Source organism: Oncorhynchus kisutch, linkage group LG27, assembly GCF_002021735.2.
Source record: "Oncorhynchus kisutch isolate 150728-3 linkage group LG27, Okis_V2, whole genome shotgun sequence".
Classification (NCBI taxonomy): Eukaryota; Metazoa; Chordata; class Actinopteri; order Salmoniformes; family Salmonidae; genus Oncorhynchus; species Oncorhynchus kisutch.
In genome coordinates this window covers 36,246,892-36,318,980 of record NC_034200.2, presented here as the reverse complement: position 1 = coordinate 36,318,980, position 72,089 = coordinate 36,246,892, and the positions used below count along the sequence as shown (strand labels likewise).

At 42.3% G+C, this 72,089-nt stretch overlaps 3 protein-coding genes across 4 annotated transcripts in view; 2 read left to right on the top strand and 1 right to left on the bottom strand.

Annotated features, from left to right (window-relative positions):
* The first annotated feature begins 14,893 nt into the window (after positions 1–14,893).
* Positions 14,894–34,625, top strand: LOC109871848 (homeobox protein Mohawk-like). Its single transcript, XM_031806757.1, has 6 exons — positions 14,894–15,060; positions 15,794–15,953; positions 19,110–19,263; positions 22,447–22,761; positions 30,538–30,571; positions 30,870–34,625. The coding sequence occupies exons 1-6, from the start codon at positions 14,894–14,896 to the stop codon at positions 31,129–31,131; spliced, it is 1,092 nt and encodes a 363-aa protein (XP_031662617.1). The 3' UTR covers positions 31,132–34,625.
* Positions 34,626–35,788: 1,163 nt separating this feature from the next.
* On the bottom strand, positions 35,789–42,773 carry LOC109871906 (ras-related protein Rab-18-B). The gene is made up of 7 exons (XM_020462929.2): positions 42,607–42,773; positions 42,009–42,064; positions 41,751–41,812; positions 39,211–39,283; positions 38,745–38,866; positions 38,434–38,500; positions 35,789–37,531 (listed from the first exon to the last, which is right to left on the bottom strand). Exons 1-7 carry the CDS (start codon positions 42,672–42,674, stop codon positions 37,359–37,361), a joined length of 621 nt encoding a protein of 206 aa, XP_020318518.1. The 5' UTR covers positions 42,675–42,773; the 3' UTR covers positions 35,789–37,358.
* A 25,959-nt stretch (positions 42,774–68,732) lies between these two features.
* LOC109871922 (probable G-protein coupled receptor 158) overlaps positions 68,733–72,089 on the top strand; it is a 139,911-nt gene continuing 136,554 nt past the window's right edge. The window contains exon 1 of one of the 2 annotated variants that reach the window (XM_031806537.1): positions 68,733–70,012. In XM_031806537.1, the coding sequence (XP_031662397.1) occupies positions 69,093–70,012 (920 nt within the window). In that variant the 5' untranslated portion in view covers positions 68,733–69,092. The remainder of the gene's footprint in view (positions 70,013–72,089) is intronic. The other variant, XM_020462952.2, reaches the window with a different exon arrangement.

Genomic DNA, 72,089 nt, shown 5'->3' with positions numbered 1-72,089 from the left:
GGTCGTAACCGGATAGAGGACAGGCGGTCTTTTGTGTCACATACAGACAGAATCATTTACTTTTGAGCCCGTCTGGGGGCGCTAGATGGGCTGTGTTTGCACTTTTGGGACTATCCCGTTGGTTCCATTGTGCCAGACAAGCTCAATCAAAGTGCAGTTTCTGCAAGAAAACAATTACTATTTGAACCCAGTTCTTGGCTGGACTTGTGAATAAGATTACAGATAATGACAGGCGAGCTATTCATCCAGACATAAGGGATGAAAAAAAGAAAAAAAAGTTTGAATCCAGACTTCACCCTGTAATTGAGTTGGACTCCACTCTATCCAACCGTTTCTGTTTAATGCCATGTCATGTAGACTCCATCCATAGCCAGAAGTCATCAGTGGGGAGGGAGATGTATGAGCCATGTTTATCTGCTATGGTTTTCATTTAGATATTTATTAGCGGATACAGACACACACTCTTTTCTCTCTCTCTCTCTCTCTCTTCCAAAGTAAATTCTTGGTGCTATAAATTTCCAGAACAGACAAGCTAATTTTTACTATGAATCAGATAGGGGAGGGAAGTGTGTGTGTCTCTCTCTCGCTCTCTCTCTCTTTAGAAAACATACAAATATGTCAGTGCAATCTTAGAGTTAATCGTTTTAAAATGTGATTATACTATATTTAGAAAGCATATAAATAACTTCAAGCCTTATTCATACAGTTTTGTTTCAGCAATTTATAACTAACTACCAGAAAGGTGGGATTTTAACATTTCTTAGAGAATGCAGCCTTATTAGTTATTGTTTATTGCCCTCTCATGATAAATAATTACTTCCTGGGATTACATAGATTACATTTTCAATTACATTCAACTGGTTTAACCAACAGTGCATAATTGTATGCTAGGTGCAATGCTACCACGTGAAGGGAAAGATTATTTGTTCTATTTCACAAAATACTTGGATAAGACACATTTGGGCCTCCAGTTATTGAAAATTAAAACACGCAGGTGGTTCCCATTTAAAGTGCAACATGGGAGATTAGACAAAACGCTACCATTCCAATATTTTTGGAACAGTCAGGCCTCTGCTGTGTGTTAGTCAAAGAGGAGCAGTGATCCTGATATTCCAATGTTTTCATGGCATTACTCTCCCTAATCCTGAACCAGGACAGGAAATCAACAAAGGAGGGGGAATGTGGTGTTCCCTGGGACGGATTCCCATTTTCCCATCCTCTTTTAGTTACAACTGGCACTGTAGCACGCAAGTATAAGGGTTGATAGTTCATTCAAACCCAAAACGGGTAGCAAGCGTCAGGAAGATAGAGGTTTTCCTAATCAGGAATGACATATTATTAAACCTTAAAAGGTAAGTTAAGGGATGGGTAGCGTCAAGAAGTTAAAGGAATAGTTCAGCGATTTGACATATTTTTTTGTTGTCTATGGACAAGGAGTGACTTTTACAACATTATCATTTTTGTCAATCAGGTCAATCTCAGCCATTTAGCATGCAAGTATCCCTTCTAAGTTGATATGTGTTTGTCTCAATTTGAAATAGTGTCCCATATTTAATGTATGTAGTTCTGTCCTTGAGCCGTTCTTGTCTAATGATGTTCTGTATTATGTCATTCTGTATTACGTTTTGTGTTTTTGTGTGGACCCCATGAAGAGTAACTGCTGCTGCAGCTAATGGGGATTCTAATAAAATACCAAAATACCTGTATCTCAGGTTTCTAGAGTGTGGGGAGCACAGAGGGAACTACTACGAGACAATTCTGGAGTCGGTGCACAAGCCTGTGGTGGACAAGGTGTACTTCTGGACGTTGCAGCGTCATGTGAGTGAGAGGCCAGCAGGCCAATCACAATCCGAGACCAGTAAATTACAGGTTTAAGGAGCTAATTCATTTGATAGAGATGTATTGGTCTTATTTATTGGACATCGGGCCAAATGTGTGTGCTTCTGGTGCTTTACAGTTTTTCCAACTGCTTACACACAAAATCTTTTCATGTCACACGATTTTTGAAGCCTCTCACTCAAAGTGCAAAATTATACACCAAATATCCAAAACCATAAGCTATTTCTCAGCCTTTGACTCAGTTGTCAATTGCATAAACACTTTTTTCAAAACACTACACACAATTCTCTACCTAAAACACAAAAATCTAACAGGAAGTGACTTGCTTTCCTTTTCCAAACTCAACCAATCAAAATGCTACACTTATTCACCAGGTCACACACACACTCCTCACATGTGCAAACACTAATAGCTTAACTGATCACTAACCAATCACTGCTTTACTGTAGTATAGGCCTATAAATAGGTCAAAGGTCAGATTACCTGTTTTGAACAATGGATGCCAACAATGGACAGAGAGCAAGAGGAGTAGGAGGGAGAGGAAGAGGAAGAGGGCAAAGAAGAGAAGGAAGGAGAGGCATCTCTGATGAGATTAGGGCAACACTTGTTGATCATGTGATCAACCACGGTTTGACCATGAGAGAGGCTGGACTGAGAGTCCAGCCCAACTTGAGTCGATTTACAGTGGCGTCCATAATTCAAACCTTCAGAAATGAGAACAGGTATGCAACTATCTAATGACTATTTTAGCATTACAGTAATGTACTGTAAAATGCGTATGACTTCATAGTATTGCATAAACATTTGTAACTCTAAGCCATCCATTTACTGCACTGCATTGAATGAATGAGGTTGGTTATCATGCTGTACTACATGTTTTTGTACATTGTTTACAGTTCCTATGCTGAACACATACTGTGTTTGAATTATGTACAGAGTGGAAAGGCAAAGACATCATGGAGGACGAGGACGCTTGTTTACAGATGTACAAGAGACTGCAATTAAAAATATGGTTTTGGCCAACAATGCAATTAGGATTAGAGAGATAAGAGAGCATATCTTGAATAATGACACCATATTTAACAACATCAATGCTGTAATCCTGTCGACCATACAACGCATCCTCCAACGGCACCGAGTGACGATGAAACAACTTTACAAGGTGCCATTTGAGAGAAACTCTGACAGAGTCAAGAATATGCGACATGATTTTATAGAGGTATGTATGCAACACTACTTCCAGTACTTCAGACATACCATATTTACTCATCTGTATATCCTTTTGTCTGTTACAGAGAGTATTGGAGCTGGATGCCCATGTAATTCGCCATGAATTTATTTATGTGGATGAGGTTGGCTTCAACCTCACCAAAACCAGGCACCGCGGAAGAAATGTAATAGGACAGAGGGCAATTACCAATGTCCCTAGATAGCGTGGGGGTAATATAACTATGTGTGCTGCCATCACTCAAAACGGGGTCCTCCATCACAATGCCACACTGGGTCTGTACAACACCGGCCATATGCTCAACTTTTCTGGATGCAATTTACACAATGCTTGTCCCTGATCAAGATCAGGAGCCTGCTAGATTTGTGGTTTTATGGGACAATGTTAGTTTTCACCGGGCTGTTCTGGTCCAAAACTGGTTTGCCACCCATCCACAATTTATAGTTTTGTACCTACCCCGATATTCACCTTTTCTTAAATCCCATAGAGGAATTCTTCTCAGCCTGGCACTGGAAAGTGTATGATCGCCAACCCTATGCCCGCATGCCGCTTCTCCAGGCAATGGAGGACGCATGTGGGGACATAGAGGTTGCCTCTGTCCAAGGTTGGATACGCCATGCTAGGAGATACTTCCCTCAATGTTTGGCAAGAGAAAACGTATCTTGTGATGTGGACGAAGTATTGTGGCCAGACCCAGGCTGGAGAAGAGATGAATCGAAGCGTAGCTTCTTTACGTCTTTCGGGTGGGACGTTAAACAGGTGTCCTGACTCTCTGTGATCACCATAGAACCCATGGCACTTATCGTAAGAGTAGGGGTGTTAACCCCGGTGTCCCGACTAAATTCCCATCTGGCCTTCATACCATCATGGCCAACTAATAATCCCCAGCTTCCAATTGGCTCATTCATCCCCCCTCCTCTCCCCTGTAACTATTCCTCAGGTCGTTAATGTAAATGAGAATGTGTTCTCAGTCAACTTACCTGGTAAAATAAGGGTTAATAATTTGAAGATATGATAGGCTCGGCAGAAGAAGAAACCAGATGATTTTCTCGGCAGAAGCCATGGACAGCCAGTAAGGCCACCTATTGGAGAAGGTTGCAAACGGCGAGGACGCCATGGCAATTCCAAGATCTGAGGGAGGAGCTGGAAAAGCTTGCAACTGAGGAGCCTCAGTGGACTCCTGTGGAATGGACAGAACACAGAGACCTTGTGCTGAACCTGGACATTACATGTCTGATTCACAATCTAGGAAGGGACCTGAACCGTACTGCAGCTGGCTCTGATATTTTATTTTCACATTGTCCTTTCCAGCTCGGTTCCAGCAACTTTGAGGGATGCCTAGCCAGGCCAGGTTAGTACAGCTACTAGGCTTGGCTTGGCCCTATAGTGGGAATCAGCCAACAGAGACTGATTAAACGCAGGGAGAGTGCAATATGCATCCATTCTATCCTTCATAAGTCAAAAATAATTAATAAATACGACTGATAAATTGTAGATGGCCTCCAACTGTTGTCAACATTGAGAGTGGTTACATTTATCCAGCCCCATTCCTCAGCTGTTTACCCACAAAAAAGTGGCTGGGTGGCCCCTTTGTTGCTGTTTGAATCGTAGATTGCCCCTTTAAACTGGACTAAGACTCTCCTGACAAAACAGAGGATATGTCATGGAACACGGTCACACCCGTGGAAGGAGTACAGAACTTTAAAGGGAAACAGACAAAGCAGAACAAATAATGCAGTGCATTCTCTGATTCATTAGGCTAAATGTCAAATAATATGATGGTTATGTACTGTATGTGTGCAGCGTGAAATAACTAGTTCAGCTTCATGTTAGTCACAGAGCACGGCTCTTAACGAACTATAGGAATGCTGATCCCTATGCCTCCTGTCTGAACATAGTACTTACATAGACATAAACAGTGCTATCGCGTGGCTATCGCCTGTGTGCCTGATTTTATTTTCTTGAAGTTGGCATTTCTACATTGGCAACAAGGGTCGAAACATTACACATGTCCAAAAGCTTGTGGCCACACAGACCTTCTCCCTGCCAAGTTACAAACAGGAGCGTGTAATTACTTTGACAGCTGCACTACCTCAATTAAACTCGCAAAGTATCCCAGAGCAAATATTACACAGACCCTCACCACATATAAAACGAGAAAACAGCGCGCAGAAGTGTAGTGAACACTTAATTTAGGTGAAACTAAATGAATTGAAGACATTGTTTCAACAGGGAAACGTTAGCAAAGGAAACATGGATAGATATGCATGAAGCAAATTCATTGCATCTGTTGGGTCAGTGTCAAATCTTGTAATAGCAATTGAATTGTAAGGACGTTGTGGTAGGAGTGGTTGAATGTGAAAGGATTACGTTGTAAAATTACTGTAATTAGAAGGTGTCTGTTAATGTGTAAAGTTAAAGCAACCGTATGATTCAAACGTTGCAGAGGATGTGAAATAATGCCTTGAAAATGGTCATTAGTGACACATCATTGACAAACAACACCATATACAGTGATAATTACAGGATTTCACAGCTAATTTAGCAGATTGGCATAAAGCACACAACACGCCCAGTAAATCTTTCTGGTAATCGATTTAACGGATGCATTCCTTTACAGGGGAATTTCCATCCTCTTCTGGACCATACTGTCAATTGGGTGTGAAAGAGCGTAAATGTGTCCATCATGTCTTCAAGAGGAAACCGGCATGATGAAAAGTGAAAGTAGTTAAGTGTTTCCTGGGGATTCAGGATCTAGAGAGTTATTAGAGAGAACACACTAAAGAGACGAGATGGCATTAGACTGAGAAGACCTAATCACGAACGTTACTTTACAGCAGGCTATTGGTCATACTCACTTAGGAGTTAGTCATTTAGTAAGTTAGTATTTGATTGATGAAAATATGTCTGAATTGTCAAAACAAAACAGCAGGTCCAAGTTGTTTAACAGTATGGGTGGGTTCATTTTGGAGATGACAGACAGGTAGGGTCTGAGGGTGCATGAATTTGGAGTAGAATTTTCAAAGAGAAGGGGAAAATTACAAGAGGAAGGCTTTATTCAAAGGTCATATCAATCCTGGCGCTTTAGGAGGGAAACATGGTAACTATTTCCATGGGCAATGATGTGTTAACGTAAACTAGGGAAATTTGTTACAGGCTTACTGTTGGACATTTTCAACGGCTAACTGATTTGATTATGGTTTATTGTTCATATTCTTGCCGACCGTCCAATTGATGTAGACTTTAGGACACTGTCTGTGGCAGCCTTGCTGCAAGACACCAGCCATGGATGCATCCAGCGTGGCAATATCATTTTATAATCGCACTGAGCATCCGCAGGCACCCTATGACATCATAACAATCCTATTGAAAAGAGTGTAACGATTCAATGAAAATCCTTCTATTCTGTGTTTACAGTGGCTCGCAGTTCACGTATGGTCCATTTTAAAGAAGTACAATGAAGGAATGTCCAGGGTAACACTTTATTTAAAGCATCCAGGTATACTGCTTTATAACTTGTTATAAACATGTATGAGCCTTATAAAGTACACTGATTATAATAACCATCGATTTGCACAATAAAATCGATTCACAACTTAAAAGTTAAATATACAATTAAATATACACTAACAATATTTACCAAGCTAAAAGGATGCAATGTCATGTGGTTGTCCCACCTAACTATCTTAAAATGAATGTACTAACTGTAAGTCGCTCTGGATGAGAGTGCTAAATTACTCAAATGTCAAATGTAAAAAATGTATTTGAGGATACAAATCCTAAATCTAGCTTTGAGCAGCCATGAATGGGGTTCACAGGATGACAGAAAGGACACAAGATCAGTTGGATAACAAAGTAAGAACTCCATCATGTAGGAACTATCATCCTTTATGTTCAATCAGCGAAAACATGACCATGTTTATCTCTCAATACCACAAGGATGACGCAAGTGAGGTTTAGTCTAGTGCGGTAAGTTGGTTACGTTTGGATTCAGCAGGTCATCAATCTTAAAGTCATTACTTAATGTATTGACTTTATATACCAATTCTGGGGTCAATTTGACCAATGGTTCATGGTTAGACTTGTAAAAAAAAAATCTGCATTAGTGTATTAGACTTTATTTTGTCTTAATATGTTTGTTTCAATAAATCGCAGTTGGTACACTGCACATTCCAAAAGAGTTCCAGAACATGTGAGTACATTCAGACAGCTGTAATAACTGTGCAAGCAGCAGGACTTCCGTTTTTTAATTTTCCCAAATAAAATATACATTTTTCACTATGCTCAGGCCATATAATCTGGCAAAAATGTGTGTTTATACAGCTCTACTATACAAGATATTTAACATTTTTCGTTTGCATCATTTAAATCTGATATTCATTCGTATGAGACAAAGTCCACCTGATCAATAATTATCGCTCTAGCATCCTATGGTGCCACTGGTCCCAATGACATCTATAGTGCCACCAACTGGTCTGGTGCAGCCAACTAAAGTTGCAGTGAGTTTAAATTCACACAGCTTCATATACATAAGGTTTACATACACAAATTTCATGGCACCATGTCCATCGGTTCAGTTCTTATAGTCCTGGTGGGATATGGTGCCATCTAGTGGTGTAGCATAGCCGACATTGAATGCAGCAACTAATCATTCTCAAATTCATTAGAGGCTAATTTACTGAGCGCATTCGGAAAGTATTCAGACCCTTTGACTTTAACCAAATTTTTTACGTTACAGCCATATTCTAAAATTGATTACATTTCTTTTCCCCCTCATAGATCTACACACAATACCACATAGTAACAAAGCAAAAACAGTTTTTTTGAACTTTTTGTAAATGTATACAAAACAAATATATATATACACACACACACACTACATACATACTCTACACACATATACACCCTTTTTTTCTTTCCTTTATTTAACTAGGCAAGTCAGTTAAGAACAAATTCTTATTTGCAATGACAGCCTTTCAATGACGGCCTAGGAACAGTGGGTTAACTGCCTGTTCAGGGGCAGAACGACAGATTTGTACGTTTTCAGCTCGGGGATTTGAACTAGTCCAACAGGCTACCCTACCGGCCCCATATGGTGGCACACACACAAACACACATACACACATATACACACACAAACACACTAACACATGCCCTATACACACACACACATACTAACACATACACTCTACACACACACTAAATGCTGTGTGGTTTTGTGTTATTGTGGATTCTATATTGTTAATTTGTAATAAGATAGTAATAATGCAAACGTCTTGTTTGATGCATTGTGTTATTTATAATGTAGTCTTTATTGTGTTTTATTGTGATGTTATTGTTTTAACTTTTTATGCCTGCAGGGGCAGTATTGAGTAGCTTGGATTAAAAGGTGCCCATTGTAAACGGCCAGCTCCTCAGTCTCAGTTGCTAATATATGCATATATATATATATATATATATATATATATATATATATATATATATATATATATATATATATGCATATTATTATTAGTATTGGATAGAAAACACTCTGAAGTTTCTAAAACTGTTTGAATTATATCTGTGAGTATAACAGAACTCATATAGAAATCTGAGAAATTCCACTTCCTGTTTTTTTATGGCTCATATGGATGAGTTTTCACTTCCTACGCCTTCCACTAGATGTCAACAGTCAATAGAACTTCGTCTGATGACTCTAATGTGAAGGGGGGTCGAATGACACAGGAAATAATTACCACTGCCATGAGTTGACCATGCTTTCACTATGCGCGTTCACGGGAAGCACCTGCGTTCCACCGCTCATTTGAAGTCATTCTAATTCTCCGGTTGGAACGTTATTCAAGATATATGTAAACAACATTCTAAAGATTGATTCAGTACATCGTTTGACATGTTTCTACTGACTGTTACGGAACTTTTGGACATTTCGTCACGTTATAGTGGACGCGCTTTGTGACTTTGGAATTGTTTACCAAACGCGCTAACCAAAGTAGCTAATTGGACATAAATAACGGACATTTTCGAACAAAATCAAGCATTTATCGTGGACCTGGGATTCCTAGGACTGCATTCTGATGAAGTTCATCAAAGGTAAGGAAACATTTATCATGTATTTTCTGGTTTCTGTTGACTCCAACATGGCGGCTAATTTGGCTTCTTTTCTGAGCGCCTTTTTTATTGCATGTGTTGCTTTTCCGTAAACTTTTTTTGAAATCTGACCCAGATTTTTTTATATAAATATGAACTTTATCAAACAAAACATGCATGTATTGTGTAACATGAAGTCCTATGAGTGTCATCTGATGAAGATAATTCAAGGTTAGTGATTCATTTTCTTTTCTTCTGATTTTTGTGAATGCTATATTTCGCTGGAAAATGGCTGTGCTTATTGTGGTTTGGTGGAGACCTAACATAATCGCTTGTAGTGCTTTCGCTAAAAAGCCTATTTGAAATCAGACACTTTGGTGGGATTAACAATGAGAATAGCTTTAAAATGATATAAGACACATGTATGTTTTAGGAATTGTAATTATGAGATTTCTGTGGTTTGAATTTGGCGCCCTCTATTTTCACTGGTAGTTGTCATATCGATCCCGGTATTGGGATTGCAGCCATAACAAGTTAACCCTGTTTGGAATCTAATATACACCCCGGGAATCTAATATACACATACTGAAGCAATAGATTTCACAGCAAGAATAGAGGGCAATTGAACATGTTTCATCTCAATTCATTTTTAGAATTTCCATTCAATGCACTCTGACCCTGTTGACACAACAATGGAACAGGATAGGTCTGAAACGCACTTAGAACATACCGGCGGTTTGAGAAAGTAGAGAAACCAGCCTGATCCGTTTTTTTTTTATTGTAGAAGATAACATCCCCAAGCTACCTAAATGAGACAAAGTCAATAACCCACTGTTTTTTATTCTACAGGTCCCCAAGCTACTGAATGAAGAAAGAGCCGTGTAATGCATCACTGAGGGACATGACTTTATGAGCTGTGATACCATGTGCTGAAATATTCTCGCACCGCCGCTAAGGAATGCATTTGTGGAATTCATGGTACCTGTTGGGAGAAGCTGCATGTGTTTTTCAGCTTTGAGACGATTAAACCGAACTTCTGTTGCTGCTGAATGTTGTGTGTGGTTGAGCGTCACAGGAAGAGTACATTAGTGTACCTATATTATGACGTGTGTTACGAAGCAGCCATTTCACGTCAGCTGTAGTAGGACAAGTAGTATACAGACAGTGACGTTGTCTTGGTAATAAGATTTGACCGAGTTACAGTTCATATGAGGAAATCAGTGAATTGAAATAAATTCATTAGGCCCTAATCTATGGATTTCACATGACTGAGAATACAGATACAGTGGGGCAAAAAAGTATTTAGTCAGCCACCAATTGTGCAAGTTCTCCCACTTACAAAGATGAGAGAGGCCTGTAATTTTCATAATAGGTACACTTCAACTATGACAGACAAAATGAGGAAAAAAAATCCCGAAAATCACATTGTAGGAGTTTTTATGAATTAATTTGCAATTTATGGTGGAAAATAAGTATTAAGTATCACGGTATCGCTGTGCATTCAAATTGCCATAGATAAAATGCAATTGTGTTCGTTGTCCGTAGCTTATGCCTGCCCATACCACAACCCCATCGCTGTCACGATCGTCATCAGGGTGGAAATGACCGGACCAAGGTGCAGCATTCTTTTTTATTTATAAATTTCGCCAACAAAACTAAGAATAAGGAAACAACCGTGAAGCTTAATTCGGCTATACAGGCCACTGACAAAGACAACTATCCACAACTAAGGTGGCAAAACAGGCTGCCTAAATATGATTCCCAATCAGAGACAACGATAGAAAGCTGTCCCTGATTGAGAACCATACCCGGCCAAAACATAGAAACAGAAAACATAGAAATAAAGAAACTAGAATGCCCACCCTAGTCACACCCTGGCCTAACCAAAATAGAGAATAAACACCTCTCTATGGCCAGGGCGTGACAATCGCCACCATTGGGCACTTTTTTCACAACGTTGACATCAGCAAACCACTTTCCCACACAACGCCATACGTCTGCGGTTGTCAGGCCGGTTGAGTGTACTGCCAAATTCTCTAAAACAACATTGGAGGTGGCAGAGATGGTAGAGAAATTAACATTGAATTCTCTGGCAACAGCTCTTGTGGACACATTCCTGCAGTCAGCATGCACCCTCAAAACCTGAGAAATCTGTTGCATCGTGTTGTGACAAAACTGCACATTTCAGAGTGACCTTATATTGTCTCCAGGACAAGGTGCACCTGTGTAATGATCAAGCTGTTTAATCATCTTCTTGGTATACCACACCTGAAACATGGGACCAAACACTTTACATGTTGCGTTTATATATTTTTTCAGTGTATATTATCAAAGTAAAACTGCAGTAGAAGGTATGCACTGTCTGCGATATAGACTCGAAATTGAGAACAACACATTCTCTCCTTGTGTTGGGGAGTATTTGAAGGCACATATTTGACTGTTTTTCATTGGAGGGATTGTGCTGGGCACAGAGCCTGAAAAGTTTCATAAAGCAACCGTCAAAAGCCTTTTGTCAGAGTTAGTTTTTATCATTCCCACAGTTGACTATCGATTAAAGTGCTGTTTAATTTCTTTGCTCAACTTCCATTTATTTATTTATTTCTCTCTCTCTCTCTCTCTCTCTCTCTCTCTCTCTCTCTCTCTCTCTCTCTCTCTCTCTCTCTCTCTCTCTCTCTCTCTCTCTCTCTCTCTCTCTCTCTCTCTCTCTCTCTCTCTCTCTCTCTCTCTCTCTCTCTCTCTCTCTCTCTCTCTCTCTCTCTCTCTCTCTCTCTCTCTCTCTCTCTCTCTCTCTCTCTCTCGTTTAGGTTGGGGTGCACTGATATTGTTAAACAAAATATTATTTTTCAAATGAATGATGAATGAAGTTACTCTGTCCTGTGTAGTAACACCGAGGTTAAATAGTACTTTAGTTACAAGTTGGAATTAGGAACAATCGCCTATTAGTCTTACAACAACCGCTCATCTCTGTTGCTATGTAATTACTGTGGGACATGTTACTGTTGTTACTAGTGCAATTATGGTTTGTTTTCTACTGTCTTCCTTTTGAATCCCTAACCAAACTAACTCACTCTTAGAAAGATCTACGTTGACCGTCAGTTACAGACCCGGTAAGAGGTCATATAAAACACAGCGGTTTCAGTGTCATTACACCTATACATTTACAGGATCCCTTGGTAAAAAAAAAAAACTATATTATCTGCTGACATGGCAGTTGTGGAATACCACATGGTTTCATGATCCTCACGAAGTAAATATCGGGTGCATGTGTCAGACGACTGAAGGCATTCTTAACTTCATTAGAGGCTAATTTATTAGAGGCTAGGCTAATTTATTAGAGGCTAATTTATTGAGTCCGTATACCAAATCCGGAGTCAATCGGTCTTATGGTTTATGAGAATGTATTTTTAGCATTAGCTCTAACGTGCATCTATAGGTACAGTGCGGCCATATTTGAATGCAGCAATAATTCTATATAAATATTTATAAATATATATTATATATCAGACAGCTAAAGCATCAGAACATTGGGATCTCTTACAAATGTAAATAAAAAGCTCAAGAGTGAAGTGCATCAAATGTGCTGATCCTCGTCACGGTTCCCATCAAAATACTGCTCTTGTTACATGGTATTCATCTCTAGTCTTGGTACTACTGGAATACAGCTCTTGTTACATGGTATTCATCTCTAGTCTTGGTACTACTGGAATACAGCTCTTGTTACATGGTATTCATCTCTAGTCTTGGTACTACTGGAATACAGCTCTTGTTACATGGTATTCATCTCTAGTCTTGGTACTACTGGAATACAGCTCTTGTTACATGGTATTCATCACTAGTCTTGGTACAACTAGAATACTGCTCTTGTTACATGGTATTCATCGCTAGTCTTGGTACTACTGGAATACAGCTCTTGTTACATGGTATTCATCTCTAGTCTTGGTACTACTGGAATACAGCTCTTGTTACATGGTATTCATCTCTAGTCTTGGTACAACTAGAATACTGCTCTTGTTACATGGTATTCATCTCTAGTCTTGGTACAACTAGAATACTGCTCTTGTTACATGGTATTCATCTCTAGTCTTGGTACAACTAGAATACTGCTCTTGTTACATGGTATTCATCTCTAGTCTTGGTACTACTGGAATACAGCTCTTGTTACATGGTATTCATCTCTAGTCTTGGTACTACTGGAATACAGCTCTTGTTACATGGTATTCATCTCTAGTCTTGGTACAACTAGAATACTGCTCTTGTTACATGGTATTCATCTCTAGTCTTGGTACAACTAGAATACAGCTCTTGTTACATGGTATTCATCTCTAGTCTTGGTACTACTGGAATACAGCTCTTGTTACATGGTATTCATCTCTAGTCTTGGTACTACTGGAATACAGCTCTTGTTACATGGTATTCATCTCTAGTCTTGGTACAACTAGAATACTGCTCTTGTTACATGGTATTCATCTCTAGTCTTGGTACTACTGGAATACTGCTCTTGTTACATGGTATTCATCTCTAGTCTTGGTACTACTGGAATACAGCTCTTGTTACATGGTATTCATCTCTAGTCTTGGTACTACTGGAATACTGCTCTTGTTACATGGTATTCATCTCTAGTCTTGGTACAACTAGAATACTGCTCTTGTTACATGGTATTCATCTCTAGTCTTGGTACTACTGGAATACAGCTCTTGTTACATGGTATTCATCTCTAGTCTTGGTACTACTGGAATACAGCTCTTGTTACATGGTATTCATCTCTAGTCTTGGTACTACTGGAATACAGCTCTTGTTACATGGTATTCATCTCTAGTCTTGGTACTACTGGAATACAGCTCTTGTTACATGGTATTCATCTCTAGTCTTGGTACAACTAGAATACTGCTCTTGTTACATGGTATTCATCTCTAGTTTTGGTACTACTGGAATACAGCTCTTGTTACATGGTATTCATCTCTAGTCTTGGTACTACTGGAATACAGCTCTTGTTACATGGTATTCATCTCTAGTCTTGGTACTACTGGAATACAGCTCTTGTTACATGGTATTCATCTCTAGTCTTGGTACTACTGGAATACAGCTCTTGTTACATGGTATTCATCTCTAGTCTTGGTACAACTAGAATACTGCTCTTGTTACATGGTATTCATCGCTAGTTTTGGTACTACTGGAATACAGCTCTTGTTACATGGTATTCATCTCTAGTCTTGGTACTACTGGAATACAGCTCTTGTTACATGGTATTCATCACTAGTCTTGGTACAACTAGAATACTGCTCTTGTTACATGGTATTCATCACTAGCCTTGGTACTACTGGAATAAAATGAGCAGCTCCCTCCACCGAGCAGAGAGATCTCTTGACTTGTAATTGGATGCTGAAAAAAGCTAGAGACAGCCAGTTAGACGCAAGAAAGCAGGTTACTTGAAATCCCCAAAGAAGCCTAAGCAGCTTCCACATGTTCATCCATCCTCCACTCTACAGACAACACCCTCTCATTGGTAAAGTCAAGACTGGCATCAGTGACTGATTCCTAAAGGGCTAGTTGCAACGGGCTCCTCCAGATGGGCTGTCGTTTGGCTCGATTGGCTTAAGTTCTGAGCGCACCGAGACTTTGGGTTACTTCCTCTGCTCACATACATCACAGTGTGGATGGGAAGTTACTGCATCTATTCGCATTTGAACTTCTGCAGTTGCGCCTGATGTTGTTTGGATAAAACGAGCAATTCGAAAGATGAACAAGATAGTTGTCAAGAGGTCAAATCAATACAAGATTTTGGAGGAACACAGGAGTGAGGAGGAGAGATGCAATGTGGACTGTCTGGTAACAGATGAACAGCATATAGACTTACTGTGCCAAGATGCAATAGAAGACAATCCTGTTGTAGACAGGAGGTACGGGTAAGCACCTTTCCTCTTATTTTTTGTCAAATACAGCACAACTTACTAAAGGTAAAAGTAAAACCCACATTGATGAGATGCATTTTCAAAAATCTTCATTACGGTCCTATATTTGTATTTTTTTTTATACAAAAGACAGTGTTGATATTTTATAAAATATATATAAAATTGTCTGTAATATATAACGCTGCAAAAATATATGTAAAATAAAACTGAGATAGATATATAATAACATTACTTATTCAGATTGAGGGGAAATAGATACCATGATCAAACGTTTGAATTGATTGGGAGAACCAGGTTATATCTGCAGAACAAGAACACTTCTTTAATTATTAAGGAACCTGACCCACATATTCCCATCACTGAGAGCCAACTTTCAGTAGCTTCCACAGCCCAACAGTGACACCTATGGATCATGTAACCAACAATACATACTTGGGCATGATTTATTACTGAAAGTGAAAACATTAACGATGACTGTATTACAGTAAAAGTTGCTCATTATGATTTGATTGGTATAAAATACTATTTAGGATTTCTATAATTTTGATGCCAGATGGGCTGGTCATTTTTTGGCCCAGTTTGCCTGCTTACAGAACATTGGGGGGTTTTGTACAAAACAATCATTATTTGGCTAATAATGTGGGCCTTGCAATAACTATGACATGATGACAACTCATCTCCCGTCAGAGAATGATCCATTTTTATATCATATATCACCTCAACACAGGGCTAGTCTGGGTGGGGTCAAAGTTCGCTACAAGCGGCAGGCACTTCAGGACATGGCGAGGCCGCTGAAGCAGTGGCTGTACCAACACAGGGACAACCCCTACCCCACCAAGACAGAGAAGACCCTGCTCGCCCTGGGGTCCCACATGACTTTAGTACAGGTGAGCAGAGACGTGACTTTAGTACAGGTGAGCAGAGACGTGACTTTAGTACAGGGGAACTGAGACGTTACTTTAGTACAGGGGAACTGAGACGTGACTTTAGTACAGGGGAACTGAGATGTGACTTTAGTACAGGGGAACTGAGACGTGACTTTAGTACAGGGGAACTGAGACGTTACTTTAGTATAGGGGAACTGAGACGTGACTTTAGTACAGGGGAACTGAGACGTGACTTTAGTACAGGGGAACTGAGACGTGACTTTAGTACAGGGGAACTGAGACGTGACTTTAGTACAGGGGAACTGAGACGTGACTTTAGTACAGCGGAACTGAGATGTTACTTTAGTACAGCGGAACTGAGACGTTACTTTAGTACAGGGGAACTGAGACGTGACTTTAGTACAGGGGAACTGAGACGTGACTTTAGTACAGGGGAACTGAGACGTGACTTTAGTACAGGGGAACTGAGACGTGACTTTAGTACAGGGGAACTGAGATGTTACTTTAGTACAGCGGAACTGAGACGTGACTTTAGTACAGCGGAACTGAGACGTGACTTTAGTACAGCGGAACTGAGACGTTACTTTAGTACAGGGGAACTGAGACGTGACTTTAGTACAGGGGAACTGAGACGTGACTTTAGTACAGGGGAACTGAGACGTGACTTAAGTACAGGGGAACTGAGACGTGACTTTAGTACAGGGGAACTGAGACGTTACTTTAGTACAGGGGAACTGAGACGTGACTTTAGTACAGCGGAACTGAGACGTGACTTTAGTACAGCGGAACTGAGACGTGACTTTAGTACAGCGGAACTGAGACGTGACTTTAGTACAGGGGAACTGAGACGTGACTTTAGTACAGGGGAACTGAGACGTGACTTTAGTACAGTGGAACTGAGACGTGACTTTAGTACAGGGGAACTGAGACGTGACTTAAGTACAGGGGAACTGAGACGTGACTTTAGTACAGGGGAACTGAGACGTGACTTTAGTACAGGGGAACTGAGACGTGACTTTAGTACAGGGGAACTGAGACGTGACTTTAGTACAGCGGAACTGAGACGTTACTTTAGTACAGGGGAACTGAGACGTTACTTTAGTACAGGGGAACTGAGACGTGACTTTAGTACAGGGGAACTGAGACGTGACTTTAGTACAGGGGAACTGAGACGTGACTTAAGTACAGCGGAACTGAGACGTGACTTTAGTACAGGGGAACTGAGACGTGACTTTAGTACAGGGGAACTGAGACGTGACTTTAGTACAGGGGAACTGAGACGTGACTTTAGTACAGGGGAACTGAGACGTTACTTTAGTACAGGGGAACTGAGACGTGACTTTAGTACAAGGGAAATGAGGCGTGACTTTAGTACAGGGGAACTGAGACGTGACTTTAGTACAGGGGAACTGAGACGTTACTTTAGTACAGGGGAACTGAGACGTGACTTTAGTACAGGGGAACTGAGACGTTACTTTAGTACAGGGGAACTGAGACGTGACTTTAGTACAGCGGAACTGAGACGTGACTTTAGTACAGGGGAACTGAGACGTGACTTAAGTACAGCGGAACTGAGACGTGACTTTAGTACAGGGGAACTGAGACGTGACTTTAGTACAGGGGAACTGAGACGTGACTTTAGTACAGGGGAACTGAGACGTGACTTTAGTACAGGGGAACTGAGACGTTACTTTAGTACAGGGGAACTGAGACGTGACTTTAGTACAGGGGAAATGAGGCGTGACTTTAGTACAGGGGAACTGAGACGTGACTTTAGTACAGGGGAACTGAGACGTTACTTTAGTACAGGGGAACTGAGACGTGACTTTAGTACAGGGGAACTGAGACGTTACTTTAGTACAGGGGAACTGAGACGTGACTTTAGTACAGGGGAACTGAGACGTGACTTTAGTACAGGGGAACTGAGACGTGACTTAAGTACAGCGGAACTGAGACGTGACTTTAGTACAGGGGAACTGAGACGTGACTTTAGTACAGGGGAACTGAGACGTGACTTAAGTACAGCGGAACTGAGACGTGACTTTAGTACAGGGGAACTGAGACGTGACTTTAGTACAGGGGAACTGAGACGTGACTTAAGTACAGGGGAACTGAGACGTGACTTTAGTACAGGGGAACTGAGACGTGACTTAAGTACAGCGGAACTGAGACGTGACTTTAGTACAGGGGAACTGAGACGTGACTTTAGTACAGGGAACTGAGATGTGACTTTAGTACAGGGGAACTGAGACGTGACTTTAGTACAGCGGAACTGAGACGTTACTTTAGTACAGGGGAACTGAGACGTGACTTTAGTACAGGGGAACTGAGACGTGACTTTAGTACAGGGGAACTGAGACGTGACTTAAGTACAGCGGAACTGAGACGTGACTTTAGTACAGGGGAACTGAGACGTGACTTTAGTACAGGGGAACTGAGACGTGACTTTAGTACAGGGGAACTGAGACGTGACTTAAGTACAGGGGAACTGAGACGTTACTTTAGTACAGGGGAACTGAGACGTTACTTTAGTACAGGGGAACTGAGGTGTGACTTTAGTACAGGGGAACTGAGACGTGACTTTAGTACAGGGGAACTGAGACGTTACTTTAGTACAGGGGAACTGAGACGTTACTTTAGTACAGGGGAACTGAGACGTTACTTTAGTACAGGGGAACTGAGTCGTGACTTTAGTACAGGGGAACTGAGACGTGACTTTAGTACAGGGGAACTGAGACGTGACTTTAGTACAGGGGAACTGAGACGTGACTTTAGTACAGGGGAACTGAGACGTGACTTTAGTACAGGGGAACTGAGATGTGACTTTAGTACAGGGGAACTGAGACGTGACTTTAGTACAGGGGAACTGAGACGTTACTTTAGTACAGGGGAACTGAGGTGTGACTTTAGTACAGCGGAACTGAGACGTGACTTTAGTACAGGGGAACTGAGACGTGACTTTAGTACAGGGGAACTGAGACGTTACTTTAGTACAGGGGAACTGAGACGTTACTTTAGTACAGGGGAACTGAGGTATGTTAGTCAGTCATCGATCATGTGGTTGAACCATGGAAGTAGAAGTAGAAACCAGTCAGTGAAAAACATATTTGTTGACAAGTAAAATATCCTGAATTCCTCTTTCTCTTTATGCTGCAGGTCTCAAATTGGTTTGCCAATGCCCGGCGGAGGCTGAAGAACACAGTGAGACAGCCAGACCTGAGTTGGGCTCTACGTATCAAACTCTACAACAAATACGTTCAGGGCAACGCTGAGAGACTTAGTGTCAGCAGTGATGACACCAACTCTGAGGGTAAGAGGGGCTGCGGGTAGACTAAACGAGATTAGAGCTGGGGATGTAATTCCAACAAATATGCGTTACACATATCAACACTGCAAGTGTGAAATCAACTCTAAAAGTGTTCATTGTAACACTCATAAACTAATGTCCCGTACCACACAGAGTTAATGTTTTACTTAAGAAAGTGTTAGGGATTTAACACTTTTAAAGAGTTTCTGTAACTCTGTAAAAAGTTGACAATTAACACTGTTATACAAAAACAACTGTCTCTGAGTAATTTTGTTAATATGTAATAGAGTTGATTACCTTTCAACAAATAAAATGTTATTTGTCACATGCTTCGTAGACAACAGCTGTAGACTAACAGTGAAATGCTTTTTTCACGGGTCCTTTTCCAACAACGCAGAGTTAAAGATAAGGTACAAACTAAAATAAATAAAGACCAGAGTTTCTTTGTGTCCGCAGAGAGTAAACTTAAAAAGTATTGTGAGACCGCAAAAATGGAAGAGGCAAGTGGAAGGTGGGAAAAGTAAGGAACTTGTCTGTCGGCCCTGGTTTTAAAGCCCGAAATTGGTTAAAGAAAATTGTGATAAATAAAAAAGTATACCAGTTTAATTTAAGGACCAAAAAATTGCCAGCTGTGCCATATAGATAGCAAGATAGTTGGAAAGAGATTTTTCAATGTACCAATTGAAAAGTCATAGTCAGTCGATCAATAATATAATAATACTTTAGGCAAAAATAATTATCTTTAATTTATAATCTGTAAACTATGAGAATAAAAAGGTTCAGAACATTCACAGCACAGTTGAAAAATATGTGGCAAATAAAAATAAAAACTGGATGGTGTTGGGGGGTCAATGAGAGGGGTTGAATGGATCGATGAGAGGGGTTGAGTGTGTCGATGAGAGGGGTTGAGTGGATCGATGAGAGGGGTTGAGTGTGTCGATGAGAGGGGTTGAGTGGGTCGATGAGAGGGGTTGAGTGGGTCGATGAGAGGGGTTGAGTGGATCGAAGAGAGGGGTTGAGTGGATCGATGAGAGGGGTTGATTGGGTCGATGAGAGGGGTTGAGTGGAGCGATGAGAGCGGTTGAGTGGGTCGATGAGAGGGGTTGAGTGGGTCGATGAGAGGGGTTGAGTGGATCGATGAGAGGGGTTGAGTGGATCGATGAGAGGGGTTGAGTGGGTCGATGAGAGGGGTTGAGTGGGTCGATGAGAGGGGTTGATTGGGTCGATGAGAGGGGTTGAGTGGATCGATGAGAGGGGTTGAGTGGATCGATGAGAGGGGTTGAGTGGGTCGATGAGAGGGGTTGAGTGGGTCGATGAGAGGGGTTGAGTGGATCGATGAGAGGGGTTGATTGGGTCGATGAGAGGGGTTGAGTGGAGCGATGAGAGCGGTTGAGTGGATCGATGAGAGGGGTTGAGTGGGTCGATGAGAGGGGTTGAGTGGAGCAATGAGAGGGGTTGAGTGGATCGATGAGAGGGGTTGAGTGTGTCGATGAGAGGGGTTGAGTGGGTCGATGAGAGGGGTTGAGTGGAGCGATGAGAGCGGTTGAGTGGATCGATGAGAGGGGTTGAGTGGGTCGATGAGAGGGGTTGAGTGGAGCAATGAGAGGGGTTGAGTGGAGCGATGAGAGGGGTTGAGTGGATCGATGAGAGGGGTTGAGTGGGTCGATGAGAGGGGTTGAGTGGGTCGATGAGAGGGGTTGAGTGGATCGATGAGAGGGGTTGAGTGGAGCTGAAGGGTGGGTGTAATGGGTCCTATGTCCTATGAGTAATCAACATACTTTTAATCAAAATGTCAAATATACAAAGTAACAAATACACGCACACCATGACAGACCGAAAATACAATAAACAATCACTCACAAAAAAACATGGGGGAACAGAGGGTTAAATAATGAACAAGTAATTGTGGGATTGAAATCAGGTGTGTAAAACAAAGACAAAACAAATGGAAAATGAAAAGTGGATCGGCGGTGGCTAGAAGGCCGGTGACGTAGACCTCCAAACGCCGCCCGAACAAGGAGAGGGACCGACTTCGGCGGAAGTAGTGACAATGGAATTAAAAACAACAAGATAACTAATGTAAAATACACTGTGTCCATAAAATGTATATAGGTTATGATAGGGGAAAATAATAAACAAAAATATATTTTTAAAAATCAAATCAAATCATATTTGTCACATACATTTGTTTAGCAGATGTTATTGCAGGTGTAGCGAAAATATTGTGTTTCTAGCTCTAACAGTGCAGTAATATCTAACAAGTAATATCTAACAATTTTACAACAATACACACAAATCTAAAGTAAAGGAATGGAATTAAGAATATATAAATATTGGGCAAGCAATGTCAGAGCGGCATAGACTAAGATACAGTTGAATAGGATAGAATAGAATACAGTATATACATTTAAGATGAGGAATGCAAGATACGTAAACATTATTAAAGTGACTAGTGTTCCATTATTAAAGTGGCCAGTGATTTCAAGTCTATGTATATAGGGCAGCAGCCTCTAATGTGCTAGTGATGGCTATTTAACAGTCTAAAGGCCTTGAGATAGAAGTTGCTTTTCAGTCTCTTGGTCCCAGCTTTGATGCACCTGTACTGACCTCGCCTTCTGGATGATAGCGGGGTGAACAGGCAGTGGCTCGGGAATTGTTGTCCTTGATGATCTTTTTGAATTTCTCGTGACATTGGGTGCTGTAGGTGTCCTGGAGGGCAGGTAGATTGCCCCCAGGGATGCGTTGGGCAGACCACACCACCCTCTGGAGAGCCCTGTGGTTGTGGGTGGTGCAGTTGCTGTACCCGGCGGTGATACAGCCCGACAGGATGCTCTCAATTGTGCATCAGTAAATGTTTGTGAGGGTTTTAGGTGCCAAGCCAAATTGTGCCTTCTTCACCACACTGTCTGTGTTGGTGGAATATTTCAGTTTTTCAGTGATGTGTACGCCGAGGATCACGACATGTATGTGTGTATATATTTACATAAAAATATATAAGGGAATTGAAAATTATGCAGACAATTACGTTGATGGAATCTACAATTACGTTGATGGAATCTACAATCTATCTACAATATTAAACCTGATTTACCCCCCCCCCCCCCCCAAAAAAATGAAGGATATTCAGGCTCTTTTGGAGACCAATTGATGGAGGCCAATGTTTTTTTGTTTACCCCCATGTTGCAGACGACGAATGTCCCTTACAAACTCCAGCAAATCAATCAGAGATCTCCAGGCCCTCCCTCAAGAGTGTCATCAAACAGGAGAAAAGGACTGATCCCACCTACAGTGACGACTACATCTCTCCACCGCCCAAGTACAAGAGCAGCTTGCTGAAACGGTACCTTAACGACACCCTAAGACACGTAATGGCGACCACTGATGACGTCGCAAAGTCCCGCCGCAGGAACCACTCAGGGTCATTCAGCTCCAACGAGTGTGACGATGACCTTGTCTCGCCCTCTTCCTCCGAGGCAGAGACACGCTTTGTCTACCCTATGTGTAAGAGATCACACATTCCTCATTATATTGTGACACTTTACTTGAAAACTCCAACCATAAAGTCTACAAAACACTGCCATAAGCACGACCTAAGACACGGCATACGCAGACATACCAGCTAATGTACAGTGGCAAGAAAAAGTATGTGAACCCTTTGGAAATACCTGGGTTTCTGCATAAATTGGTCATAACATTTGAGGGCAGGGCACCTCTAACCAGCATCTCCAATCTCGTCTCATTGATTGAACTCCAGGTTAGCTGACTCCTGACTCCAATTAGCTTTTGGAGAAGTCATTAGCATAGGGGTTCACATACTTTTTCTAACCTACACTGTGAATGTTTGTTTAAATTATGTATTCAATGTAGACAAGAAAAATACAACAATTTGTGTGTTATTAGTTTAAGCACCCGGTGTTTGTCTATTGTTGTGACTTAGATTAAGATCAGATCAAATTTTATGACGAATTTATGCAGAAATCCGGGTCATTCCAAAGGTTTCACATACTTTTTCTTGCCACTGTATGTTTATATCGACTGGACACAGTCGTGGGTTTAATTTCTTGGCATAACACTAACCAACTAGTTTACTTCTAATCAAGTTTATTGGTTGGGTGCACAGATTTGCAGAGCGAAATGCTTGTTGGGTTAACGTTTGCCATTTTAGGTTGGCCAAACTTCTGTTCCTTGAGTTGGTCTTATCTGTCAATGTTGAAAGCTTTAACAAGACACAAATAGGCACCTGTTATAACACCTGTGTGCCCTTCAGGACCTGAAGTTAGGAGAACTGCCTTTATTCAGGTTGACTTCTACTGTGTCATTGACTTGTTTATTGTTTACTCCATGTGTAACTCTGTGTTGTTGTCTGTTCACACTGCTATGCTTTATCTTGGCCCGGTCGCAGTTGTAAATGAGAACTTGTTCTCAACTAGCCTTCCTGGTTAAATAAAGGTGTTCTCAACTAGCCTTCCTGGTTAAATAAAGGTGTTCTCAACTAGCCTTCCTGGTTAAATAAAGGTGAAATAAAAATTAAAAATAAACAAAAAACTTGAAGTTAGGAGAACTGCCCTTAATCAGGTTGACCTGAAGTTAGGAGAACTGCCCTTAATCAGGTTGACCTGAAGTTAGAACTGCCCTTAATCAGGTTGACCTGAAGTTAGGAGAACTGCCCTTAATCAGGTTGACCTGAAGTTAGGGGAACTGCCCTTAATCAGGTTGACCTGAAGTTAGGAGAATGCCCTTAATCAGGTTGACCTGAAGTTAGGAGAACTGCCCTTAATCAGGTTGACCTGAAGTTAGGAGAAATGCCCTTAATCAGGTTGACTTGAAGTTAGGAGAATGCCCTTAATCAGGTTGACCTGAAGTTAGGAGAACGGCCCTTAATCAGGTTGACCTGAAGTTAGGAGAACTGCCCTTAATCAGGTTGACCTGAAGTTAGGAGAACTGCCCTTAATCAGGTTGACCTGAAGTTAGGAGAACTGCCCTTAATCAGGTTGACCTGAAGTTAGGAGAACTGCCCTTAATCAGGTTGACCTGAAGTTAGGAGAACTGCCCTTAATCAGGTTGACCTGAAGTTAGGAGAACTGCCCTTAATCAGGTTGACCTGAAGTTAGGAGAACTGCCCTTAATCAGGTTGACCTGAAGTTAGGAGAACTGCCCTTAATCAGGTTGACCTGAAGTTAGGAGAACTGCCCTTAATCAGGTTGACCTGAAGTTAGGAGAACTGCCCTTAATCAGGTTGACCTGAAGTTAGGAGAACTGCCCTTAATCAGGTTGACCTGAAGTTAGGAGAACTGCCCTTAATCAGGTAGACCTGAAGTTAGGAGAACGGCCCTTAATCAGGTTGACCTGAAGTTAGGGGAACTGCCCTTAATCAGGTTGACCTGAAGTTAGGAGAACTTCCCTTAATCAGGTTGACCTGAAGTTAGGGGAACTGCCCTTAATCAGGTAGACAACTCTAAACTCCACAAAAGGTCCTGGAACCAAAGCAACAGCTAATAGGAACTTATGCTGACATTTAAATCCCTTACTTTAAAAAATCCAGATCAGTGAATTCCATTATCCATATTCTAGAATGCGTAGTCAATTACAGGGTCAATTACAGAATATCTGATATTTTATTGTCCCCAAGGTGAGACGTGAGGACCTTTGCCTAAGTTTCTGGTACAGATGCCGTTTCAGAGTGTTTCTGCTTGGTCCCTGCACTAAATCACCACAGAATTCTCCATGGAAGTTGGAACCACTGTATTCACACTCAGAGTTGACAGTATAGTTTCTAATTGTTTATCTCAGAATTGTGACTTAAATTGTTCAATAAAAACATAACAGTTTATATCACAGGAAGTTTTTACTTAATTAAGTCACAAAATACTTAGTTTTAGGGTAGGCTTCCAAAAGAAAATATAAAATTCAGAAAACAAGAAAGATTTCAGATGTCACAGGCACACACTGTAACTGTTTGTGTCCCTGTAGTATTTAGGGGCTGCTTGGCGTGGGAGTGGAAAGAGTAAACTAGTCAATATGCCTATGCTAATTAGTGCTGTTTCTGGGTTGTCCAATATGACGGCGGGTCATTAAACACGCATTATTTGCACTACAAAATAGTCAAAATAAAGAAATTAGTAGGTGCGTCCAAACGTTTGACTGGTACTGTAAATAGAATATTGTAAAAAAAATTAGGAACTCAGTCGGGGTGTCAACTTACTGTTGAGGTGTTAGAATAATGGAATACACCAGGTTCAATTTAGAAATGTGGTTGTGCATCAGCAGTCACTCAATTAGCCCATGTCAGCAAAAACATTTTAGATTAGCAAGTTATCTAAACTTGTAGTAAACATGGTCGAATTACCGACCAGGGTGGGGCCCATTGATTGTCAGTTATCATATTAAAAACTGCAAACATTTGCCTCCACTCTATGGCAAAATGTGTAGAATTGCAGGAAATTAGTAAAACTGCTAATCTTTCTTTCTGCCACATGGTAAAATGAGTAGCATTGCAGCAAACTTGCTTTAAAAGATAAAAAAATTCTCTACGCTCCATGTCAAAATGTGTAGAATTGCAGGAAATTAACTTTTGTTCAAAAAGTTCAAAATTTTGGCTTGGTTTCCATCTGTCTCTCAATCGGCAACTGATTTCGATTTTTAGAACCAGGTGATTTGTCTATCTCCACTGCCAATCAATGTCTGACTAACTTTTGAGGGGATGTGAAAACTAGCAGCTCCTGCATCCCCTTGAAGACCAGGATTGTGCAAAACAACTTTAGGAGTTCATGAACTAAGTGGACTTCCATGACCAGAATTTACATTTTATTTTCAGAGTCAGCCAAGGTATTTTGTATTTGTTGTAGTCAGTTTCCCAGATCAGAATTGGTCTGAGAGGCACTAACATGCTTTTTACAGGTCTTGTAAAAAAAAAAACACAATTTCAGGAAAACAAATTATTGTAAAATATAAAGAGCGCAGAGACAAAAAAGAAGCACAGTTCAATTTGCCCATAATGATTTACAGTTGAAGTCGGAAGTTTAGATACACCTTAGCCAAATACATTTAAACTCAGTTTTTCACAATTCCTGACAGTTAATCCTAGTAAAAATGCCCTGTCTTAGGCCAGTGAGGATCACCACTTTATTTTAAGAATGTGAAACGTCAGAATAATAGTAGAGAGTGATTTATTTCAGCTTTTATTTATTTCATCACATTCCCAGTGGGTCAGAAGTTTACATACACTCAATTAGTATTTGGTAGCATTGCCTTTAAATTGTTTAACTTGGGTCAAACGTTTCGGAAAGCCTTCCACAAGCTTCCCACAATAAATTGGGTGAATTTTGGCCCTTTCCTCCTGACAGAGCAGGTTTCTAGGCCCTCTTTGCTCGCACACACTTTAACAGTTCTGCCCACAAATGTTCTATATGATTGAGGTCAGGGCTTTGTGAAGGCCACTCCAATACCTTGACTTTGTTGTCCTTAAACCATTTTGCCACAACTTTGGAATTATGCTTGGGGTCATTGTCCATTTGGAAGACCCATTTGTGACAAAGCTTTAACTTTCTGACTGACATCTTGAGATGTTGCTTCAATATATCCACATCATTTTCCTACCTTATGATGCTATCTATTTTGTGAAGTGCACCAGTCCCTCCTGCAGCCAAGCACCCCCATGACATGATGCTGCCACCCCCATGCTTCACGGTTGGGAGGATGTTCTTCGGCATGCAAGCCTCCCACTTTTTCCTCCAAACATAACGATGGTCATTACGGCCAAACAGTTCTATTCTTGTTTCATCAGGCCAGAGGACATTTCTCCAAAAAGTACGATATTTGTCCCCATGTGCAGTTACAAACCGTAGTCTGGCTTTTTGATAGCGGTTTTGAAACAGTGGCTTCTTCCTTGCTGAATGGCCTTTTAGGTTATGTCGATATAGGACTCGTTTTACTGTAGATATAGATACTTTTCTACCGGTTTCCTCCAGCATCTTCACAAGGTCCTTTGCTGTTGTTCTGGGATTGATTTCCACTTTTTGCACCGAAGCACGTTCATCTCTAGGAGACAGAACACCTCTCCTTCCTTAGCAGTATGATGGCTGTGTGGTCCCATGGTGTTTATACTTGCGTGCTATTGTTTGTACAGAGGAACGTGGCCTATCAGAAGCTTCTAAAGCCATAGCCATGACATCATTTTCTGGAATTTTCCAAGCTGTTTAAAGGCACAGTCAACTTAGTGTATGTAAACTTCTGACCCACTGGAATTGTGATACAGTGAATTATAAGTGAAATAATCTGTCTGTAAACAATTGTTGGAAAAATGACTTGTGTCATGCACAAAGTAGATGTCCTAACCAACTTCCCAAAACCATAGTTTGTTAACAAGACATTTGTGGAGTGATTCCAACCTATGTGTACGTAAACTTCCGACTTCAGCTGTACATGTACATTTTGATTTAGTGCTGAGTTTTCCAGAATAATTACTATTTTCCTTGGTAAAATGAAATGTCAGAACCACCAAAAAAGATTAGAGACATTCAGTAGCAAAATGTGAAAGAGGCCAGACGATTTATTATCTAGCTGTAGTTGATTTTGGCCCGGACCTTGCTATAGAAATCGGAGTATGAGATGTTTCAGGCAGTGCATTTTGAAAGCCGCATTTTGTGTGCTCGCAATTGGCCTCTAATTTTCTTGCTCATAGCTCCCTGAAGAAACATGGCTCTTGACCCGCCTGACTCGACTCAATGTAACAGAGAGCCCGTTCTGCTGTGTTCACATGAAAAATGTGTGTGCAAACATGCAAATTACACACGATTTCTTACGCATTTATAAACTATATCATCAAAATGTATGATAACACCCAAACAGTAAACAAAGTGTGTTTGGTAGATTGAAAATCCAACATTTGAGCTCATATTTTCCCTAAGATTTAAGTTTCAACCTGGAACGTATTCATTACACCAATTCTGTTGCAAAACGGAAACAAATGGAACGGGGAGTGATCTATGTACCAGAATTTGTCCAACAGAAACTCTTGTTTTGCTCTGTTTGCTTCCGTTCGGTTTTTAAACTGTAAAAGTTTCCGTAATGAATACACCCCTGGCAACGACACCATTCCATCTGTTCAACGACACTGTTCCATCTGTTCAACGACACCGTTCCATCTGTTCAACGACACCGTTCCATCTGTTCAACGACACTGTTCTCTGTTCAACGACACCGTTCCATCTGTTCAACGACACCGTTCTCTGTTCAACGTCACCGTTCCATCTGTTCAACGACACCGTTCCATCTGTTCAACGACACTGTTCCATCTGTTCAACGACACCATTCCATCTGTTCAACGACACCGTTCCATCTGTTCAACGACACCATTCCATCTGTTCAACGACACTGTTCTCTGTTCAACGACACTGTTCTCTGTTCAACGACACCGTTCCACCTGTTCAATGACACCGTTCCATCTGTTCAACGACACCGTTCTCTGTTCAATGACACCGTACTCTGTTCAACAACACCGTTCCATCTGTTCAACGACAGTGTTCCATCTGTTCAACGACACCGTTCTCTGTTCAATGACACCATTCTCTGTTCAACAACACCGTTCCATCTGTTCAACAACACCGTTCCATCTGTTCAACGACACTGTTCTCTGTTCAACGACACCATTCCATCTGTTCAACGACACTGTTCTCTGTTCAACGACACCATTCTCTGTTCAACGACACCATTCTCTGTTCAACAACACCGTTCCATCTGTTCAACGGCACCATTCCATCTGTTCAACGACACCGTTCCATCTGTTCAACGACACCATTCCATCTGTTCAACGACACCGTTCTCTGTTCAACGTCACCGTTCCATCTGTTCAACGACACCGTTCCATCTGTTCAACGACACTGTTCCATCTGTTCAACGACACCATTCCATCTGTTCAACGACACCGTTCCATCTGTTCAACGACACCATTCCATCTGTTCAACGACACTGTTCTCTGTTCAACGACACTGTTCTCTGTTCAACGACACCGTTCCACCTGTTCAACGACACCGTTCCATCTGTTCAACGACACCGTTCCATCTGTTCAACGACACTGTTCCATCTGTTCAACGACACCGTTCTCTGTTCAATGACACCGTTCTCTGTTCAACAACACCGTTCCATCTGTTCAATGACACTGTTCTCTGTTCAACGACACTGTTCCATCTGTTCAACGACACTGTTCTCTGTTCAACAACACCGTTCCATCTGTTCAACGACACTGTTCCATCTGTTCAACGACACTGTTCCATCTGTTCAACGACACTGTTCCATCTGTTCAACGACACCGTTCTCTGTTCAATGACACCATTCTCTGTTCAACAACACCGTTCCATCTGTTCAACGACACCGTTCCATCTGTTCAACGACACTGTTCTCTGTTCAACGACACCGTTCCATCTGTTCAACGACACTGTTCCATCTGTTCAACAACACTGTTCCATCTGTTCAACGACACTGTTCCATCTGTTCAACGACACTGTTCCATCTGTTCAACGACACCGTTCCAAAAGCACTTCAAATCCAAAGAACCCAAGGTGAGATAGCCATCAATACACTGACTTAAGGTGATTGAATCAGTTTAGGGCATGACAGGAACCAAACACACTCAGAAGGAGAGACACTGCCACTAAAGATCCATAGAGGGAGTATTACATGTCGCTTATTCACACAATACTCTAATGCACATTCCTATGATCTTGGATGTACTGCAGTTGAAACAAAGGCAGAGGAAGGAATAAAAAAAAAACAGCCAAATAACAGTGAAACGAACTCTGGAGACCTGGAAACACAGCGTCTGTGTTCATGACACCGCACAGATATCGGATTTTTCCATCTCAAAGGCAGAGGAGAAACATAATTGCATTTGTTTTGGCCGGAGTGCCTAAGAGCAGCTAGACTAGAGTACTTCAGTGAGTTAAGGCCCTCTGGGGCAGTTAAAGTTCACACACACACATGCAAATACTGTAAAGCAAACACACACACACACACACATATACACACACACATATACACACACACACATGCAAATACTGTAATGCACACACACACGCACACACACGCAAATACTGTAATGCATACAAAAAAAATACACACACACACGGAAATATTGGAAAACACAACGTAGACAGTCACACAGATATGAAAATACATATATGTGAAGTACAGGTTCTGGAAAACTCCCGTCTCCAGTTTCCATACTTTTCTCCACAATACATTTAATTGAGTTTTTTTTTTTTGTCTCTCTATGTTTTTCAGACATGATGGACTTTGCATCAACTAGATGTGACAGGTATGTTTGTTTATGGAACTCTTCTCTCGTCTGCATGTCTTTAACGTGAGTAAAAGACTTCTAGCTGCACAAGGATGCAGACATATTTACTTTTCAAATCATTCATTAACATGTAATAATGTGGCTTTCTCTTCTGGCATGCCCACATTGGGAGGAGCAAATAATGGCAGTCTAGGCAGATGCATTTCTGTCGTCTGTAGGTAGAAAGTCTCCCTGTTGTGTATGACGATTTCATCCTGGGGAGTGTACCATACAGTCTTTAAATCTCCGCCTGGGCTCTCCTTTATGTCTTTTGCAGTGATGGGAAGAGTGAAAGAGGCCAGCGGAGGGAGGTGGCAGAGTGGAGGGAGATCCACGCTGCCATGGCTCTATCTAACTTGGCCCAGGGGCAGAGCTGCGCCACAGGGCCCACCACCACCAGCTGTGCCACAGGGCCCACCACCACCAGCTGCGCCACAGGGCCCACCACCACCAGCTGCGCCACAGGGCCCACCCCCACCAGTTGCATCATCCAGAAGTCTTCCCACATCTCCGAGATAAAGACTGTCAAAGTGGTCTAGACACTGATCACTCAATGTCTAGACACTATTTCCCTCTAGGAGCAGATCTAGGATCAGCTTCTCCTCCTCCAATCCTATCCTTAATAATTAGCGAGGAAAATGCAAAACTGAACCAAGATCAGCGTCTAGGGGCATCTTCAACCTACACCGTCTGGACCATGGCCAATCTGGTCACTTGAATAAATTTGAATTACAAAAGGCAACCTGTAATTTATATTATACGTTTTTACAACCTACAATGTTAAATTGTGGTAAAAAATATATATAAATGTGATTTTCAAGACTTAACACAAGTGTAGAGGGACTGCAGTAAAAAAACAGTGTTGACCAACTTTGCAAAGTTACCTACTCTGTCAAAGTGTTTCAACATTTTCGATTTTGATGTGAGAGGAATCTGAAAGGACAAATTGCTACATTGATGTAAATGTAAATATTTTTTTATTTAACCTTTATTTAACTTGGCATGTCAGTTAAGAACAAATTCTTATTTACAATGACGGCCTACCAGGGAACAGTGGGTAAACTGCCTTGTTCAAGGGTAGAATATGACAGATTGCTTTTACCTTGTCAACTCGGGGATCCAATCTAGCAACCTTTCGGTTACTGGCCCAACGTTCTAACCACTAGGCTACCTGACGCCCCAAATATTAGATAAATAGCGTTGTAGCAGTATTGGAAAATAATGTGGCATCGAAGTCATGATAGAATAGTAGCACATTTCAGAGCAAAAATAGAACTGAGGATTTTTTCAATACTAAAGACCAGTTTTCATCAGTTTTCACCATGAGGTGAACCCCCCCTTTGGTAGTCTCACCTCATGGTCTGGGTATGAAGCCGCATGCTTCCCAGACTAACAGGTTCGGAAGAGTTTGTATATACATTATACGCCATTTTGTGACATTTTTGTTTGTGTTGGACTCCAGTAAGAGTTTTTTTCAGATTTTCGGGCACATTTAAAAAAACATTTTTTTTATAGAGGCCACCCGAAGTTAAGGACTCAAAGTTTTCGCACCTTCTTCCGTGATTGGTCAACTGTAGGGATTCTTTAATTAAGTCTTTGTTGTCATTCAACGAGAGAGACGACTTGTTTTCATGCACATTTTTTCATTGAGAAATACAGCACCAAACATCTTAGTAATTGCGTGACTATGATCTCCACGGCAAACACGGCAAAATCAATGACCGATTTCTTGAGTTACTGTATCGTAGATTCATTCTGACTCATTTTAGGAAGTGTATATTGGCTACAGCTTCTCAAAATGGCCAAACAGTACTATTTTCTCATTTTTCAAGTGAAGGTCTTCAGTGAGTTTACGAGCACACTCGTTTGGTTAGCCTAGCCGACTTTGGCTAGCCACCAGTCGAACTGAAGCACGTCCAAGTAACCACATGACTTTAATTATGCTGAAAAGGGGAGCAGAGACAATGTTGTGCCAACCTGATTCTTGCTTCTTTGGAATGCTGCTGGCTTCTTCTTCCAAGACGGACAGTTCCACCTACCAGATAACCTACAGTTCCTTCAGAAAGTATTCATACCCGTTGACTTATTCCACATGTTGTTGTGTTACAGCCTGAATACAAAATGGATTAAATATTGAATATTTTCTCTCACCCATCTACACACAATACCCCATAATGACAAAGATAAAATATATATTTTTTGAAATGTCCACAAATGAAACTCAGAAATCTAATTCACATAAGTATTAAGACACATAAGACACTTCAAATTGAGCTCAGGTGCATCCAATTTCCTTTGAGATCTCATTACAACTTGGGAGTCTACCTGTGGCTAATTTAACTGGTTGGACATGACTTAGAAAGAAACACCCCTGTATATATAAGGTCTCACAGTTGACAGTGCATGTCAAAGCAGAAACTATATCATGAAGTCCAAGGAACTGTCCGTAGATCTCCCAGATAGAATTGCGATGAGGCATATACTGTATCTGGGGAAGGGTATAAAACAATTTCTAGAATGTCGAAAATCTCCAAGAGCACAGTGGTGTCTATCATTGGGAAATTGAAAAAATATGAAACAACCCAGAATCTGCCTAGACCTGGCTGGACAACCAAGCAAGAAGGACCTTGGTCAGGGAGGTGATCAAGAACCCAATGACCACTCTGACAGAACTACAGAGTTCCTTGCCTGAGATGGGAGAACCTGCCAAAAGGACAACAGTCTCTACAACATTTCAACAATCTAGGCTTTATGGGAAAGTGGCCAGATGGAAGCCACTATTGAGAAAAAGGCACATGACAGCACGCCTGGAGTTTGCAAAAAAAGGCATGTGAAAGACAAGAGATCATAAGACAAAAGATTCTCTGACCTGAAAGCAAAATGCCTGGAAATAAAACAGGCACAGCTCATCATCCGTCTAACACCATCCCTACTGTGAAGCATGGTGGTGGTAGCATTATTCTATGGGGATGCTTTTCAGTGGCAGGGACTTGGGAGACTGGTAAGAATTTTTTTTAAAACTATAAATGAATAGAGCCAAATACAGGCATATCCTTGATGAGAACCTGCTTCAGAAAGAAAGAAGCAAACGACCTTAGACTGGGGTGAAGATTTACATTCCAACAGGACAATGACAGCAAGCATACAGCCAAAGCAATGAAGCAATGCTGGAATGGCTTCAGAACAAGAATGTGAAAGTCCTTGAGTGACCCAGCCAAAGCCCAAACTTCAATCCCATTGAAAATCTGTGGAAAGATTTGAAGATTGCTGTCCACTGACACTTCCCATCTAATTTAACAGAGCTTGAGAAAAATCTCCAAGGAAGAATGGGAGGAAAATCCCCAAATTCAGATGTGCAAAGTTGATACAGACATACCCCAGAAGTCTCAAAGCTGATACAGACATACCCCAGAAGTCTCAAAGCTGATACAGACATACCCCAGATGACTCAAAGCAGTAATCGTAGCCAAGGGTGCTGCTAAAAAACGATTGACTCAGGGGTGTGAATACTTATGTAAATGTGATATCTTTATTTACATTTTCAAAAACTTCTAAAAACCTGTTTTCCCTTTGGCATTATTGGCTATTGTGTGTAGATGGGTGAGAGAGAAAAAAAAATGGATTTAATATATTTTGAATTCAGGCTGTAACACAACAACATATGGAATAAGTCAAAGGGGTATGTATCCTTTCTGAAGGAACTGTATACTACATGGTTAACAAGTCTCATTCATTCACCACTTCCTGCCTTATAGTATTTCTATCGGATTGTAATGTTTGAGCGATAAAAAAATGACATGGGGGGGGGGTCAATGTGTGTATTTCTTTATTGTAACCGTGAGATATATTTGATTACATGAGAACTGTGTTTTTGACGATTGACTATTTAAGAAAAATTCTCAATTCTCCAAAATTCTCAATGACTTGTTATACTCACTTTTAAAAGACTGGATTTGTATCCTAGGTATAAATATTATCACAACATAGCAGTGGAAATACTTTTGAAATAATACATTTGATTAAATAAATGTGAAACGTGTTCAACTTCTCTTGCTAATCCTATCCCACTAGGCTATACCTCACTAAAAATTATGATTTTTGTTTTTTTTGCTCAGAAACCACTAATGTCTTGGTCTTATAGAATGAGTTTTAAGGCTGCACAACCATACATCTGCTAGTTTTTGTTTTTTTATCACTGTATTGGCCATCTGACAGAGTGGACTTATCATGATGCATTTTGGGGACATTCTCCTGACACTGAACATACGCACATAATCATACATTGGGCTCTGAGACAATACCCTAAAACATAGCTTAGTAGCATTTTCCACTGGTCCCTTTCGCATGCTTTGGTGACGTCATGAGTAGTGTGTTCAAAGTCTTGCATGTTGAGCTAGATCTGTAGAAGTTTATCAGGAAAGTTTCTCACATCTATCCAATGAGTGGACAAAACATTATGAACACTGCTCTTTCCATGACATAGCTTTCACCTGGTCAGTCTATGATCCCTTATTGGTGTCACTTGTTAAATTCACTTCAATCAGTGTAGATGAAGAGGAGGAGACATGTTAAAGAAGGATTTTTTAAGTCTGGAGACATGGATTGTGTATGTGTGCCATTCAGGGTGTGAATGGGCAAGACAAAATATTTAAGTGCCTTTGAACAGGGTATGGAAGTAGGTGCCAGGTGCACCGGGTTTGTGCCAAGAACTTCAATGCTGCTGGATTTGTTGCTCAACAGTTTCAAATCAAATAACATTCTGAATTTTTCCGTGTGTCAAGAATGGTCCACCATTGGAGAGCCAACTTGACACAACATGGGCCAGCATCCCTGTGGAACACTTTTGATACCTTGTAGAGTCCATGCCCTGATGAATTCATGCTGTTCAGGGTGGGGGGGGGGGGGGGGGGGGGGTTGCAACTCAATATCAGGAAGGTGTTCTTAATATTTTGTACTCAGTATAAATACTGTAGTTTGGTTAGGTATAGCTAACATAGCTAACATTGACATTCAATACAGTTCAACAAATAAAGGACCTTTGGACTGTATTAAAGATATGATTACCATAAGAAAACAAATAGTTAAAGAATACCGGTATGCGCATTCCCCACAAATATTCAGCTTGTAAAAATAGCCTTAATGCAGTAGAAAAATTGTGCTCTCGAGGCAACTCAAACAACAAACTCAAAACATTCCTCTTCTTCCCATCGTCTTTTATTTCAGTTTGAAATAATACAAACTGTCATGACCGAGCACAACACCACTTACAAGTGTCATTTGAATGTTATGGTATAGATATTCATAAAGATGATTCATGGATGGAAAACAAGCCCACTTTAAAAAAAAAAAAAAGGTCAGACAAAACTGAAGATAAAACAAATAAAAAGGATAATTATTTAAAATTCAAATAGCTAAACATGCAACAAACATACTGTAGATCTTGCTACAGATATACAGACTCAAATCTGTCTTGACAATGAGTTTTTGCATGTACGTGTGGTGTGACATGACTGTGTGTAATATGTTACGGAGTGGACCATTTAACAAAACAGGCATGAGAGAAACCTGTTGGGCTGATCCATGTAAATGCATCCCTTTTCCAGACCACGGGATATACTGAACATCCATAAGCATGCTTGAACTAACACCCATTATGTAATAAGAAGGAGTGCTTGATTGAAGGGTCAGAATGAAACCAAGTAGATTTTTTTTTATTTTTTAAAGAGAATTATTTTTTTATAATAAGAACTTTAATTTTGCAATAGCTTTAATAATAAACTGGTAACTTTTTTCCCCCTTCAACATTTGAGCCAGTAACAGCTATGGATAAGCACATCACTAGGCTATATCAACGCCACATGGACTGTGTGGTTTACGAAGACGTAAAACATTGCATGCATGTTCCCACATCAGGAAATAAAAAGTGGAAGAAAACATAAAATATTTAACAGCTTGGAATAGAGAAATCACCAAGGAAATAAAATGGAAGGGGATAAAAATAAATGACAATTGGTTGTCAACCAGTGGGATGGATACGTTTGAAGCGTACACTCTTCTTCCACGTTAAATGGATGTCTGTCTATGACTAGGCGCACAATGCGTGGTGATGAATGCCTGTCAGCTGTTACAAAGTGCTTATCGGGAGGGGGGGGGGGGGGGGGGGGTTATAGGCCTACAAAACACTAGCTAGGACAAAGTGAAGGCGCGTGGAAGGTCTGAAGCCCCACCCCACATGGAAGGACTCTACCTTCATCTATTGGTCCTACGGTAACCATAGTTAAGGCATGCAGATCTACTCATCAAGTAGAAAACGACATAAATAGCGAAGGTATTTGCGGTATAACTTGGTAGGCATTTGACATGACGCAATGATCCTATTCATAACGTATTGCATAAACGTGTAGCAGAAGGTGTTAAATATATTGTAGAGAAGACATTATTCATTCACCATGATGTGTTCGACAAGACGCATAAGTGACTTGGTGTGGTTAACAAACTTAATAGATAAAACAAATACACCTCCTTTAGCGTGATATTTTACACGTGATGAAAATCAACTGTGTTCTCAACACCACGCACTGTGACAACTGGCTGGCAGTACAGGAAGAGTGCAAACTGCAAAGTCCCTTTGTACCGAGACATCGGAAAGTGCAGATGAACCCTTGCCGTGACTCAGTATATAAAACACACACACAGTATATTAACGGACTCTTAATATCCTTCTCAGGTTCTGGTTTCCAGTATGCCGTTTGGGTTGGTTCCAGGTTTACAGTACGGAACAATATCCTCCACAGCCTCCAGCCGCGCGCTGCTCCTGGTCCCCCAGCTGAACGCCCCGTGGCTGGGCGTTGCTTTCCCAAAGCCCTGGAGTCTGGAGAATCTTCTCCACCAGCTCCTCGAAGGCACACTGGACACCATCCCGCGTTTTAGCACTGGCCTCTACCAAAGTGGAAGGGCACATTAGTGTGATATTAGTGTTAAGGGGGATGCAACAACAACAAAAACTCACTTCAAAACTATTTTAGGGTCTGTTTTGAATGAAATGGGAGCAAAAGTGACAGTGGGTATACGTTTTCAGACTATTTCAGTTCAAGTCCCAGTAGCTGATTTTTTTTATGCATCAAAATATGTGCATGACAAGTGCCATTACAACATCGGACTGGGATGGATTTCTTCACCAAAGAGAGTGATGTCTGATTCACCCAGTCCATACATTAAGGTAATTTTCTCAGGAGATATCTTTACTCTGTTGATTTTCTGACATATGATGATGATGATCTTGATTTCGGTAATTTAGATTGACATGTGTAGACATACACATTCAGCGTTCATAAAATATGAATGTTCGCATCAAGAAAAAGTTACACACACACACACACACACACTGTGTAGCCTACACGGCACAGAAACAAAAACATTACCCTTTTCCATAAACCCTTTTCAAAACCTTTAATTTAGTCATTCTAAAATGGAAAGTCTTCAGAAATGCTATAACCTAATTTCAGGAGGCGATTGGAGCTGGGAAATAGAAACACATGTAGACATGAGGTTTGATAGATGATTGACTGCAGATTTGCGATCGTAATCCAGTTCTCCTGGAAGGGCTGCATCCTTCAGTGTTGTGCTGACAGTGGAGATTAGGAATGTCAAATGGAGAGTTACAGGATGACATCTGTGCCCGAATTCAAGAGTCTGCACACTTGTTGTAAAAGCTAGTCTCCAACTGGTATTTACTCACCAAACAATGAAAGAGATCTTTAAGTAGTAGACCCCATTAACTTGAGTATCCAGGTTATTGTACTCAGACGCCCAGCTATTTTTACAAAGACCCAAGAACTTACCAATAAAAAGCATGGAGTGTTTCCTTGCGAACTTAAGGCCTTCGTTTCGGTCAACTACACGGTTTTCCTGAAACAAAAAAACAAATGTAACAATGGGTTCACATAACAGGTGTTAGCCTGTGGAATGTGTAACGGCATCAGGTACAATACCAGCAACACGAAACATTGCTAAGTGAAAGGACTTTATTTGTTGCATTTGTTTCATCCAACACTGGAGACAATGGCAGCTAGGTGACAATATAAGAGAAGCGCAGCTGAAAAGACAGATTCATGCCAGACAGGTATGACCCACAATGCACTGGGACACCCACCTCCTTATCAATCTTGTTCCCAACCAGCATTTTGACGAGGTCGTTCCGTGTGCAGTACGTCTCCAGTTCGTTCAGCCAGTTCTCCAGCCTCGTGAACGTGTCCCGTTTAGTGACATCGTACACTAACAGCAAAAGAGGAGATTAACAGTGTCTGTACCTTATCCATATCTACAATTAAAATGTGTTATACAAGCGCGGGGGGGGGGGGGTACGGAAATCATACTGTGGGGGTCCACAGTACTAGAGGTTCAGAATTGAGAATGTGAGTTGAATGGCGTATTTGAAATAGGCACCTCATTTTTGGGAGACCAGGGACTTCTCAGAGTATGACTGCTTCGTAATTTTACATCATAATGTCTAAGATCGTATGGCCAGGAGGAACCTGATCCTAGATCAGCATGTTTAGTACATATGGCTCCAGACGTGATAATATATGTTCACCACTGTTGGTCAAACAAACACTCACCCAGTATGACTCCCTGTGCACCACGGTAGTAGCTGGGCGTCAGGGTCCGGAACCTCTCCTGTCCTGCTGTGTCCTAACAGGCCCAAAAGTCAACAACAACAACCGGGCATCAATGAGAGAAAACAGTGTGTCAATTTTCAGCACTGAACACAGAAACTGTTACCCATGCCATGCCAGCGTCAAGAGGAATTCACTTCGTAGAAAGTATCAACACGCAGCATTATGGATAGGAATTATAACAACCTTTTCAATTAGTTTATGTTTTTTTTTTTTTTTTTGATGAGTCACAATTATCAAAATTTGATGACCATGAAGAGCTTCACATTTAGTAAATACTAAAACATGTCAATCTTCCCAGGTCCTGCTAGGGTCGTGGATTTCACTTTGGGAGGCCAACCTTCCGCCATCATAGCTTCTCTATGTGACACATTAGACAATAGCACCATCTCATGGTGCAATCCCATGGTGCTTGCAACTCTATCCTTGAACAAGCTGTTCTACAGTGCCTTCAGAAAGGAGGAGTCATACCTTTGAACTTCCACATTTTGTTATGTTACAAGGTGATAAATGGTTTTGTCAACCATCTACACATACACTATCTTGATTAGATAAGTATTCAACCCCCTGAGTCAACACATGTTAGAGCCACCTTTGGCAGTGATTACAGCTGTGAGTATTTCTGGGTAAGTCTCTGAGCTTTCCACACCTGGATTGTACAATATTTGCACATTATTTTTTTATTTTTTTATTAGGCAGTTAACCCACAGTTCCTAGGCCATCATTGAAAATAAGAATTTGTTCTAACTTGCCTAGTTAAATTAAGGTAAAATTAAAAACAGAGATGAGGTAGTCATTCAAAATTCATTTTAAACACTATTATTGCACACAGAGTGAGTCCACGCAACATATTGTGACTTGTTAAGCAAATGTTTATTCCTGAGCTTATTTAGGCTATAACAAATGGGTTGCATACTTAATGACTCACATAATTCCACTTTGACATTATTTAGTAGGCTAGTGACAAAGTATCAATTTAAAACTCAGGCTGTAACACAAAATGTGTAAAAAGTCAAGGGGTGTGAATACTATCTGAAGGCCCTGTATGTAGTTCTTCTGAAATAGAACATCTTGGGATGTGTTCAGGAGGCAGGAAAGGAACAAACGTTCTGAAACTTAGGAGGTAACCTATCTGAATGTACAATAACATGGGACCCAAGGACAGTCATGTTTGCATAAAATAATCAGAACATGACCATTTGCATTTCAGGTAAAATAACAACCCAATGTCCAACCCCAGGTCAAACTAGCTAGCAACATCTAGTTAGCCAAATGTCCATTAATGTTTCATATGCATTTTGAACCTGCACCCAAAATAATCGGTTGTTTGCGTCTGGTTTGGACAGACGAAATCAAAATGCGCGTATCGACTCATTTTCAAAACTTTTTTTTGTGCCTGTTGAAACAACCTTAATGTTTGAGCCAAACAAACACATGTTTTTCCAGTGTCTTTTAAAACACCAGAACAAAGTGAATGTTGTTAAACAATGTAATTGTAAACAACAACAAAAACACTGTCTAGCCTCAAAACTAAAAATGTTGATATCATAGATGGTCAGTCCATAGCTGTGTCAATGATGTTGAGAGTGGATACATTTCTCCATGCCTGAACAAGTATCTGTGCGTTATAAAAACACCCAGAAAGCTCTGATTCAACAAATATCAAAATATATGTTTGTTTATCACCAAATATGGAGTTTCGTTGAGCAACTATCTTTTTACTGCGGGGCGGCAGCGTAGCCTAGTGGTTAGAGCGTTGGACTAATAACCGGAAGATGCGAGTTCAAACCCCCGAGCTGACAAGGTACAAATCTGTCGTTCTGCCCCTGAACAGGCAGTTAACCCATTGTTCCCAGGCCGTCATTGAAAATAAGAATATGTTCTTAACTGACTTGCCTGGTTAAATAAAGATAAAAAAAAAAAAAAAAATTAATGTTTGTTTATCACCAAATATGGAGTTTCGTTGAGCAACTATCTTTATTTACTCCAGTTACAACTGGCATGTTCCAACCATTTAAAAAAAAAACATACTTGCAACCGAGAAAGGTCACAGGTCAGAAGACTACAACAGGCATTGTTCAGTTGCTTGTACATTATTTATTTTGACCTTTGTTGGAAGTACATACCAGCCGTAACGGCGTAAATGAAAAATCGCTGCTCAGTGAAACTCCTTATTTGGTGATAAACATATTTTTTACATTATAATGCTTGCAGAGTTGGTGAATGAGAGTCTGAGTCAGAGCATTCTGGGCATTAGAGAGGTCTATAAACACACAGATACTGGTTCACCATCCGTTATTTACCAAAACACTGGCAGGTGGAAAACTTTGTTTTTGTTTGCACCGCAGATTATCCCTTTAAGAATGTGAATTTCCTGATGTTCACTTCACAGAGTACATTGGCCACACCTTAGAAAAATCAACCTAATTACAGTGAAAGAGCTTAGATTTGAATGATAATACATTACATTTTCATACACTTACCCAAATAGCAAGCTTGGCACTATTCCCATCCACTGCAATTGTTTTTACTTTGAAATCCACACCTGTGTCAAAAAGAGGGAGGCATGAGCAGAGTCAAGTGGTGACTCATAAATATGAATAGCCTAATGTGTGAGACATAACAATATTCCATTGTCAGATAGGCCTAGCAACGGTGTCAAAACGGCTGTTAAGAGTGGGAATGCTGCGTTTTCCCCTTCCCATTAACAGTGCACTGGGGCATACTCCTTTAGGACTTACCTATGGTTGCAGCCAGGTCTGGGTCAAAAGTATCATCTGTGAATCTCAGGAGAAGACTGTTTGGGATACAGAAGGGAAACACCACGTCTGAGAGCAGGCATTTAAACACTGACACACCAGATATAGCCTACCTAGCCCACAACCTAGGAAAACTATTTAGTTAGCTAACTAACAAGGGCTGGGGTGGGTTTGCCACATACCACCAGCTCCAGATAGCTAGCTAGTAGATCAACCGGTATCTGGGCAAATGAGAAGGATGTGACAAGATCTCCTCTGTGCCCAGAAAGCTACTCGTCGTTTCGTTTACCCAGCAGATACTGGTTCTACTAGACAAAGATAAATAACTAACACGTAGCTAGCAATTTACCTGCAAATAGTTAAATCATCAAGTAAGATGATAAAAAAACCAAGTGTAGGAAAGTTGTTTATTCCCAATTCAAAGGACAAACGGATGCAGCTGGTTATACAGCTAGCGTTAGCTAATGTGTTAGCTAAGAAAAGTTACATAGTGTAGCTAAGGTTAGCTCAAGATAACATTACTAGGCTAAATAGCCTTCCTGTAATGAGCAAAACTTCAACAACAAAAATACTATCTTACCTTGACTTGCCGACACCACTCTCACCAATTATCAATATTTTCAAAGTTGTCAACACGTCGTCGTCCATATTTCTAACGTTTTTCTAAGCTGTCTTGTAATCAGTTTTTTGGGGGTGTTTGTCTGACGTTGACAGTGCGATTTTCGGCTCGGTGCTGTGACAGCTACAACAGTAACGAAGCACTTCCGGTTCGTGGTTTTTATTCTTCCTTCAAAATAAGAGTACTATCCTGTAAACTGTGTAAAATGAACACTGTTCGTTAATTGTGAAGGCAAACATGATCGAAAATATGGAAAAGTTTCAACATTTATTATAGTATATTAACTTGTCTCACACCTTGGTTCCTAGTGAATACACCCCTGGATTTTTCTTATGGAACATACATATTGTTGTTACAGTGTAGGAACCATAGTTTAGGTCCATATTTACCAGGGGACCCTCCTGGTTAACCAGTTTGATGACTATGTTCAGTATTGTCAGTAAAAGGGTGAAGCTAAATCACATGTGTTTATCAGTCAAAGTCTCACTGATATGCATATGAAACATTCTCAGAGTAAATTCAGAAAACTGTGCTGCTGTTTAATGTTTTACCCTATTATCATTATAAATGCCCATTTACAAGTCTATAGTTTAGTCTAAACTCCTCTTGCTGTTGCTTGGTACTCAGCATTTAGGAGATAGAAGGGGGGGGGGGGGGGGGGTACGACCCTGTGATAGACTAACTTCTGTCTAAGGGGTGTACTTGTACATCAAGCTGCCTCACACTACGGAAACAAGAGATAGACTAGCGTCCTGTCTAGGGGGTGTACTTGTACATCAAACTGCCTCACACTACGGAAACAAGAGATAGACTAGCGTCCTGTCTAGGGGGTGTACTTGTACATCAAACTGCCTCACACTACGGAAACAAGAGATAGACTAGCGTCCTGTCTAGGGGGTGTACTTGTACATCAAACTGCCTCACACTACGGAAACAAGAGATAGACTAGCGTCCTGTCTAGGGGGTGTACTTGTACATCAAGCTGCCTCACACCACAGAAACAGGAGATAGACTCGTGCTCCTATGAGTCGTTCCGACTAGCACAAGCTTAGGCTTCCTACTTACCTGTTGCTGTGCTTGTAAGATAAAAAGCGAAAGTGGTTAGAGATAATCATTCACCCTAACAATGTCGATCATGATATTATTTTTAAGGATGTAGTGGGACTAAGATGCTGGGCATGGGTAATAACATAATTTCATCCTGACAAGAATACTGAAAGAACAAGATTGTTATTCAATAAAGACTTTGTTCTCCAAAGAGTCAGCTGGGGATAGAGACAAAGTAGCGTCACAATTCAACGGCTCAGACACGAGAGGTATGTGGCAGGGTCTACAGTCAACCACGGACTACAAAAAGAAAACCAGCCACGTCTCGGACCACGATGTCTCGCTCCCAGACAAACTAAACAACTTCTTTGCTCGCTTTGAGGATAATACAGTGCCACCGACACGGCCGGCTACCAAAACCAGCAGGCTCTCCTTCACTGCAGCCAACATGAGTAAAACATTTAAACGTGTTAACCCTTGCAAGGCTGCTGGCCCAGACGGCATCCCTAGCCGTGTTTTTAGAGCATGCGCAGACCAGCTGACTGGTGTGTTTACGGACATAATCAATCCTTAACCCAGTCTGCTGTTCCCACATGCTTCAAGAGGGCCACCATTGTTCCTGTTCCCAAGAAAGCTAAGGTAACTGAGCTAAATGACTATCACCCCGTAGCACTCACTTCCGTCATCATGAAGTTCTTTGAGAGACTAGTCAAGGACCATATCACCTTCACCCTACCTGACACCCTAGACCCACTCCAATTTTCTTACCGCCCCAATAGGTCCACAGACGACGCAATCGCAATCGCAATCGCAATCACACTGCACACTGCCCTAACTCCTCTGGACAAGAGGAATACCTATGTAAGAATGCTGTTCATCGACTACAGCTCAGCATTTAACACCATAGTACCCTCCAAACTCGTCATTAAGCTCAAGACCCTGGGTCTCGACCCCGCCCTGTGCAACTGGGTCCTGGACTTCCTGATGGTCCGCCCCCAGGTGGTGAGGGTAGGAAACAACATCTCCACCCCACTGATCCTCAACACTGGGGCCCCACAAGGGTGCGTTCTCAGCCCTCTCCTGTACTCCCTGTTCACCCATGACTGCGTGGCCATGCACGCCTCCAACTCCTCCTCGGCCTACAGGGAGGAGGTGAGGGCCCTGGGAGTGTGGTGTCAGGAAAATATCCTCACACCCAATGTCAACAAAACAAATGAGATGATCGTGGACTTCAGGAAACAGCAGAGGGAGCAGCCCCCATCCACATCGACGGGACAGTAGTGGAGAAGGTGGAAAGTTTTAAGTTCCTCAGCATACACATCACGGACAAACTGAAATGATCCACCCACACAGACAGTGTGGTAAAGAAGGCACAGCAGCGCCTCTTCAAAATCTGGAGGCAGAAGAAATTTGGCTTGTTACCAAAAACACTCACAAACTTTTACAGATGCACAATTGAGAGCATCCTGTCGGGCTGTATCACCGCCTGGTACGGCAACTGCTCCGCCCATAACCGTAAGGCTCTCCAAAGGGTAGTGAGGTCTGCACAACGCATCACCGGGGGCAAACTACCTGCCCTCCAGGACACCTACACCACCCGATGTTATAGGAAGGCCAAAAAAATCATCAAGGACAACAACCATGCGAGCCACTGCCTGTTCACCCCGCTACCATCCAGAAGGCAAGGTCAGTACAGGTGCATCAAAGCGGGGACCGAGAGACTGAAATCTCAAGGCCGTCAGACTGTTAAACAGCCATCACTAACATTGAGTGGCTGCTGCCAACATACTGACTCATCTCTAGCCACTTTAGTAATAAAAAATGTGATGAAATAAATGTATCACTAGCCACTTTAAACAATGTCACTTTATATAATGTTTGCATACCCTACATTACTCATCTGATATGTATATTCTGTACTCTATACCATCTACTGCATCTTGCCTATGCTGTTCGGCCATCGCTCATCCATATATACATATTCTTATTCATTGCTTTACACTTGTGTGTATATTGTAGTTGTTGTGAAATTGTTAGATCACTTGTTAGATATTACTGCATGGTTGGAACTAGAAGCACAAGCATTTCGCTACACTCACATGAATATCTGTTAACCATGTGTACTTGACAAATAGCATTTGATTTCATTTGATTTCATTTGGATGAGCCAGCTGGAAGTCGAGCAGAGAATCCAGGAGAGAGTGAAGGAGCAGAAGGAACTCCAATAGGCTGTGGAGTCTGTCAATGTGAGGACAGTATTACGGACCAGAGGAGACGCATCATTTCCTTTTCCTGTCAGCCAGGCCTGGCAGGTAGAACAAACACACCAGCCAGGCATTTGATTGTCATGAGAGACATGTCAGTGTTTAGTATTGAGAATACATGTTGTGTGTTCAGGTAATAAGCTCTGTGATGTTGTGGTATCATATTGCCTAAGAGATACAAACATATGTCTGTTGGTGATTGTCCTGAATAAATAAGATGTGCCAATTATGTTAATTGTCATATTTGAAATATGGTATGAGGATATGATGATATACTAAATTATTAAACTATGAATTGAGTTATGTATTTTAATATTCACAAGTTACCAATTTCAGTGTCAGTAGAGAATAAATAATATCTACGATCAATATTCTCTGAGGATTACTCATTATCTTTTTAAATAATCCAGCCCACATATTAGAATATTAAGATAATTCATCAATACAATCAACATTTTATAACACTAATCAAAATATTGACAATATTTACAGCGATTGTGGTTAGAGTGAGAGAGCAAGATCCCACCGCCCCCCACTGTGGGGAACAAGTAGCCTGGGTATACCAATATATTTGTGCTAACATTTCACTGCTAGCCACTCCTTGTCATGCCAAACATGAATGTTAGCACAAAACAGGTTGTGGATTTCAGGCTACGCAACAGGCTTTCTGGGCTCCAATTTAGAGGGAATGTGTCCTGAAAGCACTCTGTACGCTGCACGGGCAGAAGTGGAGGACAAAGGGGGGATCTTTACTGAACTGATCTGCTCCATTGAGAGAAGGCGCTCTGAGCTGAAGGAGCTGGTCAGAAACAAGGAGAAGGCTGAAGTGAGTTGGGCTGAAGGACTCCTGGAGCAACTAGAGAAGGAGATAGCTGAGCTAAGGAGTAGAAGTGCTGAGCTGGAGCAGCTCTCACACACACATGATCACATCCATTTCCTTCAGCTAACTATACTGCCTTGTTAGAGGTGCTGGTGATATGAAAAATAATTCATAATTTAAAATAAATATTCATTCTCTCAATCTCAATCTGTCTGTGTTCATGTCCCTGCCTCGCTATTTCTTTCCCTCTCCCTCTCCATTTCTCTCAGTCTCTCCCCCCTTCTCTCCAGGGTTATCAGTCTCTCTCCAGTCACAGTGCACCTTCAGACGTACCCAGCCTCATTGCCTATCCTCATCAGTGCTTTGAAGATGCGAGTGAGGCTGTGTCTTAGCTGAGAGAGAAACTAGAAAACGTCCTTACAGAAGAATGGACAATAATCTCCACTACAGGTGGGTGGAAATGATACCAAAATATTAAATAATACTAAAATACCAAAAATACTAAGGGGGGTTTTTATGGAGTTCTTTATGGAGTTCTCTATTTAGTTCTCTATGTAGTTCTCTATGGAGTTCTTGATGTTCTCTATATAGTTCTCTATTTAGTTCTCTATGGAGTGCTCTATAGAGTTGTCTATGGAGTTCTTTATGGAGTTCTTTATGTTCTCTATGGAGTTCTTTATGGAGTTCTCTATGGAGTTATCTATGTTGTTCTCTATGAAGTTATTCATGGTGTTCTCTATGTAGTTCTCTATGTAGTTCTTTATGTTCTCTATGGAGTTCTTTATGGAGTTCTCTATGTAGTTCTTTATGTAGTTCTCTATGTAGTTCTTTATGTTCTCTATGGAGTTCTTTATGGAGTTCTCTATGGAGTTCTTTATGGAGTTCTCTATGGAGTTCTTTATGTTCTCTATGGAGTTCTCTATGGAGTTCTCTATGGAGTTCTATATGTTCTATGTTCTCTATGGAGTTCTTTATGTTCTATGTTCTCTATGGAGTTCTTTATGGAGTTCTATATGTTCTCTATGGAGTTCTTTATGGAGTTCTCTATGGAGTGCTCTATGGAGTTCTCTATGGAGTTCTCTATGGACTTCTCTATGTAGTTCTCTATGGAGTTCTTTATGGAGTTCTCTATGTAGTTCTCTATGGAGTTCTCTATAGAGTTCTCTACGGAGTGCTCTATGGAGTTCTCTATGGAATTCTCTATGGACTTCTCTATGTAGTTCTCTATGGAGTTCTTTATGGAGTTCTCTATGTAGTTCTCTATGGAGTTTTCTATAGAGTTCTCTATTTAGTTCTCTATGGAGTGCTCTATGGAGTTCTTTATGGAGTTCTCTATGGAGTTCTTTATGGAGTTCTCTATGGAGTTCTTTATGGAGTTCTCTGTGGAGTTGTCTATGGAGTTCTTTATGGAGTTCTTATTGTTCTCTATGGAGTTATCTATGTAGTTCTCTATGGAGTTCTCTATGGATTTCTTTATGGAGTTCTCTATAGAGTTCTCTATTTAGTTCTCTATGTAGTTCTCTATGGAGTTCTTTATGGATTTCTCTATGTAGTTCTCTATGGAGTTCTTTATGTTTTCTATGGAGTTCTTTATGGAGTTCTCTATGGAGTTCTTTATGTTCTCTATTGAGTTCTTTATGGAGTTCTCTATTTAGTTCTCTATGGAGTTCTTTATGTTCTCTATTGAGTTCTTTATGGAGTTCTCTATGTAGTTCTCTATGGAGTTCTTTATGTTCTCTATGGAGTTCTTTATGGAGTTCTCTATGTAGTTCTCTATGGAGTTCTTTATGTTCTCTATTGAGTTCTTTATGGAGTTCTCTATGTAGTTCTCTATGGAGTTCTTTATGTTCTCTATGGAGTTCTTTATGGAGTTCTCTATGTAGTTCTCTATGGAGTTCTTTATGTTCTCTATGGAGTTCTTTATGGAGTTCTCTATGGAGTTCTTTATGGAGTTCTCTATGTAGTTCTCTATGGAGTTCTTTATGTTCTCTATGGATTTCTTTATGGAGTTCTCTATAGAGTTCTCTATTTAGTTCTCTATGTAGTTCTCTATGGAGTTCTTTATGGATTTCTCTATGTAGTTCTCTATGGAGTTCTTTATGGAGTTCTTTATGGAGTTCTCTATGGAGTGCTCTATGGAGTTCTCTATGGAGTTCTCTATGTAGTTCTCTATGGAGTTCTTTATGGAGTTCTCTATGTAGTTCTCTATGGAGTTCTCTATAGAGTTCTCTACGGAGTGCTCTATGGAGTTCTCTATGGAATTCTCAATGGACTTCTCTATGTAGTTCTCTATGGAGTTCTTTATGGAGTTCTCTATGTAGTTCTCTATGGAGTTTTCTATAGAGTTCTTTATGTTTTCTATGGAGTTCTTTATGGAGTTCTCTATGGAGTTCTTTATGTTCTCTATTGAGTTCTTTATGGAGTTCTCTATGGAGTTCTTTATGTTCTCTATGGAGTTCTTTATGGAGTTCTCTATGTAGTTCTCTATGGAGTTCTTTATGTTTTCTATGGAGTTCTTTATGGAGTTCTCTATGGAGTTCTTTATGTTCTCTATTGAGTTCTCTATGGAGTTTTCTATAGAGTTCTTTATGTTTTCTATGGAGTTCTTTATGGAGTTCTCTATGGAGTTCTTTATGTTCTCTATTGAGTTCTTTATGGAGTTCTCTATGGAGTTCTTTATGTTCTCTATTGAGTTCTTTATGGAGTTCTCTATAGAATTCTTTATGAAGTTCTCTGTGGAGTTCTCTGTGGAGTTCTCTGTGGAGTTCTCTGTGGAGTTCTTTGCAAGTGATTTAATAAATAAATATATATTTTTTATATTGACTGCTTACGAATGAAATGTCAATGTTTGGTTGTCAATAAATCAGATTTTTTTTAAACTATAAAATCATAAAAGGGGCTTATTTAGTGCACATACAGGCTTAGGGTACAGTGGTATCCATTAAGCTCACTTCTGACTTTTCACATATTCTGTGATGCCCTTATGAATGACGACCGATTTGAGCGTCGAAAAGAAGACTTTTAATTTATGAATTTAAAATACTCATAGTAATAATGGAGTATATATCAAACAAACATTCAATTTACTTGGCAGGTCAGTTAAGAACAAATTCTTATTTTCAATGACGGCCTAGGAACAGTGGGCAGAACGACAGATTTTGTACCTTGTCAGCTCGGGGATTTGAACTTGGAACCTTTCGGTTGCTAGTCCAATGCTCTAACCACTAGGCTACCCTGCTACCCCGGCAACCTAAGTCACTGCAGTATCTCAATATCTGTGGCATTATTGATATCAGATCTATTATTTTGTATTTTATAATTTAATTTATAGAATATCATTTCTGCCACTGAAATTAACTTTATTAGACTACATTTTTATTTGAATACAAGATATAAGACAATCCTGAATGGCTCGATTCAGTTTCAAATTTCAAATGTGGACAGTTCAGGAATAATATATTTTTCACTCTTGGGAAGAAATGACCATAGTCCTTTTTCATTAAGCCAAGTTGTAATGAATGGATTACATAAACTAAAATTTTTAAATGTGTAGGTGATCACTAATGAGTTTTCAATGTTTAAAATGTGCAAGGTAAATTGCCAGAGTAGATTTGTCGTAGTAAACAAAGAAATATTTTTTTTTCGTTGCATGGAATGATTGTCAACCCGATGAATCTGCAATAGTCTGCTCAACTAGCAGGCTTTAAGTTAACATGACCTAGCTTAAGCAGGAGCGGTAATATATTGGCCTATAATGATTGCAATTGAGATCCACAGTGCGTGTGATCTTAGCCTGTATTGGCGGTTTAATGAGAGATCATCTGGCGGTAAAACAGTGACCAATAATTATTGCAATTGGCCTAAAAAACAACTCTGTTCAGCATGGCACTTACTCCATGTTTGGTATGCATTTCAACCATTTGTATAATTTTGTACCAGTTTGATCGCAGGTCTTTTATTTTGAAAGGGAATCACAGAGATCACTGCCTTATTCTTGCTAGTTCATGCTTTTACTTGCTAAAGTCAGTCAACTTATTGTTTGTTCCCAGAATGCATTGTGAACATCAAAGGTCCAAATAAAGTTGCTTACAAAACTTCTGGGCAGACATTGTGCACTGCTGAAGAAAAAAACACAACAGTGCATTAATAACGTAGAAAACAGTCTCAATAGTTGTATCATATGCAAAACGGAGGAGACCCAGTTCAACTATGAGCAGAGTCACTATCCTGGCCTCCACAGCGCTTGTTTTCAAGTCCAGATGAAAGGACAGAGACAATGACCAGCAGAGTGGTAGTGACTGAGGCAAGCTGTTGGCCATTAGGCCCATAGTCTTGTTCGCTTTTTCCTGTTAAAAGAGACAATATGTTTGCTATGTCTTTCAGCCTGGTCTCATAGACTACACGTAACATAATAAATGGAAATCCGGGACACTCAAATTAGTATGATATGCTACGTTTGGGATGGTTACATAACACAGAAGGTTACTGAAGGCAAAAACGAAAAGGGTGGTTGGTCGGGGTGGATGGGTAACGTGAACGTCGAGTAACCCAAAAGATTGCGTGTTTGAATCTCATCACGTACAACTTTAGCAACACATGGAGTACGATAGTGGAGCCAGAATCACCACTAGAGAGCAGCAAACGCTTGACTGTTGCTCTGCAGGTTGTGGAGACATGGGACACAGGTAAATACTATTTAAACCTGTATAGAACACAGGTAAATACTATTTAAACCTGTATAGAACACAGGTAAATACTATTTAAACCTGTATAGAACACTGGTAAATACTATTTAAACCTGTATAGAACACAGGTAAATACTATTTAAACCTGTACAGAACACTGGTAAATACTATTTAAACCTGTATAGGACACAGGTAAATACTATTTAAACCTACAACATATCAAAACAGTATTTATTTAAATTGTATTTACCAGTGTTCTATACAGGTTTAAATAGTAAAAGAGCAAGTGCGCATGTGTTTTTGTGTGTATAAGCCTGTCGTGTGTGTCAGTGTGTCTGTTTCGGTTTGGTTTTACTATCCTTGTGGGTACCAGAAGTCCTCAAAAGGATAGTAAAACAGGGAAGACTTGCAAAACTGGGGACATTTTGCCATTCCCCACAAGGAAAAAGGCTATTTTAGGCTTAGGGATGAGGTTTAGAAGTTAGGGTTTGGTTTAGTTTTAGGGTTTGGGGTTATGTTTAGGTTTAGGTTTAGGGGTTAAGGAAAATAGGATTTTGAATGTGAATACATTTTTTGGTCCCCACAATGATAGTAAAACAAACTTGTGTGCGTGTGTGTGTGTGTGGTAGGTAATCTGTCACAGCTGTGAAAGGGGGTGGGTTGTGATGTTGTGCTAGCACTTCCAAATTCTCAGGAGGCCTTTTCTCCTTCAACAAACTGTGATTTTATACCTGTCTGTTCACACGTTAGTCGAGCCAGACTGCTCACGTCACTATTGCACCTCTCAACACTCCACATCACAGCAATCTGTGGGAAGACGGGCCGCTATTTTCAACTGACCTGTATTCTTCCTCTCATACTTCTCACGAAAATTACACATTTCTTGAGTCATTTGATTGACAGTGATATGAAAGGGATTCATTAAGAACGGTGTTCCTGGAACATGTGGACCATGGGCTTCGGTGTGTGTGCCTGTGTGTGTGTGTCTGTGTGAGAGTGTGTGAGAGTGTTTGTGTGTGTGTGTGTCTGTGTGTGCTGTTGTGTGTGTGTGTGTGTGTGTGTGTGTGTGTGTGTGTGTGTGTGTGTGTGTGTGTAGGCAGTTGCTTACCAGCGATAAATAATGTAACTTTTAGGTAAATATTATCATCACCTTGCTCCAATCTTTGGTAATACTCTCTAAAGATGTGTGAGTCATGTACCGAAACAGGACACTTCAGCTCAATGTCAGTGACAAGACCCTGATGGTAACAGATCTGAAAAGTATAGCGATGGGATAGAACAAATGTAAAAAAATATATATATAGTATTATTTAAAAAATGGGCCTTTTGCAAATGAAGCCATTCCACATGAAATAGACTACAGTTCTGCATTGTTATTGAAGGCCTAATAAGATGCTGTAAAACTGTAGAGAAGCCTACATTATGTACCTGAACATCTACTCTGTGAAAGTGGAGCCTCAATTTAGTCCGGTAGGGGAGGTAGTTGGACAGTGGGTACCTTCTAATCCACCAATGTCTCTGGGAAATTGTACAAAATAATGTCCATTGAGGCTATAAACTTTTGACAACAGATACCATTGTTGATTTGCATAGGTTGGGGTTAGTTTTCCTGCAATGCCATAAAACCCCTTTGATGGTTTGGACAGGCAAGTGGCCAGGGAATACAATGAACACATTCAGCAGTCGCTTAAAAGCAAGGTACACCTTGGGGGGATAGCGTGACAGACAGATGGTGTTCTTGCTAAGGTTTTCTGCATCTCTGATGGTGTGGAGGAATTTCCCACTTGCAAAGAAGAACAAAGCAAGGCAAAACAAGAAAATGATCAGAAAATGTCAGTACCAGTCAAAAGTTTAGAAGTACCTACTCATTCAACGATTTTTCTTTATATTTGACTATTTTCTACTCATTTATTTGTACTGTTTTCTACATTGTAGAATAATAGTGAAGACAACAAAACTATGAAATAACACATATTGAATCATGTAGTAACCAAAAGGGTGTTAAACAAATGTTTGATTTTAGATTCTTCAAAGTAGCCACCCTTTGCCTTGATGACAGCTTTTCACACTCTTGGTATTCTCTCAACCAGCTTCATGAGGAATGCTTTTCTGTATTGAGGGGGGGGGGGGGGGGCAACGTTTTATTAAAACAACAAAACCAAGAACACGACACTAACATAAGGCAGAACGCCGATACACAACAATACCAATTGGTGAGTGTACCTGGGAGAATGCCATATAAAGGGGAGGAAATGATTAAGGTAATGGAGTCCAGGTGTGAATCATAATGATTCACAGGTGTGCGTAATGATGAGTGCCAGGTGTGTGTAATGATGAATGCCAGGACCGGGGGGTAGTATTCTGGCGACGTCATACGCCGGTGGGGAGGAGCAGGAGCAGACGTGACATTTTCGAACAGTCCTGAAGGAGTTCCAACGTATGCTGAGCATTTGTTGGCTGCTTTTCCTTCACTCTGCGGTCCAACACATCCCAAACCATCTCATTTGGGCTGAGTTCGGGTGATTGTGGAGACCAGGTCATTGGATGCAGCACTCCATCACTCTCCTTCTTGGTAAAATAGCCCTTACACAGCCTGGAGGTGTGTTTTGGGTCATTGTTCTGTTGAAAAACAAATGGCAGTCCCACTAAGCGCAAACCAGATGGGATGGTGTAAGCTGCAGTATGCTCTGGTAGCCATGCTGGTTAAGTGTGCCTTGAATTCTAAATAAATCACAGACAGTATCACCAGCAAAGCACCCCGTCCTCCTCCATGCTTCACAGTGGGAACTACACATGCGGAAATCATCTGTTCACCTACTCTGTGGCTCATAATGTCATGGCAGTTGGAAGCAAAAATCTCAAATTCTGACTCATCAGACCAAAGGACACATTTCCACTGGTCTAATGTCCATTGCTCGTGTTTCTTGGCCCAAGCAAATCTCTTCTTCTGATTGGTGTCCTTTAGTAGTGGTTTCATAGTTTTGATGTCTTCACTATTATTCTATAATGTAAAAAAAAGATAAAGAAAAAACCCTTGAATGAGTAGGTGTGTCCAAACGTTTGTCACGCCCTGACCATAGAAAGCTCCCAGGGTTGTCTATGGTGTTTTTGGTCAGGGTGTGACCAGGGGGTTTTCTAGGTTTTATTTTCTATGTTGGATTGAGAATGGTTCCCAATTGGAGGCAGCTGATGATCGTTGCCTCTAATTGGGGATCATACTTAGTGTGTCCCTTTTCCCACCTGCGATGTGGGATGTTGTTTTGTAATTGTGCGCTACGTGCTGCACGATCGTTTATTCTTTGTTGTTTTGGGAAGTTTCGCAATAATAAAGATGTGGAATTCTACTCACGCTGCGCCTTGGTCCACTTATTTATTCAACGGACGTGGCAGAATATCCCACCACTACAGGACCACGCAGCGTGCCCAGGAGGTAAAGGAGGGCTAGACATGGGAGAAAATATTAGGTGGATGCGAGACCCTTCCTTGGCGGGAGTCGCCGAGGAGTAATGGAGGACAGCGACGACGCCGGGGTCTGTGGCCACACAGAGCCCAAGGGAAACCCCCAAGGGGATACAAGGGGCGGTCGGCCGAGTCGAGGAGAGAGCCAGAGACCGTCTGGGAGTCGATGGAGCAGTTGAAGGAGGGAGATCGGAGAGAGATGTTGGTTAGGTGTATTCTGCAGCACACTCGCCCTGAAGAGAGTGCCATCAGTCCGGTGAAACCTGTGCCGGCTCCACGCACCAGGCCTCCAATGCGCCTCCCCAGCCCGGTACGTCCTGTGCAGGCTCCCCACACTCTGGTGCGTGCTCCACGCACCAGGCCTCCAGTGCTCCTTCCCAGCCCGGTATGTCTTTCTCCCCGCACTCGCGGGGAGAAGAGTGTGTCACCAGTCCCACTCCATGGCCAGAGCCTTCCTCTGCGCCGGGGCTCATTCCAGGCACGGCGTCCAGTCTCGCCCCATGGCCGGAGCCTTCCTCTGCGCCGGTGCCCAGACCAGGCACGGTGTCTAGTCCCGCTCCATGGCCGGAGCCTTCCTCTGCGCCGGTGCCCAGTCCAGGCACTCAGTCCGGGCACATAGCACCCGCGGTCTGAGCGGGTGCTCGTCCCGCACTGTCATTTTTATCATATGTACACTTCAACTGTGAGAGATGGAATCTAAAACAAAAATCCTGAAAATCACATTGTATGATTTTTAAGTAATTAATTTGCATTATTAGTACGCAAACACCATGGCCATCATACCGCTCAGGAAGGAGACGCGTTCTGTATCCTACAGATGAACGTACTTCGGTGCAAAACGTGCAAATCAAGGGACCTTGTGAAGATCCTGGAGGAAACCGGTACAAAAGTATCTATATCCACAGTAAAATGAGTCCCATAGCGACATAACCTGAAAGGCCGCTCAGCAAGGAAGAAGCCACTGCTCCAAAACTTCCAAACTACCGTTTGCAACTGCACATGGTGTGTGCGTTCTCTAATCCTCTCTTTCTCTCTTTCTCTCTCTCTCTCGGAGGACCTGAGCCTTAGGACCATGCCCCAGGACTACCTGACATGATGACTCCTTGCTGTTCCCAGTCCACCTGGCCGTGCTGCTGCTCCAGTTTCAACTGACCTGAGCCCTAGGACCATGCCCCAGGACTACATGACATGATGACTCCTTGCTGTCCCCAGTCCACCTGATCGTGCTGCTGCTCCAGTTTCAACTGTTCTGCCTTATTATTATACGACCATGCTGGTCACTTATGAACATTTGAACATCTTGGCCATGTTCTGTTATAATCTCCACCCGGCACAGCCAGAAGAGGACTGGCCACCCCACATAGCCTGGTTCCTCTCTAGGTTTCTTCCTAGGTTTTGGCCTTTCTAGGGAGTTTTTCCTAGCCACCGTGCTTCTACACCTGCATTGCTTGCTGTTTGGGGTTTTAGGCTGGGTTTCTGTACAGCACTTTGAGATATCAGCTGATGTACGAAGGACTATATAAATACATTTGATTTGATTTGACATGGAAACAAAAATCGTACTTTTTGGAGAAATGTCCTCTAGTCTGATGAAACAAAAATAGAACTGTTTGGCCAAAATGACCATCATTTTGTTTGGAGGAAAAAGGGGGAGGCTTGCAAGCTGAAGAACACCATCCCAACCGTAAAGCACGGGGGTGGCAGCGTCATGTTGTGAGGGTGCTTTGCTGCAGGAGGGACTGGTGCACCTCACAAAATAGATGGCATCATGAGGTAGGAAAATTATGTGGATATATTGAAGCAACATCTCAAGACATCAGTCAGGAAGTTAAAGCTTGGTCGCAAAAGGGTCTTCCAAATGGACAATGACATGAAGCATACTTCCAAAATTGTGGCAAAATGGCTTAAGGACAACAAAATCATGGTATTGGAGTGGCCATCACAAAGCCCTGACCTCAATCCCATAGAAAATTTGTGGGCAGAACTGAAAAAGCGTGTGCGAGCAAGGAGGCCTACAAACCTGACTCCGTTACATCAGTTCTGTCAGGAGGAATGGGCACAAATTCACCCAACTTATTGTGGGAAGCTTGTGGAAGGCTACCCAAAATGTTTTACCCAAGTTAAACTATTTTAAAGGCAATGCTACCAAATACTATTTGAGTGTATGTAAACTTCTGCCCCACTGGGAATGTGATAAAATAAATAAAAGCTGAAATAAATCATACTATCTGCTATTATTCTGACATTTAACATTCAACCTCTTGAAGCTAGGGGGCACTATTTTTATGTTTGGAAAAATAACGTTCCCAAAGTAAACGGCCGATTTTTCAGGACCAGATGCTAGAATGTGCATATAATTGACAGATTAGGATAGAGAACACTCTAAAGTTTCCAAAACTGTTATACTCACAGACAATATTTTGACAGAACTGATATTGCATGCGAAACCCTGAGGAAAATCCAATCAGGAAGTGCCTCTTATTTTGAAACCCTTCTGTTCCTATGCATGCCTATCCTCCATTTAAAGGGATATCAACCAGATTCCTTTTTTCTATGGCTTCCCTATGGTGTCAACAGTCTTTAGACATAGTTTCAGGCTTTTATTTTGAAAAATTAGCGTAATTGCGTAAGTGGATAGGTGGGGGTTCTCAGAGTGAGTTTTTAAGCTACAGAGTAAAGCGGCCATTGTTCCACCTGGTGTTATTGAAAAACCTACACACTCGGTTGATATATTATCGAATATATATTTCAAAAACAACCTGAGGAATGATTATAAAAAACATTTGACATGTTTCTTTGGACATTATGGAGACTATTTGGAATTTCCGTCTGCGTTGTCGTGACCGCTCTTTCCTGTGGATTTCTGAACATAACGCGACAAACAGAGGTATTTTGGGTATAAAAATAATCTTTATGGAACAAAAGGAACATTTGTTGTGTAATTGGGAGTCTCGTTGTCACGCCCTGGTCAAAGTATTTTGTGTTTATCTTTATGTATTTGGTCAGGCCAGGGTGTGGCATGGGGTTTTTGTATTGGGGTGTGTTTTGTCTTGGGGTTTTGGTGTTAGTATTGGGATTGTAGCGTAGTGGGTTATCTAGCAAAGTCTATGGCTGTCTGGAGTGGTTCTCAATTAGAGGCAGGTGTTTATCGTTGTCTCTGATTGGGAACCATATTTAGGCAGCCATATTCTTTGAGTTTGTCGTGGGTGATTGTCCTATCTGTTCTATGTGTACTCGCCGTTAGTTTGCACAAGTATAGGCTGTTTTCGGTTTTCGTTTATTGTTTTGTAGTGTTCGTGTTTAGTCGAGTTTACGTGTTGTTTAAATAAATATGGATCGCAATCGACACGCTGCAGTTTGGTCCGACTCTCCTTCATCACAACTAGAAAGCCGTAACAGAATCACCCACCACCAACGGACCAAGCGGCGTGTCAACAAGCAGGAGCAGCCGAAAAAGGAGATGCTCAATAAGGATTCCTGGACATGGGAGGAAATCCTCGACGGGAGAGGACCCTGGGCTAAACCAGGGGAGTGTAGCCGCCCAAAGGAGCAGCAGGAACGGAGGCAACAGAGGCAGCAGCAGCAGGAGCAGCAGCTGCAGTGGGAGAGGCTGCACCACCTGGATAAATGGACATGGGAGGAGGAACTGGACGGAAAAGGACCCTGGGCTCAGCCTGGAGAATATCGCCGCCCCAAAGAAGAACTAGAGGCGGCGAAAGCGGAGAGCCGCAGATATGAGGAGGCAGCACGGCGTAGCTGATGGAAGCCTGAGAGTCAGCCCCAAAAATGTCTTGGGGGGGGGGCTCACAGGGAGTATGGCTATGCCAGGTAGGAGACCTGCGCAAACTCCCTGTGCTTACCGGGGGGCTGGAGAGACCGGGCAGGCACCGTGTTATGCTGTGGAGCGCACGGTGTCTCCAGTGCGGGTGCACAGCCCGGTTCGGTATATTCCAGCTCCGTGTATCAGCCGGGCTAGATTGAGCGTCGAGCCAAATGCCATTAAGCCAGCTCTACGCATTTGGTCCCCAGTGCGTCTCCTTGGGCCGGCTTACATGGCACCAGCCTTGCGCTCGGTGTCTCCGGTTCGCCTGCATAGCCCAGTGCGGGCTATTCCACCTCGCCGCACTGGCAGGGCAACCGAGAGCATTCAACCAGGTAAGGTTGGGCAGGCTCGGTGCTCAAGAGCTCCAGTGCGCCTGCACGGCCCGGTCTATCCGTCACCACCTCCACGCACCAGTCCTCCGGTGGCAGCTCCCCGCACCAGGCTGTCTCTCCGGCCCATCCTTACGGGGGCTCCCACCTGTCCAGCGCTGCCAGAGCCTTTCTCCTCTCCTACGCTGCCGGAGTCTCCCGCCTGTCCAGCGCTGCCAGAGCCTTTCTCCTCTACAGTGCTGCTGGAGTCTCCCGCCTGTTCAGCGCAGCCAGAGCCTCTCTCCTCTCCTGCGCTGCCGGAGTCTCCCGCCTGTTCAGCGCAGACAGAGCTGCCAGCCTGCATGGAGCAGCTGGAGCTGCCAGCCTGCATGGAGAAGCCAGAGCTGTTAGTCTGCATGGAGCAGCTGGAGCTGCCAGCCTGCATGGAGAAGCCAGAGCTGCCAGCCTGCATAGAGCAGCCAGAGCTGTCAGTCTGCATGGAGCAGCTGGAGATGCCAGCCTGCATGGAGAAGCCAGAACTGCCAGCCTGCATGGAGCAGCCAGAGCTGTCAGTCTGCATGGAGCAGCCAGAGCTGTCAGTCTGCATGGAGCAGCCAGAGCTGTCAGTCTGCATGAAGCAGCCCGAGCTGTCAGTCTGCAAGGAGCTGCCAGTCTGCAAGGAGCTGTCAGTCTGCAAGGAGCTGTCAGTCTGTAAGGAGCTGCCAGTCTGCAAGGAGCTGCCAGTCAGCACGGAGCCGCCAGAGCTGTCAGTCTGTAAGAAGCCGCCAGAGCTGTCAGCCTATATGGAGCAGCTAGTGCCGCCAGTCTGCCCAGCGCCGCCAGTGCCACCAGTCTGCCCAGCGCTGCCAGTCTGCCCAGCATCGCCAGTCTGTCCAGCACCGCCAGTCTGCCTAGCGTCGCCAGTCTGCCCAGCGCCGCCAGTCTGCCCAGCATCGCCAGTCTGTCCAGCACCGCCAGTCTGCCTAGCGTCGCCAGTCTGCCCAGCGTCGCCAGTCTGCCCAGCGCCGTCAGTCTGCCCAGCACCGCCAGTCTGCCCAGCACCGCCAGTCTGCCCAGCGTCGCCAGTCTGCCCAGCGCCGCCAGTCTGCCCAGCGCCGCCAGGCTGCCCAGCGCAGCCAGATCTGCCAGTCAGCCAGACTCTTCCAGATCTGCCAGTCAACCAGACTCTTCCAGATCTGCCAGTCAACCAGACTCTTCCGGATCTGCCAGTCAACCAGACTCTTCCGGATCTGCCAGTCAACCAGACTCTTCCGGATCTGCCAGTCAACCAGACTCTTCCGGATCTGCCAGTCAACCAGACTCTTCCGGATCTGCCAGTCAACCAGACTCTTCCGGATCTGCCAGTCAACCAGACTCTTCCGGATCTGCCAGTCAACCAGACTCTTCCGGATCTGCCAGTCAACCAGACTCTTCCGGATCTGCCAGTCAACCAGACTCTTCCGGATCTGCCAGTCAACCAGACTCTTCCGGATCTGCCAGTCAACCAGACTCTTCCAGATCTGCCAGTCAACCAGACTCTTCCGGATCTGCCAGTCAACCAGACTCTTCCAGATCTGCCAGTCAACCAGACTCTTCCAGATCTGCCAGTCAACCTGACTCTTCCAGATCTGCCAGAATCTTCCAGATCTGCCAGTCAGCCAGACTCTTCCAGATCTGCCAGTCGGCCAGGATCTGCCAGTCGGCCAGGATCTGCCAACCAGCCAGGATCTGGTAGATCTATCTACCTGCCTGAGCTTCCTCTCAATCCTGAGCTTCCTCTCAATCCTGAGCTTCCTCTCAATCCTGAGCTTCCTCTCACTCCTGAGCTTCCTCTCACTCCTGAGCTTCCTCTCACTCCTGAGCTTCCTCTCACTCCTGAGCTTTCTCTCACTCCCGAGCTTCCCCTCAGTCCCGAGCTGTCCTTCAGTCCCGATCTGCTCCTCAGTCCAGTGGGTTTCTGGGTGAGGACTACTAGGCCATGGTCGGCGGCGAGGGTGGACTATCCAGGGACGAAGTGAGAGGGGATTAAGACTTTGACTGAGTGGGGTCCTCGTCCCGCGCCGGAGCCGCCACCATGGACAGACGCCCACCCGGACCCTCCCTATTGTTTTGAGGTGCGTTCGGGAGTCCGTACCTTAGGGGGGGGGGTTCTGTCACGCCCTGGTCAAAGTATTTTGTGTTTATCTTTATGTATTTGGTCAGGCCAGGGTGTGGCATGGGGTTTTTGTATTGGGGTGTGTTTTGTCTTGGGGTTTTGGTGTTAGTATTGGGATTGTAGCGTAGTGGGTTATCTAGCAAAGTCTATGGCTGTCTGGAGTGGGTCTCAATTAGAGGCAGGTGTTTATCGTTGTCTCTGATTGGGAACCATATTTAGGCAACCATATTCTTTGAGTTTGTCGTGGGTGATTGTCCTATCTGTCCTATGTGTACTCGCCGTTAGTTTGCACAAGTATAGGCTGTTTTCGGTTTTCGTTTATTGTTTTGTAGTGTTCGTGTTTAGTCGAGTTTACGTGTTGTTTAAATAAATATGGATCGCAATCGACACACTGCAGTTTGGTCCGACTCTCCTTCATCACAACTAGAAAGCCGTAACACTCGTGAGTGAAAACATCCAAAGATCATCAAAGGTAAACAGTTAATTTGATTGCTTTTCTGATTTTCGTGACCAAGCTTCCTGATGCTAAGTGTACATAATGCTATGTTATCGATAAACTTACACAAACGCTTGGATTGCTTTCGCTGTAAAGCATAATTTCAAAATCTGAGACGACAGGTGGATTAACAAAAGGCTAAGCTGTGTTTTGCAATATTGCACTTGTGATTTCATGAATATGAATATTTTTTTGTAATATTATTTGACTGTGGTGCTATGCTATTCAGCGGTTGCTGACGAAAATGATCCCGCGACAGGGATGGGTAGCGCACTCTCCCTGAGGTGCGTGTCATCAGCTCGGTGCCACCGGTACCGGTCCCACGCATCAAGCCTCCAGTGCGCCTCCACAGTCCAGAGCATCCGGGCGACGACGTCGGGGAGGTAGGCCACAGAAACCCCAATCATTTTTGGGGGTGCTGCACATGGAGCAGTCGGCGAATAAAGTGGTGATCAGGGAATTGTTACTAGGATTTAAATGTCAGGAATTGTGAAAAACTGAGTTGAAATGTATTTGGCTAAGGTGTATGTAAACTTCCGACTTCAACTGTATATATATTTTTATAATAGAATCTTTGGAAACTAATGTCACGCCCTGACCTTAGATATCTCTGTTTTTCTATATATTTTGGTTAGGTCAGGGTGTGACTAGGGTGGGTACACTAGTTTTGTATGTCTAGGGTTTTTGTATGTCTTGGGTTTTTGTATGTCTATGTTGGCCTGATATGGTTCCCAATCAGAGACAGCTGTTTATCGTTGTCTCTGATTGGGGATCATATTTAGGTAGCCATTTTCCTCGTTTGTGTGGTGGGATCTTGTCTACAGTAAGTTGCATTTGTGCACACCAGTAGCTTCACGTTTCATTCGTGCTTTTGTTGTTTTTGTTTAGTGAGTTTCTCTTTATTAAAATGATGTGGAACTCTATTCACGCTGCGCGCTGGTCTCATCATTATAACGAGCTTGACGAGAAGATCCCACCAACAAAAGACCAAGCAGCGTGCCCAGGAGGAGGAAGTATCCTGGACTTGGGAAGAGATCCTGGATGGGAAGGGATCCTGGACTTGGGAGGAAATCCTGGCAGGACAGGATCGCCTTCCTTGGCCGGAGTCGCCTAGGAGCATGAGAGGACAGCAACGCCGTCGGGGAGGTAGACCACAGAAACCCCAATAATTTTTTGGGGGGAGCACATGGAGCCGTTGAGGGGTGAGTCAGAGACTGTCGAGGAGTTATTGGACAAATTGGAGGAGAGGGAACTGAGGGGAGAGTTAGAGACCTTCGAGGAGTTGTTGTCAAATTGGAGGAGAGTGAAGAGAGAGAGCTGTTGGTTTGGCATAGTATGCACGGCATTCGCCATGACGAGCGTGTTAGCTGTCCGATGTCACCTGTGCCAGTTCCTCGTACTCGTCCTGAAACGTATGTTAAAGTTCCGGAACAATTGATGCCGGCTATACACACCAGGTCTCCAGTGTACCTTCACAACCCAGTACGTCTTGTGCCAACTCCTCACACTCTCCCTCAAGTGCGCTTTTCCAGTCAGGTGTGTCCTGTGCCAACTGTACCGGTCCCACGCAACAGGTCTCCAGGGCGCTTCCACAGTCCAGTACATCTTGTGCCTCTTCCCCGTACTCTCCCTGAGGTGCGTGTCATCAGCTCGGTGCCACCGGTACCGGTCCCACGCATCAAGCCTCCAGTGCGCAGTCCAGAGCTTCCGGGCGACAGTTCCCAGTCCAGAGCATCCGGGCGACAGTTCCAAGTCCAGAGCTTCCGGCGACATTTCAAAGTCCGAAACCTCCAACGACGGGCCACTGTCCGGAACCTCCAATGACGGGTTAAAGTCCGGAACCTCCTGAGACGGCGACGATCCACGGTCCGGAGCCTCCTGCGACGATCCACAGTCCGGAGCCTCCTGCGACGATCCACGGTCCGGAGCCTCCTGCGACGATCCACGGTCCGGAGCATCCAGAGACGACGAACAAACTAGCTTCTAATTGGTTCATTCATCCCTTGTAACTATTTCCCAGGTTGTTGCTGTAAATGAGAATGTTTTCTCAGTCATCTTACCTGGTAAAATAAGGGTTAAAAAAACAAAAAAACAATCACCAAAATAAAAGCTTGGCAGGGAGATTAGAACATTCCAGAAACAATGAATTTATTGAATTTGTTATTATGTTTGAGCATTAAAACACAGCATTAGCCATGGCAAAATGCATAGAATTTGTTTTAAACTGCAACCTTTTGTCTCAGTTTTAAAAAAAACCATTTAGTCTCAGTTTCAAATCTCATTTCCGGCAATTCTATGCATTTTTCTATGTAGAATCGCATGAAATTATCTTTAAAACTGCAACATTTTCTTTCGGCGCCACGGCAACATTTGTAGAATTTCAGGAAATTAGCTTTCAAACTGCAAAAATGTCTATCGGCTCCATGGAGAAATTGTAGAATTGCAGGAAATTGTCTTAAAAAAGCTAAAATTCTGCTTCGCTGACGGCCCGACCGGGCTCCTGCCACACCCCCTGCCATGCTCACCACCTAAACCCCCTTTTGATCAAGAAAAAACCTGAATATGGAATCATATTCATTCATTCATTCATATTCATCTAATACATTAAATTAGCATCTGCTTGATTCCTTGATAGTGTATGACTCAAGTAAAAATAAATTGGGATGTGCCTCCTCTTAAAACGACATGTACAATCTCAATGAGATTATTGAATGTAAATCAAATATAATTATTATGAAGTAAATGTTCAGAAGTCCTACAGAGCATTGCTCCAATTCTGATCAAAACTCCTCTTGCTCTCTTGTCTAAATAACAGATGGAAAGGTTTGTTGATACCCTCTATAGGCATTTCTGTCAGTAAATAACATCGGCACACACACTTTCCAGCTCTTTTAATCAAGCCCCTGCAGTTGGACTGGACATAGTGATTGATCACTGTTGAGGGCCTGCTTTGACCGTACCCACCAAAATGAATGTTTGAGAATGTTAACTACAGTACATTGAATTTTATATCCCTGGCTATCTGTGTATGTCCCTTCCTACTTCAAAAATGTGATATACAGTACTTATGTATTTTGGTCTACAGGACTGTTGACACAATAAAAAAATATACACGCTAGATAAAATTATTCCTAATAAGTAGATTAAAAAAACAAAATCTAGACCAGGGATCATCAACTAGATTCAGCCGCAGATCAAATTTTTATTGAGCAGATGGTCAAAGGGTCTGGAACATACAGCGCTTTCGGAAAGTATTCAGACCCCTTGACTTTTTCCACTTTGTTACGTTACAGCCTTATTCTAAAATGTATTGAATAAAAACAATCCTCTACACACAATTCCCCATAATGACATCACAATTCCCCATAATGACATCACAATTCCCCATAATGACAAAATGAAAACACATTTTTGCAAATGTATTAAAAATAAAAAACTTAAATACCTTATTTACATAAGCAATAAGACCCTTTGCTATGAGACTCAAAATTGAGCTCAAGTAAATCCTGTTTCCATTGATCATCCTTGAGATGTTTCTACAACTTGATTGGAGTCCACCTGTGATAAATTCAATTGATTGGACATGATTTGGAAAGGCACACACCTGTCTATATAACGTCCCACAATTGACTGTGAATGTCAGAGCAAAAACTAAGCCATTACAACGAAGGAATTGTCCGTAGAGCCCCAAGACGAGATTGTGTCGAGGCACAGATCTGGGGAAGGGAATATTTATGCAGCATTGAGGGTCACCAAGAACACAGTGGCCTCCATCATTCTTAAATGGAAGAAGTTCAGAACCACCAAGACTCTTCCTAGAGCTGGCCGCCTAGCCAAACTGAGCAATCGGGGGAGAAGGGCCTTGTCAGGGAAGTGACCAAGAACCCGATGGTCACTCTGACAGAGCTCTAGAGTTCCCCTGTGGAGATGGGAGAACCTTCCAGAAGGACAACCACCTCTGCAACACCCCACCAATCAGGCCTCTATGGTAGAGTGGCTAGATGGAAGCTACTCCTCTGTGAAAGGCACATGACAGACCATGAGAAACAAGATTCTCTGGTCTGATGAAACCAATATTCGACTCTTTGGCCGGAATGTCAAGAATCACATCTGGAGGAAACCTGGCACCATCCCTACGGTGAAGCATGGCGGAGGCAGCATCATGCTGTGGGGGTGTTACTTCAGCGGCAGGGACTGGGAGACTAGTCAGGCTCGAGGCAAAGATGAACGGAGCAATGTACAGAGAGATCCTTGATGAAAACCTGCTCCAGAGCACTCAGGACCTCAGACTAGGATGAAGGTTCACCTTCCAACAGGACAGCGATCCTAAGCACACAGCCAAGACAACGCAGGAGTGGCTTCGGGACAAGTCTCTTAATGTCCTTGAGTGGCCAATACAGAGCCCGGACTGGAACCAGAAAGAAAATCTCAGGATAGATCTGAAAATAGCAGTGCAGCAACGCTCCCCATCCAGCCTAACAGAGCTTGAGAGGATCTGCAGAGAAGAATGGGAGAAACTCCCCAAATACAGGTGTGCCAAGCTTGTAGTGTCATACTCAAGAAGACACAAGGCTGTAATCACAGTAAAGGGTCTGAATACTTATGTAAATGTTACATTTCCGTTTTTTGTATTTTTTATAAACTAGATTTTCTAAAATGCTGATTTTGCTTTGTCATTTTGGGGTTTAGTGTGCAGATTAATGAGAATAAGACTATAATGTAACAAAATGTGGGAAAAGTGAAGGGGTCTGAATACTTTGCGAAGGCGCTGTAGATGTGCATCATGTAGATTTGCATCATGTGTGTGTCGTGCTCAGTATGACGTCTCCTTTGCTGTAAAAGCTAGCTCTGCGATGTGTTTACAGCCTGACACCTTATCAATTCGAGGTTTATAATTAAAACAGTGTCTGTCTTTGACACCCAGTGGCTCTCAAATTAAAGAGGAATATCTCTCTATCTGCATAACCTCAACATTTTCTTCTCATAAGATCAAGTGATCGGGGGCATATTTCCACTACTGATAAGACTGACTTACTTTTAAAACTGCTTTTGAAATGGATCATTTTTAAGTGTTTGACTTTGAATAGTTCAATGACATATTTGAATTACATTCAAACATTGTTGAAAAATGACCTTTTGTAGAACACAGGTCAGAGGCAGGTAGCTCCAGTAAGTCCTGTTCTTTCCAATGTTATTTCTATCATAAAAGGGAGTGTCTCTTTAGTCTGCTGGTTTAAGGCTGAGGTTTGTCTTTTTGATTCTTTGACGTCAGCATTGCAAAAAGTATGTATTATAATTTATGAACACGGAAAAGATATGAATTGCATACATTATGTAAAGATCTCATCTTCAGAGTCGCTCAGTGTATAATCAGGAGCACCCACTCCATTGAACGTAGGATTGCCTCACACTGCGTTGTGTAACTCACCCCCAAATACTGCAGAACTAGCTGCTGCAATTATTTCTTCTAAAAACCAGCCGTGTCACAATCAGATGAAATCTGTTGTGAAGTTTTTTTGTGTGTGTGTGTGTGGGGGGGGGGGGATCCCAAATGGAACCCTATTCCCTATATAGTTCACCTTTAAAAAAAATGTTTTAAAACCTATGGGTTTAGGGGGGGGGGTGTCAAAATAAGTGCACTTTGTAGGGAATAGGGTGCCATTTGGGACGCATCCCAGAGAGTGAAGGTGAAAGCTTTACTCGTAGCGCTGCTACTGCTGCTGTCAGGAAGGCCCCAGTCGTAAAGCATGTAGAAGATGCACCCGACGGCCATGAAATATTCATCAGGCCATAAGAGGTTGTCGTGCTTACAGGAGAGGAAGATTACATGGAGGGGCATGGGGAGTCTGTATGCACTGGGAAATACTGTCAGTATAGAAATGAAGTGGATTGATATGATATCACTAGGGTACAGCAATCTGTGATTATAGGAGGATTTGGATAAAGGTGTGAAACGAGGATGCTGACTTGTCGTCTGTACTGCAGTCAGCAGCATAGAAATAGAATGAATAGAACATAGAAACAAACTGGATCTATTCTTTCTTTTAACAGTAATCTGAAACATTACTGAAGTGATTCATTTTCAGTCCTTTGAAGATTTTTCTTTGCTCTATGCTAATCATAACCAATAACCAATGCATTACACTATGTCCTCCATTCTATCTATCTCGGTGGAGCTGAACCTGGGACCAGTGCATTTGGGGCCAATGCGGTCGTAACCTCTGTCACCATGGTAACAGCACGTCACCCCAGGCGGCAGGCAGCTCTCCTGGAACTGGCTCTTGATAAAGCCCACAACACAACGAGGCACAGCTGTATTTAGAAACACAAATAAGCAGGCACACCCGTAGGGTACAGAGAAAGCATGACACTATAACATTTCCGTCATCCAGGTTGACTTACAGAATTGAACGCATACATGTTTTTACTAGCTGCCCGTGGGAATAGAACCTACAACTCTGGTGTTACATGCGCCATGCTCTACCAAATGAGCTACACGCGTATGCATTTTTCTCATTATTAAAACTGTGGGACATTAGGCTACTGGACAGTTACCATGGAAAATACAAAAATAATAGGGACTATTCCATCACCTACAAAAGCCCAATTTAAACCCTGAACGTTTCACTTTAGCAGTCATGCATAAATCCGTGTTCTTTCCCCTCCCCACGCACTACTTTCAGAACCGGACAGCTCCTGGCAGCTCGCGCCACCCATATTATCCCACCTCTCAAAGACGATTGGCAGCAACAGCAGTCACACACGCCTGTCTACGGCTGCATTCACACAGGCAGCCCAAGTCTGACATTTTTTTCACAACTAATTGGTATTTTGACCAATTACATCAGATCTTTTCACAGTAGATCTTTTTCAGAGCTGATCTGATTGGTCAAATGACCAATTAGTGGAAAATAATATCAGAATTGGGCTGCCTGTCTAAACGAAGCCAAATACACCTCATGTGCCCTATGCGATTTTGGGAGGGATGGGAATTTGAAAGCAATTTGCTCCAGCCTCCCCTCTGTTTTCACTCTAATTCTACAGCCTGCACTAGGAGGGTTGAAACTGGCGGCTTGAGTGTTAACTCACCCATGTAAAGCGACCACCGAAGCTCACCGCTGCAATAACTAAGCCTGTCTTGGCAGTAAGAGGATTGGTTGACTGTAAAAACATCTGCCTGACGCTTGGTTGCAGAGCGTGAACGGGTGTTGAGGAAGCGTCTCTCTATCACGGACGAGCATGTGAGCAAGTAGCCTACAGCTTTTGATAGTATCGTTTAATGGCACCTTACGCTATTGAATTGGGATGATACTAATTCATCTCCTAGTAGGTGTCCATTAGCCTATCAATTTAGTCACTGCGCGCAAGTGGTTGGTTTCTGTTATGCTCAATGGAGAGCAAACTGATTCTTCACTCTGTCGGTAAAAGCAGTCACGGTATGGCTTTTTTTCTTATTCATCTGCTTCTGCAAATGGGATTCGTTTTCGGATCTAATTATGGGTATGTGGAATGGTCGGATAACGACAAAGACGCTGAAATACGATCGAAGAACCCCACTATGTACAGCACTCAAAATATCAACAAGGAATCGATACACCATCCAACTTCTTACCCAGGACCCTTCACGGAGCGCACCATTGTGGCGCACAAAATCGAAGAGGACCTGCCTAGGGTGGTAACAGCTTTCCTGCACACGGGAGACTCGTCGGCTCTTGAACAAGTCAACTGTTCTCGGAGGTATGAGTTGAGTAGCCTCCGCGGTGGAACCAATGTGGCCTCACACTATTTTCTCCATAGCGTGCTGGACACCATGGCGCACGCAACCAACTTTCTGAACATGATTTTACAAGCCAACAGGTCAAGAGAGCACAGCCTTCGGAGGGATATTCACTGGTACCACGCACTGGTTCGGAGTATTCTCGAGGGGGACCCCAAAATTCACAGGGCAGTGGTTACATTCCATACTGATGCTCCGACGCCGAGTCCCAATGTTTTCCTTCAAGCGACAAGAACTGGAGGGGAAGTGGTTCTCCAGGACCTTTCCAACTCCGCTCACCACCATCTCAAGAGCAGGAGCCCGGATTCTGAGTGGTTTAACGAGTTCAGGGACCGAAAAAAAACGTACATACAGAGAAGGGCGTCGAGCCGAGACCCAGTAGCCACTCAAAATGGCTACATTCTCGACAAAAGTCAAATCAAGTGGTCTGCGCCTTACCTGGAATGCGAGCATGGGAATTTCGTACCACACTGGCTACTCACCTTGTCTGCAGGGTTCTATGGTCTGAAGACAAATTCCGCGCCCGAGTTCAGGTGAGTAGCCTATAGACTAAGGGACCTGACTGTGACTCATGACTGTTTGTTTGAAAGGGACACTTTTTGTTTACATTTGACACGTTTATCTAACCAAACATGTTTTTGTAGGCCTGTCTCGGGTTGTTGCAGTCCTGATAGTGCGCTTCTCGCGCTTTGAATCAGGCCATGTGCATGGAAAGGGCCCAAATAAATCCTGTCAACACAAACTGTAGGATAAAGCTGCTTCGCCACAGCAAAGTTGTGTGGTTTACCGTACTGTATTTTGATCTACATAAGTGACTTTAGAGCTATCCTCTATTCGGATGCGTATGGATAGTTTCCACAGACCTAGCTGACTAAACTCAACTCCATTGTGAAGGAAGTTTCTGATGAACTTCACCAACGGAGAAGAGCAGAGACCAGCCTTTGTGGTGGAACTCAGCTCTGACTACATCAATTCGCACAAGGTCAATACTTTATTATGTATTGTTTACCTTGTAGGCTACCTATTCTTGTCCTCTGTAGTTGCGTGCCTTTCTTTGTTTGGTGAAATCGATACTTTTTGAATAAACGTTAATTATATAGGTTACAACCACCGACTGTTTGCTCATTGACATTGTAGTTGCTCTGGCAACAATGAAAGAGTCGATGGTTGTATTTGCTTAACGTTTTATTAAAAATACTGTCCACGAGTAACCAACACTACTGTCCATCGAAAACGGCTCATGTCTATTGTATTCACACTGTAGGCCTCTACACTTCATTTTTGAGGAATGTGTTTTCTGTAAAAAAAAAACTTTTTAAAAAGTTTTAAAAAACAACCTTTGCCTGCATGGTTCAAAAAAGCTGTCTTTGCTGTGTGAGTAGGTCTGTGCATTAGCAAATACAACAAATATGTCACATTTCAAGGTCCAAGTGTGTACAAACATCTATTTAGTCATGAATGAATTATAAAAGACCACTTTGAATTTGAAGTCCACTTTACTCCCACTTAAATGCAAGTGCTGTGTCTACACAATAATTCCAGCATGTTAGTTTGTCCCTGAGCTTTATTCATTTAGGCAAGACTACGTACTGTAAGTTTAGTTTGTTTTGGTCATGCCTTTAGCATACATGCAATATCATCTCAAAGCTGTTGCCTGAGCTGATCCAAAAACAATTCCCAAGCCCATATCACTAAGCCAGGAGCTCTATTATGGAGTGCTGCAGGTACAGCAACATTTAGTTCTAAACAGGCACCACAACTGACTACTAATTCACTTCACCAACTAAGCTGATTTATGAATATCAGTGATTGGCTAAATTGCACATACCTGCTCTCCCAGGTATTCCATGTCCAGGGTTACCTACCCTTTGCTTTAGTCTCTTGTTGAAACCTCTAAACTGATCTGATCTTCCATGGTGCTTGATCACACTTACCCAGTCAAGTTTAGATCGGCTACGGTAGGGGATCAAACAGAGGCCCATCTGTAGGTCATCGGATTAGGGTTCAGCCTGAAAATACAAAAAGACCCCTGCTGTTGCAGACAGCTACTGTACGGTTCCGGCTTAGCAAAAAAAATCAAGGCTATCAACCCTTTTTTTCTACTTGCGTTTGGTATTTGAGGTGTGTATTTCTGTAATTGTTGTAATTCAGTGCTTATCTGTAAAACAGATCTTGGTCTCAGTATGACTCTCTAATAAAATCAAGGTTCAATCACAAATAATCAAATCCACGTCATGCACAGAGGGAAGCATTATCGACCTTGGAGCTGCTTTTGAAGACATCGGATTTCAAGCCCAATATACTTTATTTTGTAAAGTTCACTTTGCTCTCTGACACCCGTTTTATGAGGACATTGGTATTAAAAGCCATCAGTGAGATGACCTTTAATTGGCTGCAAAATTAACTGCTTCCACTGGTTTTTAAAGAGCTGGTTCCTGTTCAGAATTTCATAATGTCCCGAGGGCGCATTAAAACTCATTTGACATTCCCACAAATGGATGTGGCATCGTCGTCTAATAATTAGCAGCAGCATGACTTTTAGAATAGGCCTGTGGATTCAATTTCACAATTATAGTTCAGACGTGTCAAAGATCTAAGAGAATCCCTCTG

What these genes read in the sequence shown, in the direction of transcription:
- LOC109871848 (XM_031806757.1), top strand. Translation starts at nt 14,894, where the DNA reads ATGAACAAGATAGTTGTCAAGAGGTCAAATCAATACAAGATTTTGGAG. An exon ending in CCCACATGACTTTAGTACAG is followed by an intron (nt 15,954 to 19,109) that starts GTGAGCAGAGAC and finishes TTTATGCTGCAG; the next exon opens with GTCTCAAATTGGTTTGCCAA. An exon ending in GCATCAACTAGATGTGACAG is followed by an intron (nt 30,572 to 30,869) that starts GTATGTTTGTTT and finishes TGTCTTTTGCAG; the next exon opens with TGATGGGAAGAGTGAAAGAG.
- LOC109871906 (XM_020462929.2), bottom strand. Translation starts at nt 42,674, where the DNA reads ATGGACGACGACGTGTTGACAACTTTGAAAATATTGATAATTGGTGAG. An exon ending in AGACCTGGCTGCAACCATAG is followed by an intron (nt 41,813 to 42,008) that starts GTAAGTCCTAAA and finishes TTTTTGACACAG; the next exon opens with GTGTGGATTTCAAAGTAAAA. An exon ending in TGCACAGGGAGTCATACTGG is followed by an intron (nt 38,867 to 39,210) that starts GTGAGTGTTTGT and finishes TTTTGCTGTTAG; the next exon opens with TGTACGATGTCACTAAACGG.